Source organism: Pongo pygmaeus, chromosome 6 (genome assembly GCF_028885625.2).
Source record: "Pongo pygmaeus isolate AG05252 chromosome 6, NHGRI_mPonPyg2-v2.0_pri, whole genome shotgun sequence".
Taxonomy (NCBI): Eukaryota; Metazoa; Chordata; class Mammalia; order Primates; family Hominidae; genus Pongo; species Pongo pygmaeus.
This window is the reverse complement of record NC_072379.2, coordinates 56,069,993-56,129,648: the sequence shown is the minus strand read 5'-3', so window position 1 is coordinate 56,129,648 and position 59,656 is coordinate 56,069,993. Positions and strand designations below refer to the sequence as shown.

Below are 59,656 nucleotides of genomic sequence, written 5' to 3'. Positions count from 1 at the left end.
ATACTTTTTTAGAAATCTAAGCTTTTCTTCCTATCCTTAAATTTGTTCTTGGAAGTGCACATTTTATGTTCTATGTATATGCTGTAATAGGTTGTAAAAGAGTTTTTAACATGCTAATAAATGTCCCCAATAAAATAGTTTTAAAACGTTTTGAATGGGGAACGTGTCCATAAGGGATATCATGCTACAGAAATTTGTCACTTATTCACACTGAGGAAGTACATTCAATCATATAGCCACTAATGCTTGTGAGTATTAAAATTCCCATCAGAGGCTGCCCTCTGAGAAACAGAAAGTGTGTTCTTAAATCAAAAGTGAAACTGCAAACTAAAATTGATAGGATCAAATGTGCCAACTTGTGTCAGGCCTCTGAGCCCAAGCCTGCATGTATACATCCAGATGGCCTGAAGCAACTGAGGAATCACAAAGGTAGTGAAAATGGCTGGTTCCTGCCTTAACTGATGACATTACCTTGTGAAATTCCTTCTCTTGGCTCAGAAGCTCCCCCACTGAGCACCTTGTAGACCCCCCACCCCCACCCCAGCCCCGCCCTTGCCCACCAGAGAACAACCTCCTTTGACTGTAATTTTCCACCACCCACACAAATCCTATAAAACTGCCCCACCCCTAACTCCCTTTGCTGACTCTTTTTTCAGACTCAGCCCACCTGCACCCAGGTGAAATAAACAGCTTTATTGCTCACACAAAGCCTTTTGGTGGTCTCTTCACATGGACACTTGTGACATTTGGTGCCAAAGGCCCGGGACAGGAGGACTGCTTCAGGGGACCAGTCCCCTGTCCTCACCCTCACTCCGTGAGGAGATCCACCTATGACCTCGGGTCCTCAGACCAAACAGCCCAAGAACATCTCACCAGTTTCAAATCGGGTAAGCGGTCTTTTCACTGTCTTCTCCAGCCTCTCTCACTACCCTTCAGTCTCTCTCTGTTTCCAATTCCAGTTCTTTTTCCTCTCTAGTAGAGACAACGGAGACATATTTTATCCATGGACCCAAAACTCCAGCTCCGGTCACAGACTCGGGAAGACAGTCGTCCCTTAGTGTTTAATCACTGCAGGGACGCCTGCCTGATTATTCACCTACATTTCATTGGTGTCTGATCACCGCGGGGATGCCTGCCTTGGTCATTCACCCACGTTCCCTTGGTGGCAAGTCAATTGTGGGGTCGCCTGCTTTGGCTGCTCAGCCACATTGCAGCCCAGGGCTGCTCACCACCCCCCTTCTCCGTGTCTCTACCCTCTTTTCTCTGGGCTTGCCTCCTTCACTATGGGCAACCTTCCACCCTCCATTGCCCCTTCTTCTCCCTTAGCCTGTGTTCTCAAGAACTTAAAACCTCTTCAGCTCACACCTGACCTAAAACCTAAACACCTTATTTTCTTCTGCAATACTGTTTGACCCCAATACAAACCCGACAATGGTTCCAAATAGCCAGAAAACGGCACTTTCAATTTCTCCATTTTACAAGATCTAGATAATTCTCGTCATAAAATGGGCAAATAGTCTGAGGTGCCTGACGTCCAGCCATTCTTTTGCATATTGGTCCCTTCCTAATCTCTGCTCCCAATGTGACTTGTCCCAAATCTTCTGTCTCTCCTTCAGTCTCCACCCCAAGCTCTGAGTCCTGTGAATCCTCCTTTTCTATGGATCCATCTAACCTCTCCCCTCCTCCCCAGGCTGCTCCTCGCCAAGCCGAGCCAGGTCCCAATTCTTCCTCAGCCTCTGCTCCCCCACCCTGTAATCCTTCTATCACCTCCCCTCCTCACACCCGGTCCAGCTTACAGTTTCGTTCCGCAACTAGCCCTCCCCCACCTACCCAACAATTTCCTCAGGGTTAATGCTCCTTTTTCTTTATCCGACATCTCCCAAATCAATTAGCGTTTAGGCTTTTTTACATCAAATATGAAAACACAGCCCAGTCCATGGCTCATTTAGCAGCAACCCTTAGACACGTTACAGCCCTAGACCCTGAAAGGTCAGAAGGCTGTCTTATTCTCAATATGCATTTTATTACCCAATCCACTGCCGACATTACATAAAGCTCCAAAAATTAGAATTCGGCACTCAAACCCCACAAAAGGAATTAATCAACCTCACCTTCAAGGTGTACAGTAATAGAAAGGAGGCAGCCAGACAGCAACACATTTCTGAGTTACAATTACTTGCCTCTGCTGTAAGACAAAACCCAGCCACACCTCCAGCACACAAGAACATCAGAATGTCTAATTCGCAGTGGTCAAGCATTCCCACAGGACCTCTTCCATCAGGATCTTGCTTCAAGTGCCAGAAATCTGGCCACTGGGCCAAGGAATGCATGCAGCCCGGGATTCTTCCCAAGCCGTGTTCCATCTGTGTGGGACCCCACTGGAAATCAGACTGTCCAACTCGCTTGGCAGCCACTGCCAGAGCCCCTAGAACTCTGGCCCAAGGCTCTCTGACTGACTCCTTCACAGATCTTCTCAGACTGATGCTGCCTGATCGCCTCAGAAGCCTCCTGGACCATCACAGATGCTTTGGGTAACTCTCACAGTGGAGGGTAAGTCTGTCCCCTTCTTAATTAATACAGAGGCTACCCACTCCACATTACCTTCTTTACAAAGGCCTGTTTCCTTTGCCTCCATAACTGTTGTGGGTATTGACGGCCAGGCTTCTAAACCTCTTAAAACTCCCCAACTCTGGTGCCAACTTGGACAACATTGTTTTATGCACTCCTTTTTAGTTATCCCCACCTGCCCAGTTGCCTTATTAGGTCGAGACATTTTAACAAAATTATCTGCTTCCCTGACTTTTCCTAGGCTGTAGCCAGCCACACCTCATTGCCGCCCTTTTCCCCAGTTCAAAGCCTCCTTCACATCCTCCTCTTGTATCCCCCCACCTTAAATCACAAGTATAGGACACCTCTACTCCCTCCTTGGGATCATGCACCCCTTACCATCCCTTAAAACCTAATCACCCTCACCCTGCTCAATGCCAATATCCCATCCCACAGCACGGTTTAAAAGGATTAAAGCCTGTTATCACTCACCTGTTACAGCATGGCCTTTTAAAGCCTATAAACTCTCCTTACAATTCCCCCATTTTACCTATCCAAAAACCAGACAAGCCTTACAGGTTAGTTCAGGATCTGCGCCTTATCAACCAAATTGTCTTGCCTATCCACCCCATGGTGCCAAACCCATACACTCTCCTATCCTCAATACCTCCCTCCACAACCCTTCCATAACCCATTATTCTGTTCTGGATCTCAAACATGCTTTCTTTACTATTCCTTTGCACCCTTCATCCCAGCCTCTGTTCGCTTTCACTTGGACTGATCCTGACATCCATCAGCCTCAGCAACTTACGTGGGCTGTACTGCCGCAAGGCTTCACGGACAGCCCCCATTGCTTCAGTCAAGCCCAAATTTCTTCCTCATCCATTACCTATCTTGGCATAATTCTTCATGAAAAAACACATGCTCTCCCTGCTGATCCTGACTGGCTAATCTCCCAAACCCCAACCACTTCTACAAAACAACAACTGCTTTCCTTCCTAGGCATGGTTAGGTACTTCCGCCTTTGGATACCTAGTTTTACTATCCTGACTAAACCATTATATAAACTCACAAAAGCAAACCTAGCTGACCCATTAATCCTAAATCTTTTCCCCACTCCCCTTTCCATTCCTTAAAAAACAGCCCTAAAAGCTGTTCCCACACTAGCTCTTCCCTAACTCATCCCAATCCTTTTTTCATTATACTCAGCTGAAGTGCAGGGCTGTGCAGTCAGATTTCTTACACAAAAGCTGGGACTGCGCCCTGTAGCTTTTGTGTCCAAACAACTTGACCATACTGTTTTAGGCTAGCCCCCATTATTCCTGATACCACACCTGACTCCCATGACTGTATCTCTCTAATCCACCTGGCATTCACTCCATTTCCCCATATTTCCTTCTTTCCTGTTCCTCACCTTGATCACACTTGGTTTATTGATGGCAGTTCCACCAGGCCTAATTGCCATTCACCAGCAAAGGCAGGCTATACTATAGTAGTATCTTCCACATCTATCCTTGAGGCTACCACCGTGCCCCCCTCCCCTGCCTCTCAGCAAGCCGAACTCATTGCCTTAACTCGAGCCCTCACTCTTGCAAAAGGACTACAGGTCAATATTTATACTGACTCTAAATATGCCTTCCATATCCTGCACCACCATGCTGTTATATAGGCGGAAAAAGCTTCCCTCACTACAAAGGTCCTCTATCATTAATGCCTCTTTAATAAAAACTCTTCTCAAGACCACTTTACTTCCAAAGGAAGCTGGAGTCATTCACTGCAGGGGCCATCAAAAGGCATCAGATCCCATCACTCAGGGCAACGCTTATGCTGATAAGGTAGCTAAAGAAGCAGCTAGAGTTCCAACTTCTGTCCCTCATGGCCAGTTTTTATCCTTCTCATCAGTCACTCCCACCTACTCGCCCACTGAAACTTCCACTTATCAATCTCTTCCCACACAAGGCAAATGGTTCTAGGACCAAGGAAAATATCTCCTTCCAGCCTCACAGTCCCATTCTATTCTGTCATCATTTCATAACCTCTTCCATGTAGGTTACAAACCGCTAGCCCATCTCTTAAAACCTCTCATTTCCTTTCCATTGTAAAAATCTATCCTCAAAAAATCACTTCTCAGTGTTCCATCTGCTATTCTATTTCTCCTCAGGGATTTCTCAGGCCCCCTCCCTTCCCTACACATCAAGCTCGAGAAATTGCCCCTGCCCAGGACTGGCAAATTGAGTTTACTCACATACCCCGAATCAGAAAACTAAAATACCTCTTTGTCTGGGTAAACACTTTCACTGGATAGGTAGAGACCTTTCCCACAGGGTCTGAGAAGACCACCGCAGTCATTTCTTCCCTTCTGTCAGACATAATTCCTCGGTTTGGCCTTCCCACCTCTATACAGTTCAGTAACCGACCAGCCTTTATTAGTCAAATCACCCAAGCAGTTTCTCAGGCTGTTGGTATTCAGTAAAACCTTCAATATCCCTTACCATCCTCAATCTTCAGGAAAGGTAAAACAGACTAATGGTCTTTTAAAAACATACCTCACCAAGCACAGCCTCGAACTTAAAAAGGACTGGACAATACTTTTACCACTTGCCCTTCTCAGAATTCGGGCCTGTCCTTGGGATGTTACAGGGTACAGACCATTTGAGCTCCTGTATGGACACTCCTTTTTATTAGGCCCCAGTCTCATTTCAGACACTAGCCCAACTTGAACTGCACCCCAAAAACTTGGATAGAGCCTAAAAACTTGCCAACCAAGCAAGTAATTATGCTGAACCCCTTTGGGCACTCTCTAATTAGATGTCCTGGATCTTCCCCATTCTTAGTCCTTTAATACCTGTTTTTCTCCTTCTCTTAGTTGGACCTTGTGTCTTCCGTTTAGTTTTTCAGTTAATACAAAACTGCATACAGGCCATCACCAATCATTCTATATGACAAATGCTCCTTCTAACAAGCTTACCACAAAATCTTCCTTCAGCTTAATATCTCCCACTCTAGGTTCCCACACTGCCCCTAATCCTGCTCGAAGCAGCCCTGAGAAACATCACCCATTATCTCTCCATACCACCCCCCAAAATTTTCACTGCCCCAACACTTCAACACTATTTTGTTTTATTTTTCTTATTAATATAAAAAGACAGGAATGCAGGCCTCTGAGCCCAAGCCTCCATGTATACATCCAGATGGCCTGAAGCAACTGAAGAATCACAAAAGAAATGAAAATGTCTGGTTCCTGCCTTAACTGATGACATTACCTTGTGAAATTCCTTCTCCTGGCTCAGAAGCTCCCCCACCAAGTACCTTGTGACCCCTGCCCCTGCCCACCAGAGAACAACCCCCTTTGACTGTAATTTTCCACTACCCACCCAAATCCTATAAAACTGCCCCACCCCTAACTCCGTTTGCTGACTCTCTTTTTGGACTCAGCCTGCCTGCAACCAGGTGATTAAAAAACTTCATTGCTCACACAAAGCCTATTTGGTGGTCTCTTCACACAGACGTGCGTGACAGTAAGAACCAGAATTATGGCTAGGATATGTGAACCCCAAATATCTGAGGCAGTCTCAGTTAATTTAGAAAGTTTATTTTGCCAAGATTGAGGGTGCTCACCTGTGACGCAGCCTCAGGAGGTCTTGATGACATGTGCCCAAGGTGGTCAGAGCACAGTTTGGTTTTATATGTCTTAGGGACACATGAGACAGCAATCAATATATGTAAGATGAACATTGGTTTGGTCTGGAAAGGCGGGACAACTCAAGCAGGGAGGTCTTCCAGGTCACAGATAGATGAGAGACAAACGTTGCATCCTTTTGAGTTTCTGATTAGCCTTTCCAAAGGAGCCAATCAGATACGCATTTATCTCAGTGAGCAGAGGGGTGACTTTGAATAGAATGGGAGGCAGGTTTGCCCTAAGCAGATCCCAACTTGACTTTTCCCTTTAGCTTAGTGATTTTGGGGACCCAAGATTTATTTTCCTTCGCAGATACTAATTCCTCCAGTCTATCCTTATATGAGCCTATGGTAGAAAAATTAGACACTTTTTTTTTTCTTTTCCTCTAGGATTCTGAACTTTATCTTCCATGTCGTAACCTCTCATTCTATTTTCCTTATCCTGTTTCTTTGGCTGCATTCTGAGTCACTTCAGTTCTGTCTTTTGACTCAGCAATCATTTTGTAGATGTTTGAATCTGCTTTTTAACGTGTCTATGGCAGGCAGAGTAATCTCCCCCCAGTGATGTCCACATCCTACCCCTGGAACCTGTGAATACGGCAAAGGGGCACTAAAGTTGCAGGTGGAATTAAGATTGCTTATCAACTGATCTTGATGGAGGGATTATCCTGGTTATTGAGGTGAGCCCAATGTAATCACAAGGGAACTAAAAAGTGGAAGGAGGAGGCAGAAGAGGGAGAACCAGAGAAATGGCAGCCTGAGAAGGACTTACCTGAGAAGGACTTGGCCAACATTGCTGGCTTTGAAGATGGAGGAATGAGACTGAGCCAAGGAATGTAGGTGGGCTCTAGTGCTGTGAAAGACAAGGAAATGGATTCTCCCGCAGACCCTTCAGAAGGAATGCAGACCTGCCAACACTGTGATTTTAGTCCAGCGAGACCCATTTTGGAATGCTGGCCTCCAGAACCCTAAGATAATAAATTTGTATTGCTTAAGACACTAAATTTATGGTAACTTGTTATAGTAGCAGTAGGAAAGTAATACACCATCTATTTAAGTTCTTAATTTTAACAATAATATTTTTATTTTCTAGATTTTTAGATTTTTTTGGTCTTTCAAGATTTCTTGGTCATTTTTAATAGTCTCCTCTTCTTTGTTGATTTTATAATTTAAAAACTATTTTATAGTTGTTTTTGCTTTTAAAATAATTTATTATTGAGACATAATGTTTGTATTTTTATGGGGTACATGTGATATTTTGTTACATGCATAGATTGTAATAATCAAGTCAGGGTATTTGGAGTGTCCCCACTTTCTTTCTTTTTTTCTTTTTTTTTTTGAGATGGATCATTTATCATTTCTTTCTTTCTTTTTTTTTTTTCTGAGATGGAGTTTCACTCTTGTCACCCAGGCTGGAGTGCAGTGGCACAATCTTGGCTCACTGCAACTTCCGCCTCACGGGTTCAAGCGATTCTTCTGCCTCAGCCTCCTGAAGTAGCTGGGATTACTGGCACCCACCACCACACTCAGCTAATTTTTTGTATTTTTAGTTGAGACGGGGTTTCACCATGTTGGCCAGGCTGGTCTTGAACTCCTGACCTCAGGTGATCCACCCACCTCGGCCTCCCAAAGTGCTGGGATTACAGCCTTGAGCTACCACACTCAGCCGAGTATTCATTATTTGTATGTATTGGGAACATTTCAAGTCCTCTCTTCTAGCTCTTATGAAATATAAAATACTTTGTCGATAACTACAGTCACTCCACTCTGATATAGAATATTAGAACTTACTCCTTCTCTCTATTTTTGTACGCATTAACCTATGTCTCTTCATCACCCCACCACCTGCCCTCCCCCGATTCCCAGCCTGTGGGAACTATCATGCTATTCTACCCTCTACCTCCATGAGACTCACTTATTTTTAGCTCCCACATGTACGTGAGAACACGCAGTATCTGTCGTTCTGTACCTGGCTTATTTCACTTAACATAATGACCTCCAGTTCCATCCATGTTGCTGCAAATGACAGGATCTCATTCTTTTTATGGACAAATAGTATTCTGTCATGTATATATTTGGTTTGTTTTTAAACTTTTTTTGAGATCACTCTAAATTCACATACAATTGCAAGAAAGAGAGATCCATGTATCCTAACCCAATTTTCCTCAGTGGTAACATCTTGCAAAGCTGTAATACAATATTACAACCAGAAGATAGACATTAATGCCATCAAGACACAGATCATTTCCATCACTACAAATCTCCTTCATGTTGCTCTGTATACCACCTCCTCCTCTACTTAACACTTGGCAACCACTGTCTGTTATCCATTTCTACAGTTTTGTCATTTCAAGAATCATACATAAATGGAATCATACATTATGTAACATTTTGGAATAGTTGTTTTCAATCAGCATAATTCTTTGAAGATTCATTCAGGCTGTTGCATGTATCAATAGTTCTTTCCTTTTTATTGTAAGTAGTATTGCTTGGTGTGAATTACCACAGTTTGTTGAAAGGCATCTGGATTATCTCCAGATTTGGACTATTATGAATAAAGCCACTATAGGCATTCATATACAAGTTTATGTGTGAAAATAAGTTTTCATTTCCCTGGGAAATGTCCAGAGTGCAACTGCTGAGTTGAGAAACTTAGAAACTTTTCCCCAGAATGACTGTACTATTTTACATTCCACCAGCAATGTATGAGTGATCCAACTTCATAGCATAGTCACCTGCATTTGGTGCTGTCATAATTTTTTGTTTTAGCCATTCTGATATATGTATAGAGCAACTGATACATCATTGTGGTTTTAATTTGCTAATAATGATTTTGAACATCTTTTCATGCACTTATTTGCTGTGTCTTCTCTTGGGTGAAATGTATCTTCATGGCTTTTCTTCATTTTTTTTTTGTTTTTTATTTTTTGAGACTGAGTCTCACTCTGTCCCCCAGGCTGGAGTGCAGTGGCATGATCATGGCTTACTGCAGCCTCCACCTCCTAGGCTGAAGTGATCCTCCTGCCTTGGCCTCCTAAAATGGTGGGACTACAGGCATGAACTACCATGCCCAGCCTTGTTGCTTCCTTTTCTGATTGGATTGTTTGCTTTTTTACTGTTGAGTTTTGAGAGTTCTATATTTGATGTGTAAATGTTTTCTCCCACTCCTAGCTTGTCTTTTCATTCTTTTAGGGTCTTTCAGAGAGCAAAGGTTTTTGTTTGTTTCTTTGTTTGTTTTTTTAATGAAGTCTAATTTATCCATTTTTCCCTTTATGAATCATGTTTTTGGTGTCAAATCTAAGAACTGTTTGCCAAGCCCTAGATTGCAAAGATTTTTGACAGTGTTTATTTATTTATTTATTTATTTGTTTATTTGTTTTTACTGGGAGTTTTATAGTTTTACATCAGACATTTAAACCCAAGATCCTCTTTGAGGTAATTTTTGTATAAGGTGTGAGACTTAGGTCAAGGTTATTTTTTTCTTTTTCTTTTGACTATGGATGTCTAATTGCTGCTCTGACACAATTTGTTGAAAAGACTGTCCCTCCTCCATTAAATTCCCTTTGCACCTTTCCAAAACACCAGGTGAGTATATTTGTGTTGATCTGTTTCTAGATTCTCTGTTCTGTTCCATCAATCTATGTGTTTATCTCTATGCTAATAACATGCAATCTTGAAATTGGGTAGAGTGATCCCTCTCAATTTATTCTTCTTTTTCAAAATTGTTTTAGTTCCCTTTGCTTTCCATATAAATTTTAGAAAAATAATTATGCTGGTATTTTGAGAGGAATTTTGTTAAACCTGCATATCAATCTGGGGGAGAATTGACATCTCTACTATGTTGAGTCTTCCAATCCATGACCATGGCATGCCTTCCCATTTATTTAGATCTTCTGTGAGTTCTTTCATCAGTGTTTTATAGTTTTTAGCATACAAGTCCTGCACATGTTTTGTGAGAGTTACACTTATGTATTTCTTTTTTTTTTAATAAAGCAATTGTATATATTGCTGGTAGGAATGTAAAATGGTTCAGCCAATGTGGGAAACATTTTGGGAGTTCCTCAAACAGTTAAACATGGAATTACCATATAGACCAGCAATTCTACTCCTTGGTATGACTCTATAATTGAAAAAAGGTGCTCAAACAAACATATGTACATAAATGTTTAGAGCAGCACTATTCACAACGATCAAGGGTGAAAATAACCTAAATGTCCATCAGTAGATATAAGGATAAGCAATTTATGGCATACCCATAAAGCAGAATATTATTCAACCATAAAAAGGAATGAAGTACTGATACATGATAAAATGTGGTTGGAGCTTGGAGATATTATGCTAAGTGAGAGACACCATACACAAGGTCACATACTGTATGGTTCCATTTATATTAAATACCCAGGATACCTACATCCATAGAGACAAAAAATAGATTAGTAGTTTCCAGGGTCTGGGGAAAGGAGAAATGGGCAGTAACTGTTTAATGGGTATGTGGTTTCCTTTAGGGGTGATGAAAATATTTGTGGAGTAGGTAGAAGTGGTGGTTGCACAACACTGTGAATTTATTAAATGCAACTGTATTGTTTACTTTAAAATTAATTTTGCTATGTGAATTTCATCTTATAAATAAATATACAATTAAAATGCAATTATAAATGTTATTGCATTTTAAAATTTGGTGTCCATGTATTCATTTCTAGTATATAGGAATACAATTGATTTTCTGTGTTTATATTGTATCCCATGATGCTGCTGAACTTACTTACTGGTTCTAGGGGATATGTTTTGTAGATTCTTTGGGATTTTCTACATAGACAATAATGTCTTCTGAAAATAGGGATGGTTTCATTTATTCCTTTCTGATTTGTGTGCTTTTTATTTTCCTTTCTTACCTTATTGCACTGGCTAGAACTTCCAGCACTATGTTGAATAAGATGGGTAAGAGCAGGCTGGGTGCAGTGCCTCAAGCCTGTAATCCCACTCCTTTGGGAGGCTGAGGCAGCAGGACTGCTTGAGGCCAGAAGATTGAGACCAACGTAGGCAACATAGTGAGACCCATCTCTACAAACATTTTTTAAAAATTAGCCAGGTGTGGTGGTGTGCACCTGTAGTCCCAGCTACTCAGGAGGCTGATGCAAGAGGATTGCTTAAGTCCAGGAGTTTGAGGCTACAGTGAGCTATGATTGTGCCACAGCACTCCAGACTGGGTGACAGAGTGTCTCGAAAAGAGAAAAAAAAAATACTGGTGAGAGCAAACATCCTTGTCTAGTTCTCAATTTTAGGTAGAAATCATTCAGTCTTTTATTATTATGTATTAATACAATGTTAGATCTAGGTAATTTATAGATGCTCTTAATCAAGTTGTTGAAATTCCCCTCTATTCCTATTTTTCTGAGAATTTTTATCATGCATGGGTGTTGAATTATGCCAGATGCTTTTTCTGCACCAGTTTATATGATCATATAACCTTTCTTCTTTAGCCTGTTAAAAAAAGTGGCATATTCTGATTGATTTTCAAGTATTGAACCAGCATTGCATCTCTGGAGTAAACCCCACTTGGTTATGATGTATAATTGTTTTTATGTACTCCTGAATTCTGTTTGCTTATATATTGATAACGATTTTTGCATCTATACAGATATTGATCCGTTGGCTTATTTTTGTTTACTTGTGTTTATATTGTCTCTGATTTTGGTATCAGAACAATGCAAGTTTCATTAAATGAATTGGTAGGGGTTACCATATACCCTTCCCTGTCTCTGCTAATTTTCTTTGCTCTACAATTTACTTTATCTGATATTAATATAGCCACTTGTTTTTTCCTTTGGTTAATGTTTGCATTGTATATCTTTTTCCATCATTTTTACTTCCAAATTTCCTATATTGTTATAGTTGAAGTAAGTTTCTTGTGGACAGCATAAATTTGGGTAATGATTTTTAGTCCACTCTGCCAATGTCTGTCTTTTACCTTGTGTATTTAAACCATTCATATTTAATGTAATCATTAATATATTAGGGTTTAAGCCTGCCATTTCATGTTTTATGTTCTGTTTGTTCTGTTTTTAATTTCTCTCTTTTGTTATCCCTGCCTTCCTGTGGGTTACTTGAACATTGTTTTGGAATTCAATTTTGATTTATTTGTTGTGTTTTTGAGTATATCTGTTTGTATACTTTTTTAGTGGTTGTTCTAGGTACTATATATACATAATTTTTCAGTCTACTGGTATCATTGTTTTGCCAGTTCAAATAAAATGCAGAAAACTTATTTCCCTTAGCTCTCCCCATTTATAATCATTTAAAATATTACCTCTACATATATTTAGAACCATTAGTGTTATAATTTCTGCTTCAACAAACATATTTAAAGAAACTCAAGAGAAGTAAAGTCTATTGTATTTACCCATATTTTTGCTCACAGTGATCATTTTTTCCTTTCTGATGTTCCAGTGTTCCTATATTTATTATTTTCTCTCTGTTTAGAGAACTGCCTTCAGCCATTCTTTTTAGGGAAAGTTTCTGGCAACAAATTTTATTAGTTTTCCCTCATCTGAGAATGTCTTGATTTCTCCTTCATTCTCAAAGGCTATTTTCACTGGATTCTGAGTTGATGGTTCTTTTCTTTCAGCACTTGAAAAATGTGCCATTTCCTTTGGACTACCATGGTTTGTGATGAGAAATCTGGTGTCATTCGAATAGCTTTTTCCCTATAGATAAGGTGTCATTTCTTGCTGTTCTTAAGAATTTTTCTGTCTTTAGTTTTCAGAAGTTTAACTATGATGTGAATTGGTGTGAATTTCTTTATGTTAGGGGTTCACTTCACTTCTGGAATCTGCAGGTTTATGTCTTTTGCCAAATTTGAGAGACATTTTAGTCATTATTTATTTGGGTACTTTCTCAGCTTGCTCTTTCTCGTCTGCTGAGGCTCCCATGACACAAGCATTAGATCTTCTACTATAGTCCCACAAGTCCCTGAGGCTCTCATAGTTTTATTTTCCCTCAAGTATATTTTATGTCTATTGTTCAAATTGGATAATTTCTGTTGTTGTATCTTTCCAGTTCCCTGATTCTTCCCTCTGCCCCCTCCATTTTGTTGTTGAGCCCATCTGTTGAGTCTGTAGTTTCGGTTATTATATTTTTTTAGTTCTAAAATTTCCATTTGGTTCTTCTTTATGTCTTCTATTTCTTTGCCAAGACTTTCTATATTTTCATTTGTTTCAAGCATGTTCCTCATTGCTCACTAAAATATTTTTATGATGGCTGCTTTAAAATCTTTGTCAGATAATTCTAATGTTATCTTAGTTTTGGCATCTATGGATTGTCTTTTTCCATTTAATTTGAGATCTTTCTGGTTCTTGGAATGAGCGATTTTTCAATCGAAACCTGGGCATTTTGGAGATTGTTATGAGATTCTACATCTTATTTAAATTTACTATTTTAGCTGGCTTACTCTGAAACCACTTCAGCAAGAGAAAGTGAGGGGGCACTTCTTCAATACTGCCAGGTGGGGGTAGAAGTTCAGGTTTCCCACTCAGTTTCTGTTGTCACGGGGTGGGTGGAATGCACCTTGTTACTGAGGAGTAACAGTAGGGGTGGGAGGGCTGGGAGTTTCAATTGCCCATTAGTTCTCTAATGATACCTTCTTGGCTGGGAGTGGGAATGCTTTGTTACTGCTTCCCATGTGACCTCAACCAACACCACAAAAAGAGTGGCTTAGTTACCACTGAGAGGTAGTGAAAGTCCGGACTCTTGGACTTTGATCCCAACCCAGCAGGAAGGGCCAGGGGCACTATTACTGCCAGATGGGGGTGTAAGTCCAGGCTCCCCACATGGTTTCCACCAACACCTTGAGGGAGGGAGTCTTGTTATTGCCAGAAGGCTCCCTACTTAGCTTTTTCTGACCCTACCTGGTGGTGGTGAGGTTAGGGTTCCTCATTACAGCCTGGCAAGTGTAGAAGTCTAGGCTCTCCTCTTGACCTTTGCTGGCATGAGTGGAGACTGGTATCCACAATTTTTTCTGTGGTATAACTGGAATAGACTGATTATTCTCTAAAATCTTTGTCATACTAGGCTGTCCTTTTACCGGTTCTTTGACGAGAGCAGGCTTTTCTTTTAGGGTGTGCATGTGTGTGTGTCTGTGCTCATTGGTGCTTTCAAGTTGCTGATTTCTTAAGCTGCAAGTACGAGATGTATGAAGCAAAAGAAAACTGAGAATTCAGCATCATGTTATGCCTTGGGTCCTGAGATCCCTGAAGTCTGTCCTCTCTCCACCTTTCAGAGTCTTCTTCTCTTTGTTTTATATATGATGTTCAAGGATTTTAGTTGCTCTTAACTAGAGGAATAGGGAAAATCACACCTATTCCATCTTCACAGAAGCCGGTCTCCACACATACTTATTTCATATTGTTTTAAATAATTTCAATATCTTTTTTTTTGAGTCGGAGTCTCACTCTGTCGCCCAGGCTGGAATGCAGTGGCACAAACTCGGCTCACTGCAAGGTCCGCCTCCCAGGTTCACGCCATTGTCCTGCCTCAGCCTCCCAAGTAGCTGGGACTACAGGCACCCACCATCATGCCCGGCTAATTTTTTTTTGTATTTTTTTAGTAGAGATGGGGTTTCACTGTGTTAGCCAGCATGGTCTTGATCTCCTGACCTCATGATCCGCCCGCCTCAGCCTCCCAAAGTGCTGGGATTACAGGCATGAGCCACTGCGCCCAGCCGATAGTTTCAATATCTTAAAACCTTGGGGATCTAAATGTGTTTTTTCTTAACAAATCAGTTTTTCTGCTCTCATTCATGATGTATCATTTTCCTTATTATCTTTTACATTTTTAAGGGAAGTCCTGAGAACCTAAATTTAAGCTTTCTCCAGAGAGGATTTGCTTTTGCTTCTGCTTCTGCCGGGAGCCACTGGGGCTACCAACTGGGGACCATTTTAGTTCTCTTTAAGGGTCCTGGCTTCATACAGAGTTCTCAGGTTCAGTTTTCCTGTCCTGCAGCAAGGGTGCTCCAGCGTTAGTAGTCCAATTCTAGAGCTATTACTGGCGTTTGTACCCAAGAACATCAGGATCATTTGTTTACCAGTACTCTTTGTCTTTTCAGCTCACAGTTCATCTTTCTTCTTTTTGTGGAGGAGGAATTGGTACACCTTGAAGATTTTCCTTATTTTCTTGCAAGTCCAGAGGTGGTTTTCAAAAACTATTTGTTATAGTTTATACACGATCTGTCAGTATTGTTGTTACAGGGCCAAAATCACTGGTAGAAAGGGAAACCTCTTACATATAACATTTGCATTTTAAATATTACCTTGAAAACAATAAAAAAAAACCCCAGTATTTCTCATGATTATCAGACTTTTCTTTCTTCATTTTTTTTTTTTAGACAGGGTCTCGCTCTGTTGCCCAGGCTGGAGTCCAGTGGCACAATCATAGCTTGCTGCAGCCTAGAACTCCTAGGCTCAAGTGATCCTCCCACCTCAGCTTCCTGAGTAGCTGGGACTACAAGTACGTGCCACTATACCTAATTGTTTAACTTTTTTGTAGAGACGAGTTTTTGCTGTGTTGCCCAGGCTGGTCTTGAGCTCCTATCCTCAAGTGATCCTCTCACCTCTGCCTCCCAAAGAGTGCTGGATTACAGGTGTAAGCCACCGTGCCCAGCCCCAGATTTTTCTTAAAAGGCAGACATGAAGGTTTTTATTGTTAGCATTTTGAATTCTCTAACCAAAGTTGTCATTTTATGTGAGAGATTATTAGAATAATATTCAATTCTTAGTATCTACAGCAAAACTGAGCCTTGCTCACTATACTACTATAAGCCTTATAAGTGGGTTCTTGCTCACTGACAAACTTGGTTTTCTTGGGAGGAATTAAGAACAAGGAGAAAACTAGAATATGGGAGTGGATATATGGGAAATAGTGAGGTGTGACAGCTATGCAAAATGGTCTAACATGTAGTCTATGACAGCCTCACTACAGAATTGCAGCTGTAGCCTGAAAATTCCTTTTACATTTTTCACAAGAGAACACATTTTTATTTTATACTCCTGCAACTAGATCAGCCGCATTCCAGTTCAGAAGGCACAGCTCACTGCATTCCACGGAGACATTAAGAGAATTTTTGATAACTAATATGCATGACTCTTGTTTCCTTCATTTATTCAGTAAATAAATTTAAGGTCACCATTTCTTGAAAAGCCAAGTGCCTCTGCTTCCCCACATTTTTCACTTCATAGTACTGACTCTCCTACTTTAAAATTCAAGGATGGCTGGACAAATTTAATTCTTCAATAAAATAAGAATTGCTAATACTTACCATATGCCACTTTCTATCCTAAGCTGCTTATATATATATATTATCCTCATTTAATCCTCAAAATAATCCTAAGATGTAGATGTTTTGATTATCCTCACTTTATATGTGAGGAAACTGAGACACAGAGAATAAACTAACCCAAAGTCTCACAGTGAGAAATGGTGGCACAGACAATTGATCCTTGGCTATTTGGCTCCAGAGTCTGTACAATACTACTCTACTACAGATGCTGCATGGCCAAGACCAGACCCAGCATGTGTGATGATTTAACAACATAATGAAATGAAGTACTTTAGTAGAGACAACAGGTTAAACCACAAATACGTTTATTCCTCTAAAAACAGTATACCATCTTTCCAATTTTCAAAATGTTATTATCAATTGTCTGCAGATTACTCTCATTAAGCTGATTTTTAAAAATCTCAGACAGAGCAGAGCAATTCACCAGCACCATCATCAAGTGAGCTACAAATCTATCTTTTACCAGAGCAAGGAAACACTTAAGATCAATTCAAGAGAATAGCTTTCAGTGTTCACAGAAGGGGTACTCACATTCATTTGTCACATATTTCAGGCCCTCATACACCCCTTTTAAATTGTCTAACTCCTATCCCAGTTTCTTTTTATAGTCTGAAAACAAGGAATCACCCAAGTAAGATACTCCTTCAGAGCACTGCTGAAAATGGATCAAATACGGAGATCCCCCAGATCCCTGTTCTCAAGTGTTAAAAATATTTTATATTAGCACATAGAATACCCTTAGATATATTCTGTTATGTTCTAAAGAGTTTGTGTTTCCCCCTTTTTGATGATGTCTTCAATTTCTTCTGAGACCTTTCCTGTATAGTCATTTGGTTCTATTGCTTTTAACTTCTCTTGATACTCCAGCGGCAAACCATTTTCTTTTGCACCCATGCAGATAATCTGGAAATGGTTAAAACAAACAAACAAACAAAAAAACTCTTTTAGTTAGGAATATAATTTAATGTACCATACCACAGCTTTATTTGCCTTCTCAAAGTATGAAATACTAGCTTTCAGATAACTCTGGAATAAACAATTATATAACAAATAGAATACTGTCATTCCTCTCACACTGAGCATGAATGTGTATGGAGTTTCCAAAGCCAAATGAAGCATCCTCATGGAATATCAACTTTCTCAATATATGATTTTAAATATTTTAAGACAAACATATCTATATAGAATTTATATGACCTTTTAAGAAAAAAAAATACCATTCTTCAAAAAAAATTTAAAGTTTACAGAGAGCAGTCTTGGTTGCAATGCCAGAGTTTACCCTTGCTCTGAATTGGACATGGGGGAATAAGTGGCAACTGTGTTTAGCGGTACTTTCATAATCTATACCAGGCTAATTTCTCTAGGTTCCATACTAAAAAATTCCAGACGAGGCCTAGGAACCAGATTACCTATTACAGGTGCCATGACCTGATTGGGCCTGACAATAGAGAGCTAAGCTTAGGTTCTAAACAGAATGTTGGGGTCTCTATCCCACATTCTTGTCTTGTGCTTGCAAGGGTGATTTCCCTGATTCTGAAAGGCAGTGTGACGTTTCTTTCTCCGCCTAGGGATGAAACACATTTCAGCAGTAGAAAGTATGTTTTTTTCCCTTATAAAAATGAATCTTGGTATTCACAAAATACTCTGCTATGGGGAGAAAAACATTATAAAAGCATATATATATATATATACACACACACATACACATATATATATACATATACGTATATATATAGAAAGAGGAAGAGAGAGCAAGAGAGAGAGACTAAATCTATTAAAATACACTCATAAATATTCTTTTCTACTTTAATACATGTCTACATCATAAAAATGAAGCAAAAATTTATTGCCAGGCAAAAGAGAGAAAGGAAGAAAGAAAGAAAATACATGTCTAGAATTCTGACTCACATACATTTCTAAAAATTTTTTTAAATAAATAGTTTTAAAAACATAATTCTATTATTACACATAATATTTTTGAATCTGTACATTAGGTAAATATCATTTTTATATTTAAAAACATTTTTATTAAATGTTTACATGGAATTTAAAACATACAAAACCTTTTATTTCTTTTTTAGAAATTTTTTTGAGAGCGTCTCACTATCACCCAGGCTGGAGTGCAGTGGCCTGATCTCAGCTCACTGCAACCTCCACCTCCCGGGTTCAAGCAATTCTTATGCCTCAGCATTCCAAGTAGCTGGGATAACAGGCGCTTGCCACCACGGCCTGCTAGTTTTGTATTTTTAGTAGAGATGAGGTTTCACCATGTTGGCTAGGCTGGTCTCAAACTCCTAACCTCAGGTGATCTGCCTGCCCCAGCCTCCCAAAGTGCTGGCATTACAGGCGTGAGCCACCACGTCGGGCCTAAAGTCTTTTAAAAACAATATATTCTTTGGTTTCTCTCAGTGAAATTTAAAAAGTAATCACCACCAGTCTGTAAATAGCTTACCTTTTTATACTGTGGGGATGGGGGAGCACTTTCATAATTTGTCATCAGATAACTTCGACAGGTTATTTCTCTTCCTTCTTGAGTTGCAACTTTAACTTCTATTACAACATACATTCCACTTTTAACCCCTTCTTGCCTGAAACCAGAACAGCCAAATTTTAACCATATTTGACCTAGCCAATTTAGCTCACCGGGTAAGGTCTTTTTATAATAGTCAAGATGGGGTATAGGATTAAACATTTAACTGCATATGAGCATACTTGCTCCCTATGTATTTGGGGTAGAGAATATATAAATTTACCACATCAAAAGTAAGTTTAGCATTTAGGCTGGGTATGGTGGCTCACACCTGTAATCCCAGCACTTTGGGAGGCCGAGGCGGGTGGATCACTTGCGGTCAGGAGTTCAAGACCAGCCTGGCCAACATGGTGAAACGCCATCTCCACTAAAATACAAAAATTAGCCGGGCGTGGTGGTGGGCACCTATAGTCCCAGCTACTCGATAGGCTGAGGCTGGAGAATCACTTGAACCCGGGAGGTGGAGGTTGCAGTGAGCCGAGATTGCACTGTGGCAATCCAGGCTGGGAGACAGCAAGACTCCATCTCAAAAAGAAAAAAAAAAGGCCGGGTGCAGTGGCTCACACCTGTAATCCCAGCACTTTGGAAGGCCGAGGCGGGCAGATCACCTGAGGTCAGGAGTTCGAGGCCAGCCTGACCGACATGGAGAAACCCTGTCTCTACTAAAAAACAGCACAAAAAAAATTAGCCTGACATGGTGGCGCATGCATGGCTGTAATCCCAGCTACTTGGGAGGCTGAGGCGGGAGAATCACTTGAACCCGGGAGGTGGAGGTTGGGGTGAGCCGAGATCATGCCATTGCACTCCAGCCCGGGCAACAATAGCGAAACTCCATTACAAAAAAAAAAAAGTAAGCTTAGCTTAGCATTTCAATTAGAAGGCCTGAGACATAATATTACTTGTTATACTCCTAACATAACTCTCCATATTTATCTTGTCTTAAAAGAGGCTTCAATGTAGTTTTTTTTTTTTTTTTTTCAACTTTATACCACGGAAACATTGTTCTTTGGGCTACAAAAATGGATGGTGTTCTGACAGCAAGAGAATATCAACCTAGAACAAAGGTAGAGAGGATGGCTCATTCTCCTTCACAAATGAGGCAAAGTATTGAGCATGTCAGATAACCCTCTCTTCTCAAGGCCTACTCTTTCTGCAACTTTTCTTTGTATGAAATGCTCTGCCACACAACTCTGAGAGCTCTAGTTATAAAAAGTATCAAAGCATTTCTAACATGTTGTCAAATGCTTTTACAAAGTATTACTTATTTACTGATTCACCTGCCATCTTAAATAATTGTTCTTTAAAAACTGAATTCAAGTACTTTCAAAATCAACAAAAATATGTAACAATTACAGAAATCTTCATGCCTTTTCACAGTATGAAACTACAAAGAAAAATTACGAAAGACAATAGAATGAAAAATAAGGGCTTCCATCTTTTAAATAAGAGATTACAAACATCCCCCCAAATCTTTATCAGAAAATATAGCCTTTCTAGACCTTTTAGCAAACTCACATTATCATGCCTTTTATGTTGACTCTAAAAGTATAATGAATATGGCTGTAGTATGTGGTTTTGAAAAACTAACACTAACACAGATACACATCCTCACATACAATCTGCTTTCTGAATTAGTTACTGTTTAACTTATAATTAGAAGCCACCTACTCATCCAGAGAATTTAAATTGCTTTTGTTCATTTTCCATACTACTCCCCATACTTCATCGCCAGGACTCTGAAAAATGGTGGCTATCCCTCCATGCCAAGTTTGACTTGTTTTGCCTTGGGAATTGCCAAAGTCAAGCTTAAAATCCTACAAAGGAAATCAAAGTGATATGATCAATATCCACTTGAATCCAAATTTCCCTCATCAAAATAAAAAGGATTTACCTTGAACTCCATGCAATTAAAACATTCAATAAACTGAGTTCCTTCTATGCGTAAGCAGCTGTGGAAAATATAAAGTTAGACAAGGACCCAGATCCCAAGGATTATGTTTTTTAAATATTTTTCTTTAAAAATGAAACATACACTGAATATGTATAGACATCTTAATAAAAACAAAAAGTTTAAGGAAAAAAAAAATCCCATAACCCCAATGCCTTAACACAACTGTTTTCATTTTTGCAAATTACTTCCCAGTCTTCTTACATACACATAAACTTTTACTTAGAGACAAGCTGGTTGATGGCTACATGTGGGTTATAATATTCTCTCTCCTTTTATGTCTGTAGAGTATCCTACCAACATATATCACCAAATTTGCCCTGAGGGACCTGGCATTTGAAGATGAATGATTTGTGTACTTATGAACACCAATACTCATGAATTATACTAATTTATCTACAATAATCATAAGAGCAGCTAACACTAACTGCAAATGGGAAGGCCATTTAAGCAGGGGATGAGCATGCCCAAAGGCATGGATGAAAGGGTGTGTTTTGGGGGCCAGGTGCAGGGGCTTACGTCTGTAATCCCAACATTCTGGGAGGCCGTGGCGGGTGGATCATTTTGTATACAGTGCTATTGGCTAATATATAATATAATTATGGACCTTTCCCTTTTATTTTGCTAACAACTTTCTTATACCTATTTTACAGCAATAAACACTGTGGGTTAGAAAGATTAAGCAACCTTCCTAAGGTCTTGGAACTAATAAGTAATGAAATTAGTTTTCTAGTTTAACTTCTTTCCTCACAGAGGTGGGCAATCAGGGGATAGAGTCCTGGGGAAGATTAAAAATCCTTACATGAAAAAACAAACTAAAAAATAAACAAAAACAAAACAAATAAAAAACAGAATCCTTATGTGGCTTATTTGGTCTAGGGAGATTTCTTTCCATCTTTCCAGAGCTTAGTTTCCTTATAGATAAATTTAAAAGGTTGAACTAAATGATAATTCTAGGATCCTTTTCAGGTTTATATTTTATCCCTGTCACTTATATTTTCTCGAAAAACTTGTCAGACATCTCAGGAATTGGGTTGGTTGGAGTGACCAGTACCTTTATTCAGCATAAGAGATGTTCTTCTGGGACCACATGTCTCTGGCAAGACAACAGGAGATCTGATAAAAGTTACAATTCACACTAACTGGTTGTGTATTGCTAAATCCAATAAACTATTTTCATTCCTCATCTTGTTCCACTTCTCAGCGGAACATAGGTAACCACCTTCTGATCTGCCTCCTTCCTGATTTTCAGGCTGTTCCCTGATCTCAATCCCCTTTGCCAACTCCTCCTCCATTACCTGATTTTTAAATGTTGGAGTTGCTCAAGGCTCAGTCTAGGCCATGGGTGTCCAACCCTTTGGACGCAAGAACTTTTTTGCTTACCTGTGGTGGTGGACATCATGAAAATTATGCATGGGCCTTTTTTTTTTTTTTTTTTTTAGCTCATCAGCTATCATTAGTTTTAGTGTATTTTATGTGTGGCCCAAGACAATTTTTCTTCTTCCAGTGTGGCCCAAGGAAGCCAAAAGGTTGGACACCCATGGTCTAGGCCATTTTCTCTATTCATTCGGCAATTTGCCCAAGACATTCTCATCCCCTCCAATGGCTTCAAATATTCTGATCATCTTTAAACCCAGACTAGATCTCTCTTCTGAGCTTCAGAAGTGCTTAGAACAGGGCCTAGCACACAGTAAGTACTTAATAAATGTTTGCTAATATTATTCTGTTCACTTGACTGTTTAGCAAGCATTTCAAATTCAAAATGTTCAAACTGAACTTAAAATTGTCTCCTCCCAAACTGGATTTTCCTCTTTTCTCTGCAAACATCACCTGCATCTACCTGGTGCTAAAAACCTGAGTCATCTTTGATATTCTCTTCACACTCAATCACTATGCTTTAACAATGTTATCTCCATATTAGTTCTCAAATCCACCCACCCTGCCCTGCCACCACCCTAGTTCAAGATGCCATTCATTATCTTTGGCATAAATTGCTGCGAAAACTTCTTGAACTCTCCACATCCACTCTTCCCTCCTTCAAATCTATTTTCCATGTGACCAGAATGGGCTTTTGGAGATAGAAATCTGATCTTTCATGTGCTTTAGTTCGGCAGTGTGTCTTATTTGGCTTCTGTGGTCCTGGAAGATGTGGCCCTTCCACATATCTCCAGTCTTCATGCCACATTCTTCTTACTAAACTCCAGCCACACTGACTGAAAGATCCAGCTTCCTCTTTCTTCAGGTCCTTTGCAGAAGATGCTGTTCCCTGTTTTGTGTGTTCCCCACCTCTGCAATCATTCAGGTCTCAACTTAAAAGTCACATTTCCAGGCAGGGCTTTCCTGAGCATCCTGGTTAGGTCAGGTACCCTGGTCACACACCCCATTGCACTTTGCATGCCTCCTTTTTAAGATGGACCATATACCTGTAACTGAATAATCCCTTGTTTAATATCTCTTCCCCTTGCCCTGACTATAAGCATTTGGACTCCCTTCCTACAGTTGGGAAATTCCCTACTTCACGAGTTTGGGAATAGGGAGTACCAGAGCCGGACTCCCATTTTTGAGGCTTCAAAGGCCAGAAGCTGCTTCTCTCAGTTTTGCTTAAAGTCATGGCATGGGTACGTGGCCAAAACTTAGCCAATCAGGACATTCTGGGGCTTTCAATTAGAAGCTAGTGCCCAAGACAGCAGGGACTCCAGAGTTGCTGACACATTTGGGTTTCAGAAACTGCAGGGATGTACAGAGGCAGGCAGTGTCCAGGGCAGGGGGTGGTGGTGGTGAACAATACAGCATCCACGTTTACCAAGTTCAGCAGTGGCGCCGAAGAGGCTCCGTGGGCTGGTTCTGTTGTGTGATGCCCACTGTATTACAGTTGCTGCGCCTCCCTTTATGCTTGTCCGTTTTTTGTCAGCTTTGTACTCCTGCCTTCCTGGTCATTCTGTGAGCTCTCCAATAGCCTTTCAACACATTCTTTTTTTCTTTTTTTTTTGCTTAAATCAGCCAGTTTCTGTTGCTTGCAACTAAGAACTCTGACGAGGTTAGCAGAGATCATGTTTGTCTCATTCGACGCTGTCAAAAAGGTTTTGTACATAATCTATTGCACCTCTCTCCTACAGACTGAGAGTTCCTCAAAACAGCCACTTTACTCAATCATGTTTATACCCTTAGTGTTAAGTGCCGGCAGAATATGTGCTAAATGAATGAATGGACTGGGCTGAAGAGCAATGATTTACCAACACTGGTTATAGTTCATCCAGCCCCTTAACCTAACTGAACACAGCATTATTACGAATAAGACATGGTCCCAGCTTTCAGGACCTCTCAGATGAGCAGCAAAAGGCAGGTAAATGGATTTTCACAATGCCAGGTGAGAAGTGCTGTAACAAAGGTATGTGCAGAACAGAAGGCAACCAATTCCCAGACTCGGGTCAGAGAAGACTCCCCAGAAGTACCAACTGTATGCAATCTGTTAAGTTAGTGGACGAGAGGCCAAATCGGTGCAGACCGAGCAGCCGGTGCAAAGGCCAGGAGGCGGAAAACTCCAGGCAGCCCGAGAGGGCACCGTGGCCGGGGCAGCGCCGGGCAGTGGGCGCAGCGGAGGAGGTGGACCCGCTCAGGAGGCGGAAGCCGCGTCCTAGTACCCTCATCAGGAAGAACTGCATTCCTGGCCCGATCGGCCACCTGTGCCCCCGAGGAAAAGCCTTCTGGGCATCCAGGCCCCGGCGTGGGTAGCGCGGGCGGGGCCACTCACCTGCAGGCGGGCCACACAGAAGAACGCCGCGGAGGGGTTTCGGAGGTGGATCCTCTCTGTCAGCAGGTTGCTGCCGTAGGCAAAGTACAGAAAACTCTCCTCATCTGGACCCGTGACGTCCTTGCAGCCCGAGTTCGCCATGTCCCACTACACGCCTGCACGGGTGCCTGGAGCAGAGCTGTAAGGAACGGCCAGAGAGCGCAGCACTGGGGCCCACTACCCCGGCGCAGTGACCGCTGCGCCGCAGCCTCAGGGTTAGGGGACTGGCGGGAAGCGTTGGCCGGTCGAGTCAGGAGCGAGCGCTCTCCTGATTGGCTGCCAGTCCCCACCGACCTGAGTCGCCCCCTTTGATTGGCCATCCCCACGGCCTTCTCTCCGCCTTCCGATGAGACTCAGAAATAGTCTGTTCTGAAGCAACCCGGCGCTGGCTCCTCATTGGACGCGATCTACTGATGTCCCTCCCCTCCTTGTTCAAGGCTTCCTTTGATTGCGGGGTGGACAGGCACTCCTCACAGGCCGGTCGGGTCCGATGGGCACTGGCTGAAGGTCGCGGCGCGTGCCTGGTTTCTCCGCTCTGGGCTGCGCGTGTGTGGTTCTTTGGTACTTTCTGTGCCTTAGGAAGTTCTGGTCAGATCGGAGGCGAAACAGCGGCCCTGGCCACTCCATCAACGGCTCCCTCATCCGCTCGCCCGGTCCTGCCTTCCTGGCCTAGAGGAGTCGGGCAGGACGGGTCCGTTCACCCTTTCTGCTGGTTCCCGCACCCCCAGCCTTAGTCATCAACCTGACCCCTTTCCACAGACCCGTCGCCTCCTGGAGCGGCGCCTCTGAATGCTTGGGACTCCCTTCCCTGTTGCATGGAAGTTACATGCCTGGGCTTAAATCCCGACGCTGCCATTTACTAGCCAAGTAACTTTGGGCACCTCTGGTCTCCGTTTCCTCTTTTTAAAAATTGGGATCATAATATAAGTTAGGGTCACAGTAGAAACCCCTATATTGTGTTTTGGTTCCCCCCTCCCCCCCCCCACACACATCCTAAGTGTATTTTTTGAAACCTATATTGTTAATTTTTGAATGAAAATAAGGGCGTAGGAGCATTGTCTATCCTTGACACCCAGCTATTAATCTCTAAATACCACCCCCCACTAAAAGGTACCAAGCGATCCTTCGAGAAATGACTGATGCCAGGTCGGGAGCTAGGAGTGAATGAGGACAACTTGGAACATCTTGTGTCAGAAAGTCAGGACGCCTCTCAAGACGAACGAGGTCCTTCTAAAAGGACATGGGAGCCAGCCTAAAGTTGCCCACTGGCCAAAATTAGAACAATTTGAGAATCAAAAATAACGATGACTGCAAACTGAAAAATGATTGGAAACTTTAAACATAAAAAAGCCATTCCCCCCAAAGACTAATCCAAATTTTTAAAAAACTAACTTCATTTGCCACACTATTGGTGGTGACTACTACACCAACTCTTTACTCTGCAAAGTGATAATTTAGGAAAACAAACAGGTATTCCGCCTTTCTAGTAGCAGCTGTATTTCGGGGTAACCGAAATACAGCTGATGATGAGCACCAGTTGATGAGGAAACAGTTCTCTTTACAAAAGTATGCCAACTAAGTAATACTAAAAGAATAATGGAATTTTATAATTGATTCATGCCAGGATCATCAATGATATCATTTGGTGAAAAGGTGATAGGGAACAGGATATTCACTTGATGCCAAATTATGCCCTGGGGATTACTGCTGGTTACAATTTTTTTTATTATTATTATTATTTTTTGAGACAGAGTCTCACTCTGTCGCCGAGGCTGAAGTGCAGTGGTGTGATGTTGGCTCACTGCAAGCTCCGCCTCCCAGGTTCACACCATTCTCCTGCCTCAGCCTCCTGAGTAGCTGGGACTACAGGCACCCACCACCATGCCTGGCTAATTTTTTGTATTTTTAGTGGAGACGGGGTTTCACCATGTTGGCCAGGATGGTCTTGATCTCTTGACCTCATGATCCGCCCGCCTCAGCCTCCGAAAGTGCTGGTGTGTCCAGAAGTGGTGGGTTCTTGGTTTCACTGACTTCAAGAATGAAGCTGTGGACCCTCGCGGTGAGTGTTACAGTTCTTAAAGATGGTGTGTCCGGAGTTTGTTCCTTCAGATGTTCAGATGTGTCTGGAGTTTCTTCCTTCTGGTGCGTTAGTGGTCTCGCCGACTTCAGGAGTGAAGCTGCAGACCCTTGCGGTGAGTGTTACAGCTCTTAAAGACGGTGCATCTGGAGTTGTTCATTCTTCTGGTGGGTTCGTGGTCTCACTGACTTCAGGAGTGAAGCTGCAGACCTTCACAGTGAATGTTACAGTTCTTAAAGGTGGCATGTCCATAGTTGTTCATTCCTCCCATCTGGAGTTGTTCGTTCCTCCCGTCCAGAATTGCTGGTTCCTCCTGTCCGGAGTTGTTCCTTCCCATGGGTTCATGGTCTCGCTGGCTTCAGGAGTGAAGCTGCAGACCTTTGTGGTGAGTGTTACAGCTCATAAAGGTGGCGCAGACCCAAAGAGTGAGCAGCAGCAAGATTTATTGCGAAGAGCAAAAGAACAAAACTTCCACAGCCTGGAAGGGGACCCAAGTGGGTTGCCCCTGCTGGCTTGGGTGGCCTGCTTTTATTCCCTTATTTGGCCCCACCCACATCCTGCTGGTTGGTCCATTTTACAGAGAGCTGATTAGTCTGTTTTGACAGAGCCCTGATTGGTGTGTTTACAAACCTTTAGCTAGACACGGAGCACTGATTGGTGCATTTACAATCCTTTAGCTAGACAGAAAAGTTCTCCAAGTCCCCTACCTGATTAGCTAGACACAGAGCCCTGATTGGTGCATTTACAAACCTTTAGCTAGACACAGAGTGCTGATTGGTGCGTTTACAATCCTTTAGCTAGACAGAAAAGTTCTCCAAGTCTCCACCCGACCCAGAAGCCCAACTGGCTTCACCTCTCGCTGGGATTACAGGCGTGAGCCACCGTGCCTGGCCTACTGCTTGTTACATTTTTACAACACAGGGAAATCTTTCCCCTCCTACCTTAACCGAGAACAATCTTATCACCATAAAAGTGGCCCAGCCTGACATTAAATGTCTCCCAATTTGAGGCAATATGAAGCTCTAGCATCATCTATGAAGTATTCTTTCCAAAAAATTTTAACCTCAACATCATCAAGCCTTTAAATCTATCTTCCTGTCTCAGGAAGTGCAAAGATAGAAGAATAAAATAACATCAGGAGAAAACAACCAGAAAAACCCAGAATAAATGGTAGAACACCCTACTGAACACATGGCCCAGTGTCTTCAATAAGTCAGTGTCATTAAAAAGAAAAAAAGCAGGACTGAGGGATGGCTGCTCTAGATTAAAAGAAATTTAAAAAATGTGGCTGGGTGTGGTGGTTCACGCCTGTAATCCCAGCACTTTAGGAGGCTGAGGCAGGCAGATCACAATGTCACGAGATGGAGACCTGCCTGGCCAACATGGTGAAACCCCATCTCTACTAAAAATACAAAAATTAGCTGGGCGTGGTGGCATGCCTGTAGTCCCAGCTACTCGGGAGGCTGAGGCAGAAGAATTGCTTGAACCTGGGAGGCGGAATTTGCAGTGAGCCAAGATCACGCCATTGTACTCCAGCCTGGCAACAGAGCAAGACTCCATCTCAAAAACAAACAAACAAACAAACAATAACCAAATGTATGGCTTGTCCTCTGTTGATTCTGGTTTAATAAGCCAGATATAAAAGATATTTCGGGGACAACTGAAGAAATTTGAGTTTTCACTGGGGCATTAGGTGATATTAGGCAATTGTTATTAGGTGTGATAATGGTATTGTGCTTTGGTAGAAAAATGTCTCTATTTTTAGACATGTATACTGGCATATATAGGGTTAAAATATTTGATACCTATATTTTAAGATAATTCAGAACAAAAAAATACAGAAAGTGTTAAATGTTAAATGTGATATACATCGATGTTCATTATATTTTTTAATCTATATATGTTTGAATATTTTCATGTTAAAAAAAGAACAAGGAAAAAGGTGATATATGGAAAGTCCTTGCCATGTAGTGAGCACTCAATAAGCAATAGCATTATTATTATTATACAATCTACAAATAGGAAGATTATTGTGGGATCTTCCGAGCAGCCCGCAATGCAATGGGGCTCTTTCCCTGTTCACGGGTGGATCGGCAGGTCGAGAAATAATAGACACACACAAGATAGTGAAAGCTGGGTCCGGGGGGTCACCATCTTCTGGTCCTGCGGTGCAGCCAATGCACTGGATATACCAGCATTTATTATTAAATTTAGTGAGGTCGGGTGTGGGTTAGTGAGGGATTTAGGGTCGTTTGATTATGAGGTGAGATGGTCACATGGGGATGAAGTAATTCTTTAACATAACATCACATAACATAAGAAGTACAGTATACAGAGATAAGAATTTACATCAGTCATTTCTAACAGAGCCTTAAAACAGAAACACAGTCTTTCTATAACCTATGATTAGCAAGATATTAATCAGCAGTAACTGTTGCAGCAAAAGCTGGTTACAAACAATCTATAGAAACAGGACGTGAAGCTAGACAACTGGTTAGACCAGAAATTCTCAGAAGGGAGTATGTCGTAACCCTAAAGAGGCCTAGAAAAGCCGTGGCAAGATGAGGGCATTTATAGCCCTATCTTATCCATATGAACAGGTGCCCCTCATGCATCTGCTTATAGGCTGTCCACAAGCGTTGCATTCCATTCCCAGAGCTATGAACATCTGCTTTTCTGGGATAGGAATCTTGGTGATGTGAAACCTCCCTGACTGCATGTCTGTTCATAGGCTCTCTGCAGGGGGAAGCACATCACGCGCTGTTGGCTCATTCTGGCAGCCCAACCTGGCATTGTCTTTACACAGTCCTGCATGCAACTTTGTTCTTACAATAACCAGGAGCATTTCATCTTTTATTCTGTAGCAGTAGTTTCAGGGGGTCTCCCTACAGAAGATAATACCTCCTCCTACCCCTCAAACATCTAGGCAGAACTTGAAATACATACTTGGTCATTTCAAGGAGAAAGTTGCTTTTCTTGGCAAATCATATTCTATTGCACCATAAATTCTCAAGGGTCCTATTTCAGAGCACTGCAATTTAAAATGTCTTGCTTTTCAACTGCTCTTAAGAATCTAAAACGTGCTTATTATTTAATTATTGTTACAGATATTTAATTTCTCTTCCTATACTTCTTGCTAATTACTTAATTTCATGACAATTGATTTTTCTCAAGACTATTTTGCAAAAATATTCATAAGTTTAGCATTGATATTACCTCAACACCAAAAATCTTTCCTTACTCCAAGCACTTATTTATTTAGCTTCCCCACATAGATGGCAGTGTACTGACCCAGGTTGGCCAGCAAGGGGCAGTAGGTAACAAAGTTAGTTGTGTTTTTGTGTTTGTTTTTTCAAATTTAACCAAAGCCAGGTTAATATTAGTTAACATTCATTGAGCACTTCTTAAATGCCAGGCACTGGCCTAAATTCTTAAATGTATTAGCTCATTTAATCCTGAAAATAGTCATATATGGAAAGTACTGATATTATTCTCCTTTTACAGTGAGGAAACAGGCATAGTAGGTCAACTAACTTGCCCCAGGCTGTAGTTAGCAATGACTGAAGCAGAGATTCAGCCATGCAGTCTGACTCTAAGTCACTACTAGGTGCTGCTTCTCAAATTTCTAACAATTGTAAAACCTTGGTGCTCTAGATATATCTGGTTATTAATAGCCCACTTTCAAGTACAATCGTTATCTACAAGATTATGAAATAATGATTATAGCCTTCAATCACTTGATAATAAAGACAATGAGATCAGATTTCTTCTTAATGTCACCTTTTATTTTTATTTTTTGAAGCAAGGCCTTGCTCTGTCTCCCAGGCTGGAGTGGTGCAATCATGGCTCACTGCAGCGTCGATCTTGCAGGCTCAAGTGATCTTCCCACTTCAGTTTCTTGAACAGCTGAACAGCTGGGACTACAGGTGCAACACACCTGGCTAATTTTTGTGTTTTTTGTAGAGATGGGATTTCGCCATGTTGCCCATGGCTGGCCTTGATCTCCTGGGCTCAAGCGATCCCCTCACCTCAGCTTCCCAAAGTGCTGAGATTACAGACTTGAGCCATTGTGCTGGGCCCTAAATGCCATCTTTTAATCCAGTGGTCTTTAAAGTTTTTTGATTGTGCCATTAAAAATTTTTGAACACACACAATTATATGTTAATATTAATATATGATTATAATAGTATGTAATTATATGTATATTAATATATAAAATACATTCTATAATACCCACAAAATAGAAATTTTAAAATAAAAAAAGCTATTTTATCTGTCATTAATTGTGGTAGTTTCAATCAATCGTTGGCCAATCTCAAGGGAAATACACATATAGGTCAAAGTTAATTATAAGTTATAGTAGATGGAAATTTTTATTGCTAATAGCCCTCCTAGGTGGAGGGCTAAATTCTTATATGTATCATTTTGGCTGACCTTGTCAGATGTTACTAGATCACCATTATTTTTACACCACAATGAATGTGATGAGGAGCTTGTACCAGAAGTATGAGAAATATTGGCTCTGTCCCTTTCTTTTTTCTTTTCTTCTGCTTACAATTTTGACAAGAGTTCCTGTCCAATTCTTTGCAGAAATCTTTTAAATTATGTTCCCATTTTGTGAGAGTTAATTCTCTATAAATCTGTTTAGCTAAGCCCAGATAAATGACAGTAAATACCAAGATAAGGAAAGTGACTGACAGCCAGAGCCACCATCAGCCTCTTCCCCAGGGGAGGCACTCCCATTCCTCCTCAGGACACCTTTTATGTGACAGATGATGACTGCCTGGCTAACTGAGGTTTCTACTGTTTTAGTAAAGCAAAATTCTTATATTAGTGTATATTTACTAAATATAGCAAAGTATAGGAAAGCAAAATTCTTTCTAATATTTTAGATTAAAAATTAAAATAGAATTTGTTTTCACATCTCAGCCGATCAACTTGCTCATCCATTTTCAATAGCATTGTAATCAGTTTTAGCATTTACCATTTTCAGAAGAGCATTTCAAGGAAAGACATTTGTACATCATAGCAAGTCTGAAGAGTTGTATGGTACAAAGGCTGTGTGTCTGCTGAGGAAGGCCAGCTGTCTGTGCAGGCAATGCCATTCAGGGGCAGTAGAACTCTAGACAGAGACTGGGTCTCATGAGTCTGTGTCTTAGCTCTGTGGGCTGAGAAACACAATCTTGTCAGTACTACCAGAGGGGGCAGATTCACACTAAGCAGACTCATAAGAGATGGATGTACACATCAGAATGTCAGTTTGTTGACATGCGATGAGAACTGTAACAGATAAACCATGTATTTGTGTTCACAGATCAATGCATTTTCTTCCACTAGGAAAATAAATCCAAATGAGGCATGAGTTTATTAGCATGATTGAGGTCAGGAGGTCAAGTGTGATTAGAGTGGAAGGAACAAAAGCAGTCGGAGATGACGTAGAGAGATAGGCAGGGGCTGGGTCACGTGGGCCCTTGAGGCCATGTTAAGGAATCTAGATTCTAAGAGATCACAAGCTATTGAGGGTGGTTTAGGTAGGAATATGATCTGATTTTCAAAGGGATAATTCTGCATGCTGAGTGGAGAATCAACTCTAAGGGGATAGAAATGATAGTTAAGAAATTAGAAAAGACAGGGCCAGGTGCGGTGGCTCACGCCTGTAATCCCAGCACTTTGGGAGGCTGAGGTGGGTGGATTATGAGGTCAGGAGATGGAGACCATTCTGGCTAACACGGTGAAACCCCGTCTCTACTAAAAATACAAAAAAATTAGCCAGGCATGGTGGCGGGCGCCTGTAGTCCCAGCTACTCGGGAGGCGGAGGCAGGAGAATAGCGTGAACCCGGGAGGCAGAGCTTGCAGTGAGTCGAGATCGCGCCACTGCACTCCAGCCTGGGCGACAGAGTGAGACTCCATCTAAAAAAAAAAAAAAAAAAAAAAGAAAAGAAATAAGCAAAGACAGTGCTGCAGAGGTTTTGACAAGGGTGGATGGTGGCTTTGGACTAGGGAGTGAAGCTGGGAAAAGGATGGATTTGGGTTGCTTTTTTTTTGTGGTAGAGCAAGTAAGACTTGCTGAGAGATTAGATAGGTGATTCCACACTTACCAAACAACCTTCCAGCTGTAATTTGTCTTCTTAGTAGGTTTTCCTTCTTAGAGAAGGAAGCACTGGTCAGGGAACATAGGGATCTGATATTTCTGCTGGTTCCAGTTTTCTTCCCTGAGAATGTGTACCTGAGTCTAAGAGTCTAAGAGGGTTGGGTCTCTCTCTCTCCAAGAACCTACACATTTGAAACACTCTGAGCTGGTCCCAGCCATGTTAGACATGTGGGCTGAGAAGTGGAGGAAGATGATCTGAGCTACAGAGAAGGAGAAAGCAGACCACAGCTCAAGCAGAGAAGGGAGCTAGAGAAAAGTCCTGGGCACATTTGAGTGCCCACTCCAGCTGTCAAGACCCAGTGGAATTTCTCACTGTAGGTTTCACAGACACTTTCCTAAGTCTTATACTCCAAACCACACTGGGAATGAAATAAAGATTCTTATTCAATGTATCTATTAATGGTTTATGTGGAAAGCAGTGTATCTAATTCCACAATAATATTTTAGAGTGTATCTTAAAGACATCTGGCTCCCAAAGTAAAGTATTTGGTTATGCCTGCATTAAGGTAAATATATATATAATATATATATATTTTTATATATATAATATATATATATTTATATATATAAAAATATATATAATATATATAAATATATATAATATATAAATATATATAATATATAAATATATAATATATATAAATATATATAATATATAAATATATATAATATATATAAATATATAATATATAAATATATATTTTATATATATTATATATAAATATATATAATATATAAATATATAATATATAATATATATACAAATATATATTATATATTATATATTTGTATATATTTATATATATATATTCGTGATCTAGAATACAGAGAAATCATCATTAATTATATATGGTCCCAGGTTATACAGGCAGTATGAAATAAATATCAACCTCCAATAGCCACAAGGATGTGGGATGAGTAGTTATTGAGAAAGATTTGTATTTGTTGCCTAAAACCGAAAATGAGTTACCTTTGACTCGCCTCTCTCCTTCACACCCTATCTGCCATCAGTCAATAAGGTCTGTGGCTACTCCCTGTGTCACACCCTCCTCCTCATCCCCACAGGCTCACCCTCTACCTCCCATCCTCATCTCACTCCTGGATTACTGCAACAATTCCTGGGGTGGTTTTTCTGACTGCTTTTCTATGGAGATGGGGTTGCAGGGGAGGACAAGAAGAGGGCGGGAATCACATAAGGACATCACAGAGGTGGCTTTGGGAAATGGCTTCAATTTCAACAGAGCAAGGGGTTAATATTAGGAAATGGGAGACAGTCTGGAAGGAGATTAATATTGTTTCTGGGAGGGCCTTGAGTTTCACACCAAAAAGTTCAGACTATTTGGTGGCCAAAGAAGAGTCATTTTTGGCTTTTGAGCAGAGACGTTCCCTTGTGTGCCATTAGAAAATCAAACATGTGGCTGTGTTCAGGATGGCTTGGGAGGAAATGGAGAGATGGCAGAGTGCTGAATACAAGGTCACTGCAAATAGGCAAAGTCATGAAAGCCTAAGCCAGGGTAGCATTCATGGAATGGAAATGAAAGGCCGGAAGGGAGTTAAGACACATTGTTTAAATTTGATTTTATCATCTCACTCCTATCTATAAAAACCTGTAGAGGCTGTCTTTTGTTCATTACCTTATCAAATTCAGGCTCTTATGCAAACCTTCATTATCTGAGTCTCTCCTGTCCGATTAGTTGGATTTCTCTGTAGATGGTAAGCCCTCTGGAGGCAGGGACCACACCTTCTATTTATGCATACTACAGTGCTTACCACAGCACAGATGAATGATACATATTTGCTAATTAGGTGCACTGGAGTCAAAAACCTCCCCTGCCTCATACAGGCACCCATATCCTTTTTCTCTATGGTCTTTTCCCCCAGCTTTCCTTGATTCTGAGAGAAACTTGTTCTTTAGCTCTGACTTAAGATGTAGACATTTATACTAATGCTTTAGCATATTCTGAGCAAATTTTGTTAGACATAGTGTTATTTATATTTATATCTCTTTCAGCTTATGGTTTGCCACATGGCAGGAAACATGCCAGAATATATGAAATCAGAAATGTTCTGGGGAAAAAAAAGAATGTATTAAAATTCCAGTATGTTTAACAGACAATTTGGATTCTTGTTTTGAGAGTAACTTTGAAAAGTAGACCCAACGTAGTTGATTGTTGAGTGCTTAGTCCATGCTTGTCTTTGATATCTCTGTATCTACATTTCTATTCGGATCTATAACTATACACTTTGGAAAGACAAACACCAAAATGTTAGCCATGATCACCTATAGGAAAAGAAATGGAATTGAAGAAGTGGGAAGAAGAGCAGCAAGTTGAACAAAAAGCTTTTATTTTAAAAATTCTGTAGTCTTTTTTATTTTTGGCACTTTTGAGCATATATTCTTAGGTTACTTTTTTGCCTTTGTTTTTTTCTTTTTGTTGTATTACTTTTATTTTAAAATATACTATTAATTAAAATACATATGTTATTAAAATTCAGAACAAAAATTCCTATCTTATGGAATTTGGGCCAATATCTAGAAATCAAATGTCAGGAGGATAAAAAGATTGATGACCAAATAAATTGCCCAGAGAGAAATCAGGCACAGCGAATACATTCCCAAGTAGTCCTGCCTCTCACCACATCAATCAGAGAATTAGGCCAGATCAAATCAACCTTGCTGTATGGAAAAATACAGTCTCATCCTGAGAGGTCTGCAACTGCAGAATGTCATGGTGCCTCCCTCTTTGCCCTTTGAGATGTCTGTGAATAAAGAACCAGAATTTTCCCAGTCTGGTTTAGGAGAAGGCCACAAGTGTTCTAGGACAATAACCTGCTAGATCCCACGGCCAACCTTAATAGTCACTTTTGAAAAGTCCTGGAAATACAACAATTCAGCAATCTCTATCTCATTTACCATAGTTATACTGGATTGAGATGTACCGATCCCAAGATTCACTACTGTTAAAACCTAACAGACTGCATCAGAGTTAATACATTCATTCCCTTAGCTTATGTATTCATGGTATTTATAACACTTTAAATGCAGTTGAAATTCAAATGTAAAAGGAAAATTTTGCTTCATGTGTCTGTTGCCAACAACAGCACTAGTACCATTTTAAATGAGAATACAGCTTTACTTAAATGAAAATCCCAATGTTTCTTTTGGGTGTAGACCTCATTCTTTCCTTCATAGAAAGAACTGTAAACTCAGTAAATTCTTAATCTCTTGTATAATAATTAGATGACAGCCAAGCGTTTTCTTAAAGATCCTCTAAAAAGAATGGCTTTGGAATGACGACTAGAAAACATTTATGGAGTGTGGGAGCTATGCTTGCATTATTTGCTTAATTAATGTGCTTGGATGTTGTGTTTTCAGTCTATTCAACAATATTTAATCAATTATTAAATTTTCTTAGAGACATACACTTAAATGAAGCATTTTAATTGACTATTTTAAAAAAATTCCAGGCTGTGTGTAGTGGCTCAGGCCTATAATCCTGGCACTTTAGGAGGCCGAGGCAGAAGGATTACTTGAGGAGTTTGACACCAGCCTGGGCAAATGGCAAGACCCCACCTATACAAAATTAAAAATTAGCCAAGCATGGTGATGCATGCCTGTAGTCCCACCCAGCTACTCAGGGGGCTAAGGTATGAAAGGTGTGAGGATTGCTTGAGCCCAGGAGTTTGAGGCTGTAGTGAGCTATGATTGCACCACTCCACCTTAGCCTGGGTGACAGAGCAAGACCCTGCCTCTAAAAAAGAAAAGAAAAGAAAACAAAACAAACAAACAAACACACAAAAAAATCCTCTGAGTGTTTAAAAATCTTTCCAGAATAGCTGATCTGCTGATGTCAGCCTTGTAAAAAATATTATTACTGTCCAGGCACAGTGGCTCATGCCTGTAATCCCAGCACTTTGAGAGACCGAGGCAGGTGGATCACTTGAGGATGGGAGTTCGAGACCAGCCTAACCAACATAGTGAAACCCCTTCTCTAATAAAACTTAAAAATAAAATAAAATAAAATAATTTCTTTCTTCACATGAATACAACCCTTCCCAATAACAGAGCTGCTGAAAGACATCTTTATTACGGTCTTTGTTCAACTTTGTTGACTAAAAAGACAACAGGAACTCTGTATACCTGAATAACAGAAACTCAAATGACTCACTGAAAATGAACAGTTACTCATGGGAGAAATAGGTTTATGTAGAGGAGAAACTTGCTTCAGTAAGTTACTGGAATCTTCCTGAGGGTAATGCATTTTATATGCATCTTTTAAAAATGTATTAAAAATGGGGCCGGGTGTGGTGGCTCACACATGTAATCCCAGCACTTTGGGAGACTGAGGCAGGTGGATCACGAGGTCAGGAGATCGAGACCATCCTGGCTAACATGGTGAAACCCCGTCTCTACTAAAAATACAAAAAATTAGCCAGGTGTGCTGGTGGGCGCCTGTAGTCCAAGCTACTAGGGAGGCTGAGGCAGGAGAATGGCGTGAATCCGGGAGGCGGAGTTTGCAGTGAGCCGAGATCACGCCACTGCACTCCAGCCTGGGCGACAGAACGAGACTCCATCTCTGAAAACAAAACAAAACAACAACAACAACAACAAAAAAAGGTATTAAAAATGATGTCTCAAGCTAGCTAAGTCATACGAACTATTCAATTTGCCTTAGGATGCCACAAAATTGTAGTGGCAAGATTAATTCTCTAACCCAGCAATTCCACACCTAGGTATATCCCCAAACAAATTGGAAACAAAATACTGGGACAAGAGTCTTCATAGCAGCACTATTCACAATGGTCAAAAGGTGAAAACAAATGACCATCAATGGGTGAATGGACAAACAGATGTGGTCTATCCATACAATGGAACGTTATGCAGCCATAAAGCGAATTGAAGCACAGGTGTATGCCACAATGTAGATGAAACTAAAAAGCATGCTGCTATTAGAAAGAAACCAGACATGAAAGGTCACATACTGGTTGATTAAATTTATATGAAATATGCAGAATAGGTAGGCCCATAGGAATAGAAAGCTGATTGGTAGTTACTAGGGGCTGGGGGAAAGAAGGAATAGGAAATTAACTACTTATCAGGTACAGTTTTATTTTGGGGCGATGGAATGCTTTAGTACTAGATAAAAGTGGTGGATGCACAACAATGTGAATAGACTACATGCCACTGAATTGTTTACATTAAAATGGTTAATTTTATGTTATGTGAATTTCACCTTTAAAAAAAAAAAGAAAAACCTAGCCAGGCGCAGTGGCTCACTCTGGTAATCCCAGCACTTTGGGAGGCTCAGGCAAATGGATTGCTTGAGCTCAGGACTTCAAGACCAGCCTGGGCAACATGGCAAAACCCAGTCTCTACAAAAAAATGAACCAGGCATGGTAATGCATGCCTGTAGTTCCAGCTACCTGGGAGGCTGAGGCAGGAGGATCACCAGAGCCCAGGTGATCGAGGCTGTGGTGAGCAGTGATCGCACCACTGCACTACAGCCTGGGCGATAGAGTGATACCCTGTCTCAAAACAAAAACAAAAACAAAGCAAAACAAAAAATCCCACACCAAAACAATTTAGGGTGTTCAAGAATAACAATTATACTCAAATAGCAACATTTCCCAAAATATGGTCTGTGGGCCACTGGGGCCACTGGGTGATTCTCAAACAAGGCTTCTGTGGCCCAGTGACCTGGAAAACACTGCATTCCATATTTCCACTTAGAGATTCACAATGCACATCGCCTTATGAAGGCAGCTGAGAATGCCTGTAGCAAGGGAACCTGTGGAGCTCTGTTTAATCCTGAGTTTCCAAAACCTCCTGGGTCACAGAACCCCTTTGATGTAGACAGCATATTACTGAGAGTGTGGGAAATGCTGCTCTGTAATGATACACTGGCTTTGATTTGTTTAGGATAATCATTCAGTTCTTGAAGAATCATATTCAATAAAATCCTAAATTATCCAGAAAATTGAAGATAAGCAATAGTGTGTTATCCAGAAAGGGAAGAATTCCAAATCTTTACATTGTTCTGGTTTGCCACTGACTGGGTTTGTGGGTGATAACCTTTCACTACAGGATTGACTTATACAAATATTGCATGGCTTTGCTGGTTAAACACCTGATAATCAGTTTGAAACTGCAGGGCTATAAAAATATCCATCAACCTCTATTAAATGCAGTGAGGGTTGCAGCCTGGCAAAAAATAAGGATCAGATTGTAAGGCTGAGAGCAAATGTGATAGAGCCCGAATTTATTGATTAAACTAGAAGAAAATTGGGTGTCTTGGCTTTCTATTTCCCATCATTCTTACTTTGTTCCTTTTTGTTTCCTTTACGATTGTCAAAGCAGTTTACAGGTTTAATAGAACAGGTTAGACAACTTCATGGAAAAGTACCTAATTGGCATCAATGATAGTGGCAGGCCTTGTTAGACCAGTAGTTTCTTGACACAAAATGCTTGCTCTAACTCATTAAAACATTTTAGTAAGTATCAGTATTAATACATGTTTCTTGCTGCAAATAAAATTGATTTCTAAATTCCAATATAGAGAAATCTGGTGGCCTAGAAAATACTATTCCCTGATGTAATGTGATTTTCCATGCTGTCATTCAATTGGGAATTTTCTCAATATTTCAAATCACTAGTGAATTGATAATAACAAATTATATTGCTGCATTTGGCCATTACAAGTCCTTTTGCCATTTTGGTTTAGTGGGTATGGTAGCTGATGGTCCTCTGAACTGCTCTAAAGAGGCAAATAACAGTAAACACTGGTCTGCTATGGAACAGGAGGTGTTTTCTGGGTTCTCAGCCAGGTGTCAAAGAGGAAAGTTTAGAGGTAGTCTGAAGATCATTTTGTAGGAAGAATATCTTCCACCTGGCCTAGAAAATACAAGAAATTAAAAGGTTCTTTCAGGAAGAAACTTAAAATACTTTCTTTTTTTTCTTGAATTAATGTCATCTACTTTGTAAAAAATAATCTCTTTTGTAGAGTTATTTTGCATCTAACTTTGACCACCTATCACTGTCTTGGAAACAAACACAAAAACAATTAAAATCCAGGGAAATATTGATAAATATTTATATTTGCAAGTTAGGATTAGACAGGAGTGACAAAACCAATCCTGTGGACAATAAGACCTATGAGTATAATAATTTTGGTCTGCCTGCAAAGACCTTTCCTACTTTCCATTCCTGGAAAACTCATATTTGTCCTTCAACATCAAGCAAATGTTGCCTCTTCTATCAAATCATCCCTAACTTCCAGGTAGATATGGTATTCTACATGTATAGTACTTGATCGATTCCTTTACTATTGTACTAAAACAATTTTAATTATTTGTTTACATGCCTCTTCCCCCTACTAGACTATGATGCCCAGAGAAAGCAGGAATTATTATTTATTCAATATATATTTATTGAGTGCTTACTATATGCCAGGCCATTTTGATTCTCCTTAGGACCACAATATACATCTCTTTATTCCCAAAATTAGTACATGCCTGTCCCCTCATGGAGGAGGCACTCAATAATCAGTTGCTAAATAAACAGCTGAGTGAGTGAAAGGGTGAATGAATGAATGAGCCCTATTGTGTAAGGTACAAAAGGCACCAATTTTACAGTGATGTTTCAGTGCCCCCATTTGCAAACAGAATTGGTGTAAAGATAAGTTAAGCTACTAAGGAGAGCACGATTTGTCATTCTGCAGGGAGATGCAGTGACTCAATTCCTGGTTGACCTGTGGGGTTTACAGAAACCGGGGCTTAGTTTCTTTAAATTAACTTTAGGAGACAACAGTCCTGGCCTGGTCTCTTTTATGTGCTGGAGCACCACCCTAAAAACTGTTGGCTGGCTACATCACAGAGAATTCCCAGGGCTCTCTTGCTAGCAACCAAAGTGGAGAGAGGCAGGGATGAAGGGAGAGAGAAAGAAAGTGAGAGACAGAAGGAGAGAGAGAGAGAGAGAGATGGTCCAAAAGGAAGGAATAATGCAAACTTGAGTCATTTGAAAGACAATGGATTTTCCTGTTACTGCAATATGTTTGCTGCAGAATACATAAGGCTTGTTGATTATTCTCTTATAATATTTCTCTCTGACAGTCTATCCCCCTTCATAAATAGTGTGCTAGACTTGATGTAGCTGTTGCAAATCATTTTGACATCAGGGAGTACTCTTCAAGATAAGCCTGAGCCAACCTCATCCCTGAACTCGCTCATCAGCAGTTTGCCCACAAAGGTGGTCACTGGGGTAGGCTCAGAGAGGCCCCCAGCCTCTGAATTTCACAATTGAGATAAAGACTCATTATGTGGAGTCTGATCTGGTTCCATTAGCAAAATGATTTCTGTAGTTGGGTTTAGCATAAATGTAGGTAGGCTCAATCTTATTTGTGTTCCAAGTTAATTCCCTTTCCTGTTTTCTGCCTGGCTGTTCCAATCCCTTACCAGTCTTGCCAAGCCACCTCATTGTCGGCAGACGACATACCTCATATTTTAATCTTACAGAAGCATTTATCTTTTCTCCTTTCTATCTTTTCATCTTTCACCTGTCATTCTCTGCTTTCCTTCTGCCTCAGAGAAAATGGGCATATATTAGTTACCCTTTGTAAGAAATTACCCCAAAACTTAGCAGCTTAAAAGAACAAATATGTGTTATCTCATAGTGTCTATGAGTCTGGAATTTGGAGGTTGCTTAGCTGAGTGGTTCTAGCACAGAGTCTTTCATGAGGTTGCAGACAAGATATCAGCTGTGGCTGCAGTCATCTGAAAGCTAGACTAGGAGTGGAGGCTTCACTTCCAAGATGGTGTACTCACATGGCTGTTGGCAGGAGGCCTCAGTCCCTCACTGCCCAGCACCTCCCCAGAGAGTGCTTGAGTGTTCAAGTGAAAAGTCAGCCGGCTTCCTCCATATTGTGTGATCCAAGAGAAGAAGCATGAAGTAAGTCACATGCCTTTTGCAACTTACTCTCAAAAGCTGAACATTGTCATTTCAACCACATTCTATTATTTAGAGGTAATTCACTAAGCATCCCTTGCACTCAAGAAGAGAGGAATTAGATCCTATCTTTTGAAGGAAGGGATAGCAAAGAATCTGTGGACATCTTTTCGAACCACCACAGAGGGATCTCTCTTCCTTTTCAGGGTGAATTCTTCAACCTGTGAGCTTGATCCCATCCCTTCCCACCTGGACTTGGCTAATCAATTATGCTGTCTCTCGTAGTCTCATAATAGTAGATCCCATTTATTGAGCATCTACTATGTTCTGACCACGGTTCCAATAAATTTATGTGGATAAATTACTTAATACAAACAACAACTCCATGAGGTAGGGAAATGATTAACTCACTTTTACAATTGAGGAGACCAAAGCTCAGAAGATTGTGAGCCTCCTGAGCTCACAAAGGTGAGATGTCCAACATCACATAATAAGTAAAAAAGTTACACTTAAGGCAAGCCCTGACTAATTTCATATCTATGCCCCCTCCACTAATCTATTTCCACAGTGCCTCATGTACTCCTTCAGTCTCTCCATCAGCTTCTTCTCCTTAGCCTTGACAAAGGCTCAAGTTGTCCTCATACAAAAATTACCTTCCTTTAAATCATACCTCATCTTGAGCTTTATCACATCTTCCCATCACCACAATTTTTTTGCAATACTGGTCTGCACACCATCCGTGCATCTCTGCTGCATACAACGCCACACCTCCCATTTGTCCAACTCACAGCCATCTAGTGCTGCACTTACCATTCCGCTGAAATGGATTTCTCCAAGTAAGATCACCAGTGACTTCCTAAATTTTAAGTCTGGTGCTTTCTTTTCAGCTCACATTCTGGTATAGTTGATCAATTCTAAGACATACAATTTTCAACATTTCTCAAATAGAGGTGTCTTTAAATCAATGCCACTTTGGGTTGATAAAACAAAGGTGTTTATACCTCTTGACATTTACACACTCTCCACTCTTGTGACATAGACATCTCTGTGGACAGGTTTTCCACATTCCTGTCTGATAGCTCTACCCAGTCTTCAGCAGACCAGCCTCAGATGGTGGTATAGACAGGTTGGCAGTAATCCATCTTCTTCCTTTATAAACTCCTGGATAATATACTACAAATCCATACCACCTTTGTGCTGATAACTCCTCATTACTGCTCCAGCCCTCATCTTTCCTTTTATTTTTATTTTTTTGAGACTGGGTCTCAGCTTACTGCAACCTCCACCTCTCAGGTTCAAGCGATTCTTGTGCCTCAACCTCCCAAGTAACTGGGATTACAGGTGTGTGCCACCATGCTGGGCTAATTTTTCTATTTTTTTTAGTAGAGACAGAGTTTCACCATGTTCCCCAGGCCAGTCTCGAACTCCTGGGCTCAAGGGATCCACTCGTCCTGGCCTCCCAAAGTTCTGGGATTACAGGCATGAACCACTGCACCTGGCTCATCTTTCCTTTTAATTAATTGCTTATCTCCCATGCAACCTACAAGCACCGCAAACTCTGCATGTTCCAAATGGTAACCTTCTTTCAGGCTAACTTCCTTGGTTTTATTCCCTGTCTTTGATGTTGTCATAACCATTGTCAAAGAGTGTCTCAGAGACATTTAGTTTTGTTTAAAGCACAGTTGACATTTATTAATATATGAGGGACACCAGTCCTATATAGTTTTATCACCAAATAAGCAAGAACGAAAAACCCTAGTCAATGGAACAGTGAGATGTTTTGTTTTGCCCTTTGGTGTGCTGATTGGCTGAAAACTATCAAGTACCTGAGCAGACTGCATGATTAACAGAGAAGGCAATTTCAGTTACTCATGATTTGTCTAAGAAGTCTTGTGATTTCAGCTGTAGAGTAGGCAGGTGGTATGTTCACGTTTGGAACTGGCTGCTGGTGTGCTTCCTTTGTATCTACAACTTAGCTAAGCTATTTCCTATTTCTCTCAGTATAATTCGTCACTTCCCTGTTGTGGTCAAACTCAGATCCAAGAGAACTCAGGTTGACCATGGAGACATTAGTATCTTCTTGATGCTGTACTGGATAGAGGCTTAAGATAGTAGCTCATAGTAACATTTAAGCAGCTGAATATCAGACAGTGGAGGAACTCAAGAAGTATGAGGACAATTGAAAATATAATTAAAAATTTTGTAATCCAATTTGTATCCGGTTTTCTAGTTGGCCTAGATCTAACCAGGAGAATAGTCCAACATCTCTTTTTGACCCCTGATATTCCTTGAATTCCTTTGAAGCTTTTTGAAAATTTCAGATTTCTTCTGCTATGAATGGTTTGGCATCTAGCATTCAGTTAAGACACACAGACATGTTAGGAGGCCTTATTAGAGGGGTCTGAGGCTGGCTGGCAAATCTTTTAGTTGGGAAAATTGGCAGCCATTACAATGTTTGAGATAGGTGAATTAGGGCATTCACAGTTTATGGGAAAAGAGACAGCTGAGAGAAGGGCAAAAAGGACTATGGCAGTCACTTTACAATCTAATACCTTGATCCACAAAAGGAAAAAATGGAAGCAATAAAAGCAAGAGACAAGTAATAAAATGTAAACCCTAATCACAAATCTTAATCTGAAAGTCTTGTGTAGAAATTATACCTCATGTCATCTTCTTGATCTATAAATTCTTGGAGTAGCTATCTATTTTTGGAGCTTTGTGTATCTAAAAGGTTTGTTGTTGTTTTTTCTTTCATTAAACCTCAAGATTATATATCTCTAGTGGGACTGGATGTCCAGAGTGTAGAATTCTTAGCACATTACACTGGAAATCATTAATCCATGAGTTTACACCCTACAGTTGGCCAATATTTGTGGTTAAAAGTACTTGAGATGACCTTTCCATGGCTGATGTCTTGGGGCCTTTTTAGTATACCAAGTCTCTTGTTTTATCTCATGTGTGATAGGACTGCATGTGGGGAGCTGGGTGTGCGTTCAGGCCAGTTGCTTCTCTCTGTGCCTCAATGTTCCAGGTATCCTTAGAGGGGCTGAGATCCTAGGGATTCCTGGAGCCTGGCTGCATGGGCCTGGCCACCCTGATGCCCTTGTGTTCTCCATGACAGGACAGCAAGCCTGAGGAGAATGGCTCCAGCAGCTTCACACACTCCATGGACCCACAGCTGGAGCGGCAAATGGAAACCACTCAGAACCTGGTGGACTCCTACGTGGCCATTGTCAACAAGACCATGTGGGACCTCACAGTTGGTATCATGCCCAAGACCATCGTGCACGTCATGAGCAACAACATGCATGCACTGCCTCATGGGGGCAGGGAGCTCCTGTGGCACTGGGGAGGCAGGTGGCCATGTTGACCTTGGGGAGATGCCGACCAGCCCTATGGGACCAGGTCCAGGGAGGGAGGCACAGTCCAGACCAGAGCTGTCTCATAGAAATATAACGTGGGACTGAGGACAGTGGCCCATGCCTGTAATCCCAGCACTTTGGGAGGCCAAGGCGGGAGGATAGCTTGAGCCCAGGAGTTCGAGACCAGCCTGGGCAGCATAGTGGGACCTGGTCTCTACACAAAAATTTTAAAAATAGCTGGGCTTGGTGGTGGCATGTGCCTATAGTCCTAGCTACTCGACAGGCTGACATTGGAAGATCACTTTGAGCCCAAGAGGTTGAGGCTGCAGTGAGTGGTGATCTCGCCCACTGTACTCCAACCTAGAGACAGAGCAAGATCCTATCTCCAAAAAAAATTTTTTTTAAACTGAGTAGATAGGTGTCCTGGTGGCATGATAGGTCCTGGGTCCCCTCCCAGATCTGTGACCTTGGGCAGGTGACTTTTCCTCTGGACCTCAGTGTCCCTATCTGAGTGAGAAAAGGGCAGTGGGGAGGCAGATCTTTGAGTCTAAGTGGTGTAGAAGCCGCATCTGAAAAGCCATACTCAGGGCTCCAAGTCCAGCACACAGTCCCAGCAGGGTCCGGCAGGAGGCCAGGGCAGCACAGGCATCAGGTCTCAACCTCCTTCCCTCTTTGCCCACTCTCAGACCAAGGAGTTCATCTTCTCAGAGCTGCTGTCCAACCTGTACTCACGTGGGAACCAGAACACGCTGATGGAGGATTTGGCAGAGCAGGCACAGAAGCACGACGAGATGCTGCGCAGGAACCACGTGCTGAAGGAGGCACTCAGCATCATCAGCGACATCAATACGACCATCGTCAGCATGCCCATGGGGGCCCGTGGACAACTCCTGGCTTCAGGTGCAGAGTGTCCTTGCCAGACGCAGGTACCAGGGCTGGCCCCCATGGCCCCAAAGCCCCCCAGCCCTCATGGCTGAGCCTGAGGCCTCTTGGAATAGGCTCAGTGCCCAAGCTGGCAGATGTGGGTGCTCTCTGGAGCCATCAGAGAGCTCATGGTTTATGGTGTAAGGGCTGAGAACTTGGAGAAGGCTGTGTGTGGGGCTGTAGTCTGAGGCAGCCAGAGGCCTAGGAATGTCATCCTGGACCTGCTGTACCTGTTGTGAAGTCTGAGTCATGCTGCCAGGGCAGGGCAACCAGCTCCCAGCCTGGGACTGCTGAGAGCCAAATCCACTGCAGAGCAGGGGTGATAGTCAGGGTCCCACATCCTCTATCTGTTGACAATTCAGTGGTGATCTAGGATAAAACCCTGAGAGTCCCATACACACAGTCAACCCACAACACACCTCACATGCCAGGCAGGGACACATAGGGCCCTTCCCTCCCTCCCAGGTACCATGATAGCTGCTAGCGTGTGACTGAAGGCAGGGTCCCTGGCCCCTGCTGAAGCACTATCGCCGACCAGCAGGCTCACGCACCTTGGCCTGTTGCTCCTAGAGGTTGCCTCTGCTATTCAGCCAAGGGGACTGCAGTGCCTGCTGGCCTGGCTGAGCTCCTCCCAGCAAGCCCACCCACTCCCCTGCCATGGACTCTCCCTCTTCTGCTTTTCCCAGCAGGAAGGGCCCAGCCTCACCTATGCGACCTGCAACCCCCAACAAGCTGAGGCTCCCCTCTTAGATTTATAAGTCTATAGCCAGTGGCATCCAGCTGCCTGCCCTCCTTGCTTCCCCCAGGGTCCCTTCAGAGGGTCCTGGGCATTCTGACTGACCAGAGGGGGCTCCAGCAATCATTCCAGCCATCCATCCCTTTTAGCTTCATCATCCTGGTTCAAGGAGTGTTCTTTCCCTATCAGGCCTGGTGGCTGTTGCATTGGGTTCCCCAAGGCGAGAGGTGGCCCTGGACCAGTGGGTTGGAAGACAGGGTGACCAGAGAAGAGGGAAACCCAAGGGTGGCCGAGCATTGGTCTTAACAGTAGGTGCACTGCCTGGGTACTGTGGAAGAAGCCAGTGTGTGCGGGGTGGGGAGGTCTACCACAGCCCCCAGGAACTACCTGTGAAGCTCCGGCTCCTCCCTCTGTCTTCCTCCCATTTCCTTTCCAGCCCCTCTTTTCCAGGAACCTTGTCACACCTGCACCTGCATCCTCCCCTCCCCGGCCCTCTCACAGCTGCTGTGGCACACCTGCTGTGGCACTTGCCTCACCAGCTCTCTGCTTGCTTTTCTCTCTCCTGTTTTCTCTCTGCTTTCTCTCCAACTGCGAGCCCATTGGGTCAGGAAAGTCCATCATGTCCTGAGAGCCCCAGACACCCCTTTGACCTCTAAATAGATCCCTCCTCTTCTCAGAGACCTTCCTTTCCAAGCCTGCCTGGGCAGCTGTTCTGCTACTTGACAGTAGCTCCCCCCGCCCCAAAGCCAGCCCCCTTCATCTGTGACTTAGTCTGTTGTAGTGGTGAGCTGACACATCCAGGTGTGGCCGTTGCTGAAAACTTGTGCCCCCCTCTGTGGCATGCTCCTGCCCTGTTCTATAAATATCTATAAATACCCATATATATATACATACATACATGTGTAGGTACATGTGGCCGATCACCTCACCTCTAGTGCTGGGAATCAGTCACCGTGCTGTCCTTTTGGAGTGTTGCGGCCCAACAAGAGAAATCTATCCCCTGACATTGCCCCTCCAAAGTGAAGCACCTCCAGTGAGCCTCCCTGTCATGCCCGGCCTATGGACAGCCAGCCCCCGCCATCCCTCCCACCCCCCACCAAGCATGGGAGCGCTGTGCAGGCAGCTGTGTGGCCTGACAGTCTCTTCCAGTCCTGCTGTCCCTTGGCTGAGAATCAAACCCATTTCTGGATGGCGGGGAAATGTGTCCTCTGCTGGCTGTGTTCTCTGTGGAGCTCAGGGGAGGGGAAAGGCCAAGTCATTTCTAGGGTGCTATTGGGAGCGGTGAAAAGACCATACCCTTTCCAAGGGACACTTTTCCTCAAAAGCCCCTGGAGCTTAGCTGGCTCTTATCCTGTGAAGCCAGCTCTGGCCACCAGGGGGCAGAGCCATGAACTCAGCCTGGAGGGAGGCTGCGGGGCAGCTGGCACTCTGGAGCGACACACAGAACAGGCCATCAGGTGCAGAAAGGAGAGGGAGGCATGGGGATGGAACAGAAGACCCCTGGGGTGGGTGGAAGTCAGTTCCCTTAGGTGCTGGTACCTGTCTTCCCCGCCACTGCTAGATCAGGCTTCTAGGCCTGTTGGCTGTCAGGGCTGGACTGTGCCCCATAGGTGCCATGGCAGTCCCCGTGGAATCCCCCAGGCACCACCAGGCAGCATACTGCTAACAGGCCTGGAAGGTCCCCAACAGCCTAGCTGGACATGCTCAAGACACTCTGGGGCTCCTCGTTTGGTGGCACAAACTCCAGGACCCAGTGAGGGAAATGGGAACACACCAGGCTGAGCAGTATGGCTAAATCCAATTATTCCAAAATAAAAAGCAAAATAAAATAAAAAGCAAAATAAACAGGAGTCGCATCACCAGGGAGCCATGACCCCATCCCCGCCTCCTTCCTCTGCCCTATGCTAGCAATAAAGTTTCCCAGCCACAAATAATTATTAGAACCTCCTTCCTATGTGCCAGCTCCAACCACCACTAGGTACAATACAGGGGTGGCCCTATCCTCTGGAATATACAAAACGTTACACAGAAACAATATATACACCAGGGAAGGGGGGCTACCCCAGCAGCCCAGGCCCTCACCTGGTCCACAGTTAGCCCCACTGTCCTGCCTCAGCTACCTCTCTTAATAAGAAGATGGGAGCCCCGCTGAGGGAAAAGTTGCTGTGGTGAGAGTAAGGAGGCCATCAGGCCTCCTCCAAAAAAACCAACTCCACCAGCCTCTGGCTCTTAAATAACAATCATCATCATCCAGAAATTTAAGGACTCAGCCCTGGTCAAGGTGGCAAAGGGTCTGTCTTTCCCCATTAGACAGAGGTCTTGTCTTGCTACTCTAATTGTAAAGGGGTGACTGGGAAGGGATGGTAGTGACATGGTGGTGGTGGAGACTCCGGCCCCACTTCTCCAGACTTTGCTGACAGGGGCCTGCTTTTAACTTTTATTTTTATCCCATGACTTTTTTTTAATGCAATAACTTCTTTTTCATAACTTTTTTGGGTAACTTTTCATAAAACTTTTTTCTACTTTTTTGCCACAAGTTTTTTTGCCGCAAGTTTTTTTGCCACAACTTTTTTACATTTTTTATCCCATAACTTTTTCACCTCATAACTTTTTTTAATCCCTTAACTTTTTTGTGTTCTTTTAATAAACACTTGCATAGTTATATTACAATTTTGCAAAAATGAAACAGATTATCTCATGCCAAGCATGCCTGGCATTTGCACAGTATCAATACCTTTAATACTATAGTTTTCAAGATGCAAAATAAAATTTTAAGGTAAAAACAGCACTTTGCAACAATTTAATAATTTATTGCATTACAGTAGCATCACACCAGCAGTCAATAATGCCACTTTAGGCAAAAGTGTTTCAGTATTTCCATTATACATTATGTTTATAAGAATTCATAAATTGGTAAAATTCATTCTAAGAAAACTTGGCAAATAAAGCTTTGGACTGGAATTGGCATTTCTTTGTCTACTTTTCCTTCCCACCATTTCTTTCTTTTAATCTACAGTATTCATATTTTTAAATGTTTTAACTTATTTCAGAACATTAAGATAGCAGTTATATTTTTTAATAATTATATTATTTTAAAATGACTCTTTAAGATAAAGTTTCTGAGAAACTATATTATGGATGGGGCTGATTTACATTTTCAAATTTTCTAAAAATCAGCTTTGATTTTAGAGCTGATTTTTTTCATTTCTGGAAAACCTATCAGGTTTAATCAAATACTTTAAAAATGATTATTATATATTTCAATCTTTAGGTGTTTTGATTCTTCCTACAGAAATTCAAATTTATTCAGTTGAACTCACATTTTAAAATTCTATGTTTTTGATTAACTCTAACCTTCCAATGTTGCCTTCTAAGCAAATTGAAAGCTGCCTTGTACTGAATGAGGAAAAGCACAAATACTTGGCTGAATGAAGTATCGCAAAAGACTGCATGCACTTTGAAGAAAGACTTAAGTTATTGTCATACAATTTCCATTATTTTTAGATTTTTCTTAAATATATGACAAATACCTACACAAAGAGTGGTGTTTCAGTTAATATAGTAAATTTATTTTCCAGACTGACATTCAGCTTAAGTGTGCCAATGTGTGATTTAATCCATAGGCACCTGATGCACACATTATTGTCAGATTGGTTACAGATGCTAAACGCTATCTGAAGGTCATTCCTAGTCACTGATATTTATCAGGGTAAAAGTGAAGTGATTTCAATGATAAAATACCTTTGAAATAATTTATCAATGTATTAAATAAACCCAGTTTCAGAATGATAAAGAAAAAACGTTAGACCAAATAATGTGGCTAATTAACAGTGGTCTGACAGTTACTTAAAGTAACTGTCTTTAAACCGAACTCAAAGAATGCTAAAGTGGCAAGTTCAGAAAATAAAAGGCAAGAATAGGACTTTAAGTTCATTTTAAACCCACAGGCTAGAAATTGTACCATTGTTAATTAGCTGCATTATTTGGTCTAACATTTTTTCTTTATCATTCTGAAACTGGTTTTATCTAATACATTGATACATTCATACAATTTGGAAGAGTCAGTTGAAGTCACAAGGACCCAATATTTGCACTCTGTTGAATGCAGGCAAATATGTTATTCCATCAGTAAAATCATATTGTTGCTCTCCTGTTAATGTCATATTTATAAAAGTATCATGAGGATGCCAAATGCTAAAAATGGAGATGGTTTAGTAACTAGAGATCCCCACCCCAGGGAGCACACATGCACATCTCCCTACATCCTAATAATGTGATGTGTTTTGGAACACAGACATTAGATCTTCATGAAGTTTTAACTGTTGATTCTTTCCCAAGCATCATTAAGTTATGATTTAGGCAATGTATCACTGAAATTCATTCATTCATCATGCATAGGCACAATCACATAAATATTCAAAAAATATGTCCCTAACTGAAACCGAGAGGTACAAAAACATATTTCACTCTTTGTAAAGAAATTTGTGAGGAAATATAACTCTGTGATTGTATAGACATGTTTCCTGATAATACATTGACATTCACAAACAGTAGATTGTACTGCAGTTTGTAAACATTTTGAGTTGCATAAACTTCTCCTTGATTTTCAAAGATAGTGTAATACTGTCTACTAAAACTCCTTTTTGTTTCTACTAAGTACTCTCACATATATTAGTTTGTAATAATGCTTGTTATTATTTTTTAAAGTGTTTTCCATTCAAGGAAAAGAAGTAAATTCCTGTGTCAGAGTAACTAAGGTGGTTGAAGAATAGGTATTAGCCAGAGAGGTCTAGATGGTAAAATCCATCTTCAAGCCTCAAAGAAGCTCCGTGAACAGAGAGGAATTCCAGGTGTCACATGGCTTTCCTTCACCCTAATTCATTCTTGACTAGAGCCTGTATGCCTCTTCCAGGGACATTTAAACTCATAAAGGATTTCTTCTGATCTTTACTAAATACATTAAGAAGAATGCCAACCAGTGCCCTTTTGTGTACTGGGACAGGAAGTCATGTGATTAAAACAGGTAACATGAACTCTCACTTTAAAATGTATTATAGATACAAATGCTCTAAGCTAGGAAAGGTTTTCCACATCCACAGTCAATGACGGGAGCCTTTCATTCCTCAGAAATAATCCCTTTTTAGGTCATTGAAAAAGAGTACAACTGCTGCAGCTCATGATGCCATATCTTCATGAGCCCAGAGCACATACAAATCCTAAGGTAACTACCATAGTACAGCGCTAATTCTTGGCACTGGAACAAATGAAACACTGTGTACTGCATATACCTGCCAGAGCAGGCCACTTTCCTCTTCTGTGAGATTTAAAAAGCTCCTCCAATATGTTATTACTCCCGTCACAGTACACAGAAAATGGGGAACAGGCGGTTTCCATTTCTCAGCCTTTAAACAACTCTAAATGTCAGTACTCATAGTGGCATATTACAAAGTAATAAACAGTGCACACTTGGGGGCAAACCACATATTGAGCTAATGAAGAGCTCACTGTGATTAAGATTAGATCAAAAAATAGCAGAACATAAGCAAATTTTATCTGAATTCTGTAATGAATATACATGCTGCAATAACATTTAAAAAGCATGGTAGCCTATTCCAAACCAACAAGAATAGTTTTGGGCAAATAGTGGGTCTTTGTGTGTTTGAACTCCTACCACATAAGGGCAAACTCGATATGAATGCTAATGACCTACAATTATGAAATTAAAAAAGAAAAATGCTAAGGATGCCAGAGTGAACATCAGTGAAAGCCACAGAGACCCACTGTCTTTTAACTTTTTACAAATAAACTTAAACTATAAATTAGAAACACAAATAATCATGAGTGGCTCTAACATTCAAATGAAGTAAATGCCTTGTGTAGGAGTTAACCCCGTAACTTTGTTTCTTTTTAAAAAATTTGTTGACCAGCTCTTTGATGATGGTGATATTTATCTCCTTCTTCTTAGCAGCCAAGCCCAGCAAAAGAATGCCACACAGGGGTTGCTGCCCAAGCCTAGGTGCTCATGGTACTCCTGCACGATTGGCTGTGCAGTAGGGTTGTCATGGGGAGCACCCTCCCTGGCCTCTCCTTGCGCAGGCTCCATGCTGTCCGTGAGGCTCACCTCACAAAGATCTTTGGAGAGAGGGAGGCGGGGATCTGAGTGCAGTGCGAGCTCCCCCTGCTCCTGCCTGCCCACCCCACCTGAGGGCTCTACTCACCACCATGCTTGTCAGCAGCCCTAAGCTCCTTGGGGGGCTGGGGCTCCTGGACCAGGCTCATCAGCAGGGTTCTGGGCAGCGGCCAGGAATTTGCTGTGCCCCTTGTTGTAGTCATCACAAGCCGCAACACCATCTCCTGCAGCTCCAGCAGCTTCACCTGGAGGGAGGGGTGCTCAGCTGTCACTATGCTGCCGGCACCCACCCTCACGCTGACCCCCACCCCCACCCACACAGAGATGTTGCACACCCTACCTTCATCTCCTCTCTGTCCTGGGCCAGCCTGATGATGTCCTCCTCCCGGTGCCACATCTTTGACACTGCCCCTTGGCTCTGTTATAAGGTGATGGATGAGCTTTCCTGTGAGAGGACAGAGCTCAGATGCTGGGGCCCCTCCGACAGCCCTGCAGCTCCCCGTGTCGTGCCCTGGCCTCCCACTCACTGATGGCATCTCTCTCTCCAGTACTGGGTGAATTGAAGTTCTTGTTTCTCCACCAGCTCACTCAGCTCTGCCTTCTCCTCCAGGAGGTCCATAAAGCCACTCTGGAGCCAAAATAATGGGGTCACATCTCAGCAGTGACCTGCCACACCCCTGCCCTTCTTGGCCCATGCCAGGACTCACTCACCTCCAGCTTCTCCATGACTTCCTGCAGGGCCCGGTGGGTCTCCCCACTCACAGACTTGCCCCCACTGCCTCTGGCTCCTTCTGGTCCAAGGCCACTGGGTGAGCCAGGTGCTGGCAGCACACCCTCTGCTTTTTCACCTGCTCTTGTAACTGTGCCTGCTCCTCCTGGGTACTGGCTCCAGCGTACTTGAAAAATGCCACCTGAGGGCAAGATGTGAACATTCTTGTAGCAGCATACACAGAACAAATGGGTCAGAGAGGTGGAGTGCAGCCCCTTCCCTTGGGGCCTCAGAGTGTGCATCTGTTGGTCACAGGTGAAATGGTGTCTGACCACTGGCTCCCGGAAGGGGTGAGGGTCCAGAGAAATCAGAAGGCAGGGAAACTAAGATCATAAAGGGGTCTTGGAGGGACCACAGAGGAAGGTAGCAAAATGGATGCAGGGGGAGTCAGGCTCACCATGGCCTCCCAGCTCTCCAGGTCCTCCGGGACACTAGGCATGGACCTAGGTGCCTCCTCCTCCCCACTGTCCAGATGTCCTCCTCCATCTCCTGTGGGAGGTGGCCAGAGGGGTCCTCAGACAACCCAACAAGGGAGGTACTGTGGGCCCACCTCTGCCTCCACCCTCACTGTGTAACCCTGAGCCAGCCCCTCCCCAGAGAGGAATGAGCTGCTGTTCTTTATTTTTACTTTTAAGAACCAAGATCTTACTATACCGCCCAGGCACAGTCCCACTACCGGTCGGTGCGGGAGTTCTGACCCGCTCTCTTTCTGACCTGGGCCAGTTCAGCCATCCTTAGGCGACTTGGTGGCCCCCTGCTCCCAGGAGGTCACCATATTGATGCCGAACTTAGTGCAGGCTCCCAGTTGGCATAATGACCAGCTGTTCTAAAGGTCTCTTCCAACTCCTCAATCCTATGCTGCTAACAGTCCCCCCTTCCTCCTGGGGCTCTCTCCTCTTCCTCTAAGCAGTCTCCCCTACCTTCCCCAGGGAGAGCCATGGGCTTAACTGGGCCTGTAGCTGCTGGTTCTGCTGACTGGCAGCTTCCAGGCACTCCTAAGGGGCCAGGAAAGTGTGAGAAGGCATGGAGTTTGCCAGGTCATCCCCCTCATGGCCCCGTCCTCAGCAGCCCCCTCCCCTGGGTATCCTGCAACACTTGGTGGGCCATCTTGGCCACCACTTTGCCTCAAGCTTCCTGCTGCTGCAGGTGGTTCATTAGCTGGGTCTGCTGCAGTAACTGCTTGTGCACTCCTCCTTCTCAGAGGTGAGCTGCTGATAGTCGGCCACCTGCTGCTGATAGGTGGCTAAGTACTGCTGCAGGTGACCCAGGTAATGGTCTGGCTGCTGCTGCAGACTCTGAGTCTCTTGGCTCTTCAGCTCCACCTGCAGGAAGACCCTGGGCGTGAGGGCCCATGGTGGCTGGCTTCCAGATTCTGGGCCCGTTAATAGGGTAGCAAGGACACTGTGGGGGTCTGTTGCCTGCCCACACCCCTGGTGCCTTGCTCCACAAGGCCTAAGTGACTGCCTCCCTTTCCTAGAACCCCATGCCTCCTTCCCCAGCCTCAAGTCTCATAACCTCTTCTCACCATTTAAACTGTAGGCCATAGACTGGTGGAAAAGCAGTGGGAGCCAACCACCATCTGCAAAGTGTGCTACATGCCTAATGCTTTCCATGTATTATCACATTTAATCCTCAGCACCTCTGTAAGGAAAATGCTAACTTCCTTTTGAAGTTAAAGAAACAGAGACTTAGAGATGCAAAGTACTTGAATGGTGACCAGTGGAACCGAGGCTGGAATCCAGTTTTAATCTAAGGAGACTTTTTGTTTTGTTTTGAGACAGAGTGTCACTCTGTGGCCCAGGCTGGAGTGCAGTGGTGCAATCTCAGCTCACTGCGACCTCCCTCTTTTGGGCTCAAGCAATTCTCGTGCCCCAGCCTCCTGAGTAGGTGCGATTACAGGCATGTGTGACCATGCCTGGCTAATTTTTTTTTTTGTAATTTTAATAGAGATGAGGTTTTACCATGTTGGCCAGGCTAATCTCAAACTCCTGATCTCAAGTGATTCTCCTGCCTCAGCCTCCTAAAGTGCTGGGATTATAGGCGTGAGCCACCATGCCTAGCATAAGGAGCCTCTTATACCACTGTCTCTTCCCCTGTGATTGGGGGTCTCCATGCCTCTAGCTGGGATGATGATGTCCATACCCAGGAGGAACCCAGGGCTACCCACCTCTAAAAGTCAGAAGGCAGGAAGCAAGAAACAGACACAGGACTGCCCTGGAGGGTGCTGAGGTCACCTGCCCCCAGGCTGGAGCTGCCTCTGGCCTGACACCTCTCCTCCCCAGAGGCTGGTGCCCGCCTCCTGGCCCTACTTGGATGGGATTACCATCTCCTTCACCTCATCCAGCTTCTCCTGCAGCTCCTTTACTTGCTGCTCCAACTGCAGTGTGCTCTTGTTCTCGTTGTTCTGGACAGAGAGAAGCAATCAGCAGACACGCACTGCAGCTGGAGACCCCAGAACTTGGTGTCTGCCTCCCATGGCACCGGGAAGGGTGGAGGCAGGTTAGAAAAATCATCCCCTCTCTCCCACAGTCACCAGAGCAGGACTCCGGCTCACAGGTGCCTTTAGAAGTAACATTTCACGTGAGGGCTACACTGCCCCATTTTACAGGTGGGGAAACAAAGGCCTGGAGATCTAGGGAGGAGGGCAGGCTCCCCAGGTGGGGCAATGCACCAGCTCCTTGAAGCCACTCTGTGGCTCGACCAGCTGCTGAAGCCTCTCCTCCTGCTCCTGGAGCCTCTCCTTTTGCTCCTGTTTCAGGAGACTTATGCGCTGATTGTTTTCAATCTGGGCCTGGAGCTCTCCTGCCACTCTCTCCAGTTCCTTCCTCAGGTGCTGCAGCTCCACCTCAGAGGGCACTGCTGGGGGCTCCAGGGACAGGGGTTCCACTGAGAAGGGAAGCAGACACTAAGGGCCTCTGGATTCTCAAAAAATGAAAAACAAAAAAAAAACCCTCCTGTTGGTGCACAGCTCCTATCAGGCTCCCCAAACTTGGCCTCACTGCTGATGATTCCTCGCACCCAGATGGTAGCCAATCTTCCAAGCCACTTTCAGATAGAGAGCACTGTGGGTGGCTGACAATGGGCCCTCCTTGCTGATGGGGACACTGAGGCTCATGGAGATGACAAGACTTGCTGTCTCCTGGCACAGACCTCTTTCCCTCTGCCTCAAAGCCCTTCCATCCACCCACCTCCCTGGGGCATTCTAAGCCACCCTCACAGCCCTCTGATACCAGTCCTGCTCCCAGGTCACACCAGTCCCAGCTTACCCATCTGGTTTTTGAGTTTGGACAAGCTCCTCTCCAGCTCCTGTAGCCGATGTGTATCATGCTTCTCCTCCTTTTTCAATGTGCAAACCTGCCCAAAGCACGGGGGAAAGGGCCCTGGAGAGAGGGGCTGGTGGCTGGACAGGTTACCATCTCCCTCTCTGTCCCCACCTCCACAAAGCCCAAACCCATGACCACCTCTGGCTGTACTATTCCCATTTTACAGATGCCCAGAGAGATCCAGTGACCTATCTAAGGTGGGGAGCTGAAGGGTCAGATCTCACCTCCTGTGACATTTTCCTCATTCTCTGCTGCCACCGGGCCCTCTCTCCTTTTATATGTTGAGCATATTCATCTGTCTCTAGCTGGACTTGTTTAAGCGACTCTTTCAACTGCAAGAATGGGCACAAAAGTTAGGAAGGGCTGTCACTGGTCCTCACCTTCTCCTGGACACCTGGGGTTATCTTTCTTCCACATCCCTCCCTCTGCAAAACCTCACCTGTGTCAGGTGTGCTTTCAGCTGTGCCTTCTCCTGTATGGACTGCTCTAAATGCCACTCAATAAGTGCTTTACTGAGGCTCGAGAACTGGATGGTGAAGAGTGAGAAGTCTCGATCTGGGGAGCCTGGGCAATTCCACACAGTGCCCCTTAAAAGGGCTAGGGCTAGGCTCAACATACAACTCGGTCAGTAAAGATCAAGGTATTTCCAAGCCCATGGTCTGGTTTTTAAAAGAACTCAGTAAAGTTGGAAGGGACAGGGGAAGAGATCGAATTTACAGCTGGCTAACAGAGGCCCAGAGAGATCAGATAATATTGCTATTGTTATTACTGTTATTATTACTACTGTTTGAACCTTTATGGAGTGCTTGACCAGGTACCATGCTAGCAATCCCATTTAATCCTCACAACTGCCATAGGAGACAGTTACTATGATTACCTCCATTGTGTAGATGAAAAAACATGGAGTATTTAAGGTTAAGTGCTTGTCTAAGATCACTTAGGCAGAGCTGGGATTTGAACACCCAGGTCTATCAGATTCTCTAAGCCCATTTTTCTTGCTGGGGATGGGGGCACAGATAGGAAGGGGAAAGTTAATCTTTTGTTCACTTTTTGAAAGGATGATACATTCGCATAGTCCAAAACTCAGAAGGTACAGAAGGGAAGTATCTCCCAGACACACTGTTGCTCTCTCCTGAATTTTTTATGAACCTTTGCAGACAAGTTTTATGTATATTATCATAGTATGTACACACACACACACACACACACACACACACACACTTTTCCTCTTTCTACAGAAATGGTAACATACTAAAGGTACTCTTCTGTACCTTCACAGTACAGGTACCCAATACTCCACCTAGGACTTGGCCAAGACCACAGTAAGGTAAGGGCAGGGCAGACACTTGGCCTCCAAGCTCTGCTTCCAGAGCTCACTCCCCACAGCGTCCCCCAACTCACCTACAGCAGGTGACTCAGCCCCAGGCTGAGAAATGGCCATAAAAAAGCAGCGAGAAATGGCCATACTGCTTCTGGGCAGGACACTCCATCCTGCAGAAGGGACCTTTAGGCTCACTCCTCCATCTGCAAAGCCGGGCTCCCAGGGGATGGGGCAAGTGGTTGAACTCACACTGATCTCTTTCTTCTCCTGTGTGGCAGCGACAACAGAGAGAGCCCGTTCTAACTCTCCTATACACTGCAATGTATATTGCAGGCAGCCAGCCAGATCCTTGGACTCTTCTGTAGTGAGAGAGTTGAGATGGGGTCCCAAGGACTTTCCCAAAAGACCTGTCAAAGTGCCAGGTTGAAGGATGACAGGGTTCCCAGATTCCCACCTTCAAAGTATCTGAGAGAACATTTCATGTGATACAGGTCCGTATTTAGTTTCTCTTTCTGTACATTCAATCTCTGGATTTGAACCTTTGGGAGAAAAGCCAAGCAAGTGCTGACAGAGAAGGAAAGAAACATTCTCTGGAGGACAGGAGAAAACTTCGCACCCTCCACTCACCTCTAGCTCCCTTTTGGCTTTCTGTTTCTCATTGTTTGCCTTCTTTTCCTGTAGGAAGAGGAAGACAAAGCTCTTACCAGGGGCAGGCAGAGATGGCACAGCAAGAGACATGCCCCCAGAATGCCACCAATGCCCCAGGACAGGCCCACCCATGGGACCAGTTTATCAGGGACCTTGTGGGGTTGGGGTGGAATCTAAAGGGTGAGCCTTCTTTGCCAGGCTGGGAGTGGGTGAGACGAGACTGGGGCTTCTACATCTGAGTGCCCCCCAAACGCAGCAGTCATGTTGCGAGGAAACAAAGAAATCACGTTACTTCTTCCAGCTGATGTTCCACGTGTTTCTTCTGTTGTTTCTGTGGGGACAGTCAAATTAAGGTGATGGAGGGTGGCCCCCTCAACTCTATTCCCCAGACCAGGAAGCGGTAGGCAGGGGCCAGGAATGGATTTTAAAGGCAAAGTTCTCAGACATAAT

At 42.7% G+C, this 59,656-nt stretch overlaps 2 protein-coding genes across 4 annotated transcripts in view; both read right to left on the bottom strand.

Annotated features, from left to right (window-relative positions):
• Positions 1 to 16,843: 16,843 nt before the first annotated feature.
• On the bottom strand, positions 16,844 to 25,078 carry GGCT (gamma-glutamylcyclotransferase). Of its 3 annotated transcripts, XM_054494639.2 has the most exons (4): positions 24,785 to 25,078; positions 20,754 to 20,899; positions 19,008 to 19,143; positions 16,844 to 17,458 (listed from the first exon to the last, which is right to left on the bottom strand). In XM_054494639.2, exons 1-4 carry the CDS (start codon positions 24,923 to 24,925, stop codon positions 17,315 to 17,317), a joined length of 567 nt encoding a protein of 188 aa, XP_054350614.1. In that variant the 5' UTR covers positions 24,926 to 25,078; the 3' UTR covers positions 16,844 to 17,314. The 3 variants fall into 3 exon arrangements, with proteins under 3 accessions (XP_054350614.1, XP_054350615.1, XP_063523485.1); XM_054494640.2 differs by lacking the exon at positions 19,008 to 19,143 and having other exon boundaries at positions 24,785 to 25,062; XM_063667415.1 differs by lacking the exons at positions 19,008 to 19,143; positions 20,754 to 20,899 and having other exon boundaries at positions 24,785 to 25,062.
• Positions 25,079 to 52,415: 27,337 nt separating this feature from the next.
• LOC129040294 (golgin subfamily A member 8C-like) overlaps positions 52,416 to 59,656 on the bottom strand; it is an 11,086-nt gene continuing 3,845 nt past the window's right edge. The window contains 19 exon segments of the mRNA XM_063667414.1: positions 52,416 to 53,147; positions 53,234 to 53,261; positions 53,263 to 53,390; positions 53,486 to 53,585; positions 53,669 to 53,773; positions 53,857 to 53,927; positions 53,930 to 54,056; positions 54,312 to 54,403; positions 54,835 to 54,855; positions 54,858 to 54,909; positions 56,250 to 56,318; positions 56,586 to 56,800; positions 57,181 to 57,268; positions 57,462 to 57,569; positions 57,677 to 57,763; positions 58,808 to 58,917; positions 59,013 to 59,097; positions 59,186 to 59,233; positions 59,499 to 59,537. Of these exon segments, the coding sequence (XP_063523484.1) occupies positions 52,963 to 53,147; positions 53,234 to 53,261; positions 53,263 to 53,390; positions 53,486 to 53,585; positions 53,669 to 53,773; positions 53,857 to 53,927; positions 53,930 to 54,056; positions 54,312 to 54,403; positions 54,835 to 54,855; positions 54,858 to 54,909; positions 56,250 to 56,318; positions 56,586 to 56,800; positions 57,181 to 57,268; positions 57,462 to 57,569; positions 57,677 to 57,763; positions 58,808 to 58,917; positions 59,013 to 59,097; positions 59,186 to 59,233; positions 59,499 to 59,537 (1,758 nt within the window). The 3' untranslated portion in view covers positions 52,416 to 52,962.

What these genes read in the sequence shown, in the direction of transcription:
- GGCT (XM_054494639.2), bottom strand. Translation starts at nt 24,925, where the DNA reads ATGGCGAACTCGGGCTGCAAGGACGTCACGGGTCCAGATGAGGAGAGT. An exon ending in AATTTAAATTCTCTGGATGA is followed by an intron (nt 19,144 to 20,753) that starts GTAGGTGGCTTC and finishes TTCTGGTTTCAG; the next exon opens with GCAAGAAGGGGTTAAAAGTG. An exon ending in CATCCCCACAGTATAAAAAG is followed by an intron (nt 17,459 to 19,007) that starts GTAAGCTATTTA and finishes AACCATTTCCAG; the next exon opens with ATTATCTGCATGGGTGCAAA.